This window comes from Electrona antarctica, assembly GCF_951216825.1.
Source record: "Electrona antarctica genome assembly, chromosome: 3".
Classification (NCBI taxonomy): domain Eukaryota; kingdom Metazoa; phylum Chordata; class Actinopteri; order Myctophiformes; family Myctophidae; genus Electrona; species Electrona antarctica.
Window position 1 is genome coordinate 59,873,313 of NC_136808.1, and position 64,831 is coordinate 59,938,143.

The following is a 64,831-nucleotide window of genomic DNA, read 5'->3' on the forward strand; positions in this document are numbered from 1 at the left end:
GTGGAGTTCGATGAGAACCCGGCTCCATAAGCCTGATCCATAAGGTGCTCTATAGTGGAGCTCGATGAGAACCCGGCTCCATAAGCCTGATCCATAAGGTGCTCTATAGTGGAGTTCGATGAGAACCCGGCTCCATAAGCCTGATCCATAAGGTGCTCTATAGTGGAGCTCGATGAGAACCCGGCTCCATAAGCCTGATCCATAAGGTGCTCTATAGTGGAGTTCGATGAGAACCCGGCTCCATAAGCCTGATCCATAAGGTGCTCTATAGTGGAGTTCGATGAGAACCCGGCTCCATAAGCCTGATCCATAAGGTGCTCTATAGTGGAGTTCGATGAGAACCCGGCTCCATAAGCCTGATCCATAAGGTGCTCTATAGTGGAGTTCGATGAGAACCCGGCTCCATAAGCCTGATCCATAAGGTGCTCTATAGTGGTCTCGATGAGAACCCGGCTCCATAAGCCTGATCCATAAGGTGCTCTATAGTGGAGCTGGATGAGAACCCGGCTCCATAAGCCTGATCCATAAGGTGCTCTATAGTGGAGCTCGATGAGAACCCGGCTCAATAAGCCTGATCCATAAGGTGCTCTATAGTGGAGCTCGATGAGAACCCGGCTCCATAAGCCTGATCCATAAGGTGCTCTATAGTGGAGCTCGATGAGAACCCGGCTCCATAAGCCTGATCCATAAGGTGCTCTATAGTGGAGTTCGATGAGAACCCGGCTCCATAAGCCTGATCCATAAGGTGCTCTATAGTGGAGTTCGATGAGAACCCGGCTCCATAAGCCTGATCCATAAGGTGCTCTATAGTGGAGTTCGATGAGAACCCGGCTCCATAAGCCTGATCCATAAGGTGCTCTATAGTGGTCTCGATGAGAACCCGGCTCCATAAGCCTGATCCATAAGGTGCTCTATAGTGGAGCTCGATGAGAACCCGGCTCCATAAGCCTGATCCATAAGGTGCTCTATAGTGGTCTCGATGAGAACCCGGCTCCATAAGCCTGATCCATAAGGTGCTCTATAGTGGAGCTCGATGAGAACCCGGCTCAATAAGCCTGATCCATAAGGTGCTCTATAGTGGAGCTCGATGAGAACCCGGCTCCATAAGCCTGATCCATAAGGTGCTCTATAGTGGTCTCGATGAGAACCCGGCTCCATAAGCCTGATCCATAAGGTGCTCTATAGTGGAGCTCGATGAGAACCCGGCTCCATAAGCCTGATCCATAAGGTGCTCTATAGTGGTCTCGATGAGAACCCAGCTCGATAAGCCTGATCCATAAGGTGCTCTATAGTGGAGCTCGATGAGAACCCGGCTCCATAAGCCTGATCCATAAGGTGCTCTATAGTGGAGCTCGATGAGAACCCGGCTCCATAAGCCTGATCCATAAGGTGCTCTATAGTGGAGCTCGATGAGAACCCGGCTCAATAAGCCTGATCCATAAGGTGCTCGTTATCAATAAATAATTAACGAGCTCCATCAGTAGTCACAGCCTGACGAGTGTGGGAACCCTTGATCTAAAGCAGTGGTCTGGGGACCACCAGTGGTCCTTGAGGGGGTTCAAGGTGGTCCCCAGCTAAATGATGGACAGTTTGTAACCAAATAGACCATCAGGAGTCAGGACCCTTATGGATCTTTAACTCTTGAGAGTGTAAAATGAAACCAAATGGACGGACTGGTACGGGTCCATTTGGTTTCATTGTATGCTCTCAAGTTACATTATTGTTAAACATCTGGCATTACTTAATTTACAAGAAGTCTACACAATTAGAGAATGTAGAAGAATTGATATTTTGTATCGACATTTGCCAACAGTATGGATGGAATTGTGTGTCAACGATAACAAAATATTCTTTAGTCTTGGGTCTAAGAGGCTAAATCTCATCAAATGGTCCGTGGCTCAAATGTCAAATAAATAATGGGCATTGATGTGAAAAAGGTTGTGTGTTGTTTGTGTGTTGCAGAAACATTTCAACGTGGTCGCTGCTGCCAACAGACTCCAGAGGTTCAGTTCCCAGAGCCGCTCACTCAACACAGCATGACCAAACCGTCTGTCCCATGTACACCTGAAGGGGGTGCCGTTGCTACACATCTGCACACCAGCTACACACACACAAATAGCTTGGTTCATCAGTGGTTCTTTGAAGTGGTTTGAATTTGATTTTCTTTTTTAGACAACCAATAGTACGACACCACTCAGCATCCCCATTAGCTGTTAGACAAGTCAAGTCAAGTACATTTTATTTATAGGCTATAGCACACTTACAAACTTGAATGTTGGTGTTGTGCTTTCCAGAACAAATAGTAATAATAAAAGCATATAACACAATAATAAAACAAGCCAAGCAAAACTAAATAACAAAAAACAGCAAACAACAACACCTGGCAACAGCTACCTTGCAGCTGCCTGTACACCTACAGTATAGCAGTGAGTGCTCTGTGTGAAGTCCTGAGTGTTCCTTCAACTCTCAGAATGAAAGGAACACTCAAGATTTGACTGTCTGTCGTGTTTGCGTCACTTTTGATACTGTACAGTGCATGAGAGTCTGTAAGTGGTGATGTTATAGGTGGACATGACCTCATATATATTTGCTACGTACTTTACTGTACTATCTGAGATAACCACTGACTGATCTAACCAGAAATGTATAGTTTGGACCCATTTCACAATCCTAATCTTTGTGTACGGATTGTGGATTGTGTTTTTGCCCCATTCGGTTTATTTTTTTTTCCATTTTTTTTTCTGTTTGCAAATAAGTCTCAGTTAGCCAGATGATCCAAAATCTCGCCCCTACCGAAATGTCTGGGGAAATCTAAATGTATTGATAGCACCCAGTTGCCCACTGCTCCTAATAGTTATAGGATATGGGACAATGCAGAGGACACTTTTCACAGTCTGTACAGTGTAGCCTACAGCAGGGGTTCTCAACGTTTTTGGCCGGGGACCCCCAGAAATGCTTTGGCAATGTCTCGGGACCCCCGCCCCGCCCCCTCCCGACCCCCAATATAAATTGACTGCTACAATAACCTTAAACCATTTTGGGCGGGAACCACTTTTGGTGTTTTAAGCATTGTTATAATTTAGCTATTGAAAAATAGCAGATCTACAAGCTCATAGCGCGCCACCGAGTGGCGCGCTACGAGCTTGTAGGTCTGCTATTTTTGAAAAATCGCGAAAATATATATATATATATTTTTTTAAATAATTTGGGGACCCCCTAAAATAATTTGGCGACCCCCCGAGGGGTCGCGACCCACGGGTTGAGAACCCCTGGTGTAGCCTACAGTGAGAAGAGCCATTAAGCACCCAGGGAGCAGTTAAGTGCCTTGCTCAGAGACACTATAGACTGGATAGACTTCAACCCAGATGGCCTCTCTACCCATTCAGCTATGGCTGCCCAAACAGTCAACTTTAGAGTAAAGTATATTTAGAAGATTGCATAAGGAGAAGAGACTGCAGCACGGACATTTAGAGCCTTTTATTAGGTGCTAAAGTATACAAAGACTAACGTTTCGACCAACTTGGTGTTTTTGCGTAAATCAATGCCTTACTTGTCATACTACAGCGCCACATAAAAAAGCATCAAGTAGCAGATCTGCTACTTTTGCCTTTTACTTAGTTTTTAATCCCAAAAAGCAACAGTTTTGGACACCGACAGACGATATAGTCCAAAACGATATATCGGTCAGGCCCACTGCCCTCCCAGATACTTACCCTGACCTTAACCAACACCAAAGTACCTAAATGGAACCATCGGCAATCATTTTCTCGTTAATACCTGAACTTGTTACTGTTGCATCAGGCAGCACGGACATTTAGAGCCTTTTATTAGGTGCTAAAGTATACAAAGACTAACGTTTCGACCTTGCAGTCTTTGACCGCAAGGTCCAGTCTCCTCCTTATGCAACTCATGTCCTTGTAGCCTACCTGTGAAGCACCGGATCAGCCGCTTCAGGCTTGAGGCGCGTTGGTAGACTAGTCCCTTTGTTCATATTTAGAAGATTGTTTTATGGCAGGTAGTTAGCCTACCTGCTATCTGGCTAGCATTTTGTTTGACTTATTTCCAACAGAAAGTTAGTTATCTCTGTTAACCTGAGTGTAATCAATATCAATTTAAACTTTATATTTTTAATTAAAAAAAAGAATACACGAGAGTATAAGCTGAGGCTTACCATGGAGTTAACAATTTATCTGCATGATGTATTGGTTTATTTATTTTTTATGTCAGAAATACCTCTTAAAACTGTCAACGGGGCAGTGATGTTACTTCAAAATGAGGTGAATTCTTGTCAAGTCCTGTGGAGTTCAGTACATACAATATTATCTGGCCTTTTTGCAAAACAAATTGTCATGAGAGCATCCTCACAGAACGCCGGGAATATTATAGTGATAAAGCAATATGATTCTTACATGGAACAAGGTGAATTATTCACCACGTGTAAAGGCCTCAATCTGTCAACTACATGAGCAGTTTTGTTGTTCCTCTACCCAGCAGTGTTTCTCAATTTCAAATCAGGGTTAACATATGAGAGAAATTGAGAAATGGGCTAATTTATTTTACAGTTACTTACGGTAATGCTAAAACATTGACATTTTGTGTGAACCTGCTGTTCTGCAAAGTGTTAAACCAAATTAAATCAAAACCCTGACCAACAAATGTTATTTTAGTAGAAAGCTATTCTTATTTGCACATCATTTAAACCATTAAAACCGAACCTTCTGAAATCTAATGGTTCAAAATAAATCTGCACAGGACAGGAGGCACTAATTTGAACCAATTTCTCTTTTGTAATTTAATATTCTTCAAATGGCGAGTTTATCATTCATAGCATCATATGATATGTTCAGTAGTTGAACAAGCAAACTGTAGTAATCAGGGAAACGGGTACTGAAGCTAAAAAGGTTTGAAAACCACTGCTCTGGTGTCTAGGACTCTAGTGTGAGTGAGCCCACAGGATCTGGGAAGTCTGTCCGCTACATGATGCCTTCTGTGAAGGAATTTGTTACAGTAAAACACTTTTCTGACTTGCATGTTGCACAATTAGACTAGGGGGTGCTAGACTTTCTTCATGTGTGACTTTGCTGAGGTATTCAGTGCAAATAACTCAAACTTTGAAATAAAATAATTGAATAAGACTCGGAGTGGGTGAGCTTGTTTTGCATATATCATCATGCTTTATTAAAAAGGTCCAAACAAAGTTAAACAACTCTTGCAGCACACACACACAATATGAACTGTAGCAATCTGTAAAAGTGAAATCCAACATCAAGTCATTATGCCATTTTAAGATGAACACTGTCTTTCAAAGATTTACCCCTGCTTACATAAATGTGATGCTTTTGATGAATTCTAATTGATCACTTTAACCCTATAGCATCCTTGAGAAAGCCCTGCATGGGTGAGGGGAAAAAAAGACAGGAGAGCAACCTATCGTGTGCTCCTTCACTCTTCATGAATGCCATTTACTACAAGCTCGACCGAGGGTCGGCTTTAGATTTGATCTGCCCCCTCTACACCAAAAACACATTGCCGCTCACAAAGCATCTGACATTCTCGCCGGTTCCCCCCATAGAATAGGGATGCTAGGTTCACAGAATAGGGATGCTAGGTTCAAGTGATTAAGCCCCATTTCAAAAGATCCACTCTATAAGCTCACAATGCGTTGGCATGTGAGCTTATAGAGCTCACAATGCGTTGGCATGTGAGCTTAGAGCTCACAATGCGTTGGCATGTGAGCTTATAGAGCTCACAATGCGTTGGCATGTGAGCTCACAATGCGTTGGCATGTGAGCTTATAGAGCTCACAATGCGTTGGCATGTGAGCTTATAGAGCTCACAATGCGTTGGCATGTGATCTTGCAAAAGGACCATATGATTTCAAGCTTATGGCATGCCTAAAATAGGAACACCAGTTTGAAAGTGCTTAAACAAGTGTGGTCAAAAAAGTCCAATGACCAATACAATACTGTACAATACTGTACATTGTTGCTGTCGGGCAGAAACCTCTCGTCTCCTTATTCTAACTTGGTGTTTTTGCGTAAATCAATGCCTTACTTGTCATACTACAGCGCCACATAAAAAAAGCATCAAGTAGCAGATCTGCTACTTTTGCCTTTTACTTTGTTTTTAATCCCAAAAAGCAACAGTTTTAGACACCGACAGACGATATAGTCCAAAACGATATATCGGTCAGGCCCACTGCCCTCCCAGATACTTACCCTGACCTTAACCAACACCAAAGTACCTAAACGGAACCATCGCCAATCATTTTCTCGTTAATACCTGAACTTGTTACTGTTGCATCAGGCGCAAAACGCCTTTTGAACACCTCCTGTAAAACAAACATCTCCATAGAAGTCCTGAACCGTCCCTTTGAACGGTGTTTCCCCTCACGACTCAGTTTTCTTGGTTTTCAAAGCGTTCTCCAAGATCTTCTTCTTCCATGCCTCGTAGTCCTGCACTGTGGACTCTTCTCCATCATCGTCGTCCCTCTGCTGTTTTGGAGACGAAGGCGAGTCATCCTCTGTAAAGAATAGGGATGTGCGTGACTGACAAATCATTTTCCATTATACTACTGTTATTAAGAACGATTGATTGATTTTCTTTTTCATATTGTTGGTCAGAAAGGTATGGGTTCTTCAGATAATCCTTCAGAAATTAACAGCATTGCATTGGCCTATCAACCCGTTTCCTTGCAGCAAAATCAGTTTTTAGATTATTATATTTGTAACTAAGGAATGAAGGGAACAAGCTTGTTCCACCAGTGAACATGCCAATTTATTCTAGTATCCTCCTGGATGTGTTCTTGTTGCTAACATTAGGCCAATGCATAAACCAAAATATTATTACACCCATACTTGACATACCAGTCCAAACCAGTGGTTAGAGATTTAAGTCCAGGCAGAGAGACAGACACCTCCTTCTACACAGCTCTGCCTAATCAGCCACGCCACGAACATGTGTTCATGCAACTCACCCTTTTCAACTTGCTCTATGCTTTCCATCAGTGTTTTCTGTCTCTTCTGCACTGTTCTGACAGCGGCTTTCAACGGAGCAGCAGCTTCCTCTGTAGGGAAGAAACACAATGACAACATTAGAACTGATCTCGCCAAGAATCCCTTTATACACTCATAGGAGTGAAATTACTGATTTAACTAAGGAATTAACAATGGCAATGGTTAAACAATCTGCAAATAAATCGTGATTTGATTCAAATCAAATGTATTGGTGAAGGACATTTAATCATCATACCCATCATCTCAGTATGATTTAACATAACATAGTACATGGTATTCAAAGATTTGCACAAATTATCACGATTTTTCAAAAATACCAGATCTACAAGCTCATAGCACGGCACAAAGTGACATGCTATGAGCTTGTAGTTCTGCTATTTTTGAATAACCATGCTTTCCTGGTTTTAATGGGTTAAAATACCACTTACTGCAGATGTCCTGTCCCATCTTCTGCATCTGAACACACAGACGGTCAAAGATGCTCTTCTTGGCTCCAGATGACGTTGCTAGCTTCTTGTCAACTTTGATCTTCAGGCATCTGCATGCGGGAGGTAAAAGGGCAACATTTAGTACCAACTCATTCATTAAAGCAACAATTCAATGTCAATGTAATGTGTGATTTTTTTGGTAGCCATACAACCAACCAGTTGAAGAAACTGCAGATTCAACCTTTGCCTTTATTAAATATCTATAATATTTATTAAATATCTATAATCATTAGGAATTTTCTGGAAGATTGAACATCGATTCGTTTGCCTGTTTAACCACTTCAAATACTCAAAATACAATGTAATCTTAAAATAACGAATAACCGAATACAAGTAATCAAAAGATTACAACACGTCGCTCTGCGATGTGGTGTAATCTTGTAGATAGCCTATTTTCTGTCTTTTGACTGATAACTTAAATACATGACAAACTGTAGTGCATTTCTCATCCACCCAAAACCACTTTACAATATACTGCTCAGATTCTCACGTTAGGGTTTTTTAATGAGGGAAGTTGGTTCACATAGACACTGATAGGCATTGCGTGCCATTGACATCAATGGAAGGTGGCTTTTGGTGCTCGTTAGATTTGTTTCCACTGGTTGCCGATTGACACACAATTACACTTGGACTACTGTGATGTAAATTCAAGAGTTTTTACAAATAAGCAATAAGACTACATTCATATCTACCTTACCAGGCAGCACTAGCTAATTATAGTCAGCGTGATAATACTGCTGCCCAGCTTGATGTTCAAGTAATAATTGATCGCATTATTATAGCACTTTTCATTACACCATGGTCCATGGTCCAATGGACCATTCATTCATACTTTGGGAGGTGAAGTGGCGAACAGTCAACGCCAGCATCCTCACTTCCTACATTCACACACCAACCACTTTAGGCAATGTATGGGTTCAGTGTCTTGCCCAAGGACACTTCTACATGTAGACAGGACAAGCCTGGATTTGAACCGCCGACCCATGGATCATTGGACGACCTGCTCTACCTCCTGAGCCACAGCCACCCCGGTAAAGGTAAACCCTCTGGACATGATTCTAGTAGCAAACCTGTGGTGCCGAGTGGCAAGCAGGGTGCCATCGGGTCTGTTAGCATGTGATCTTCATTGCTAGTATTATGAACAATAACAATGAACTCTCTTAATCTGAAGTGCCGGAGTGCTACCCAGAAGTGCCCATTAACATGTTGTATAAAACTGCTGAATAAACGCCTCGCTTCAGTAGTGCTGTCGACATGCTGAGCGAGTGGATGTGATGGAAGCTGCTGCCTACTCGTGTATTTATTTCCCTCCGTATATATCCGACCTGTCTCCTCTAGCTGTCTAGATTCTTCTCCTCTAGCTGTCTAGATTCTTCTTGTCGCTGTAATGGCAGGGTCCCAGTTTTACCACGGATTGAACCCCTGACCTCCCAGTCTCCCAGTCTCAGGGCAGACCCCCTGACCTCCCAGTCTCAGGGCAGACACTCTAACCAAAAGGCCAATGAGCCACCTGTGTCATGCGTCATACATCGTCTAAATAGGGCTCTTGACTTGTTAACTACGCTGCCTGTGAAAACAATTTTCACAAGAAGATTTTACAGATGCATCCAAGTTTTTTTTATTGCGTCCTGTGTGAATATACTTGTGCCAGCTGTGTGCTTGCATGTGTGTGTGTGCATGCGTGTGTGTGTGCGACTGACTGACTTGCAGGCAGAGTGCAGAGCAGAGGTGGTGAAGAGCGGTTTGGACAGATCCAGGTCTTGTCTCTGGGCAGCAGGCAGGCTCTGTTCATATCTGCAAAGGCACAATGTCACTACGTTTGCGTGGATTCAAGAAAAATAAAATGTCATGAATGGAAAAACTTTTGTTAGGCCTAATCAGCGATTTGTGAAAACAGTGTGATGTGTTTCATAAACAATTTGGTACCCATGGCATACAGGCAACCAGTTGAAGAAATTGCAGATTTAATTAAACAATGCTTTTATGAAAAATCTGAGATCATTAAAGATTTTCTGGAAGATTGAATGAACATGCATTATTTTGCAAGTCTCGACCACTTCAAATATTATTTAATCTTAAAATAATGAACCGTATTCTCAAATATCCATATTCTAACTTTTAGTTTTTTGTTAATTACCTGATCATACTACGTCTACAGCATCACATAAAAGCAAAATTAGCAGATCCACAAGCTTGAAAGTGAGCTTGTAAGTCTGCTATTTTTGAGTGGTGTAAACCACTCCTACAACTGGCTTTGTTAGTTTACGTGTCTGTCGGTCTGTCTGTTCATACCAAAAAATGAGTATGGTTGCTATGGTCATCCAGTTCACCCGGGTGTGATTTCAGCTTTGTTAGTCTACGTGTCTGTTCGTACCAAAAAATGAGCATGGTGCATTGTGATTGGCCGGAATGAGACATTACGTCAGTGACCACAGCTGATCAGGCTATATAAGACCTTGCACCACTCAGTTCACACGGGTGTGATTTTTTAATTTGTATCCTGTTATGAGAGCTCTAGCGGGGTGGGTAACACAACTCCGGCCGATAGGTGAGAATGGCTTTGCCGACGTGCTAATGGGGGACCATTTAAAACAAAGGCGGCTTGCTGTGGTTCGCTACGAACAGAACTTTGCATGCACAGGGGGGGGGGGGGGGGAGAAGGGCTGCCAATGTAGGCTATCTTTTTTGTTTTTTTCGCCCCCCGTTTTTCAGAAGCTAGACTGGGCAAGATCTCAATGGAAAATAGCCGATCTACAAGCCTTGTAGATCGGCTATTTTTACTGAATGTTCGCCCCCAGAATAGGGACAATATGTGATTAACCGATAATGATCATTAAGAAATGTTTGAATTGAATGGCCTGGGCCGGCTTAGCGGTCCAGGCACCATGGCTGGTAATCCAGCCTGACAGTGTGTCGCGGGTTCGAGTCCCGAATCTCTCTCCCGTTTCCTGTCAAGCTACTGTATATCTATCAATACAGGCAAAATAACTTAGAAAAAAGAAGTTTAAATGTTTTAGTTGTCACCTTTGCAGTATCTGTGCAGCCACTTTGAGGGCCTCCATGCATCCGTACTGGACAGACAGCTCTCTGAGCCCCACATGACTCTCCAAGCCTAGAAGACACTCCAACGCCTTCAGGTGACTCTGGTACATCTTTTTATTCAGCCCCGACAGCTTGATGGCGTATTCCTAAAACGAAACGTTGAATATAAAAACTTTATTTAACTTTCCGGCCAAAATGGTCTCCCCACTGACTTACTGTACATAGCCTTGAATCTGAACTATTTATATCAGTGGTTTTCAAACCTTGTCAAGGACCCCTAGAAATGAATATGTATTGGGCCACGGACCCCCATTTGAAAAGGCTTTGTGCCAGGGACCTCCAGAACAGAAGATTTTCATGTACTTTCACGATCTGTTTTTAAATCTTCAATAATGGTTCAAATGATTTAGAAGCTACAGTATGTTAACTACTTTTACTGGGGACCCCCTGGATCCTCCTCGAGGATCCCACTTTAAGAACCACTGCTTTATATGCTCTGATAAGCAAAGAAACAGTGAAGGCAAATAGCTCACCTTGTCCATGGGTACTTTTATGGTGGTGGAGGCCAGCTCCAGACACATCACTGCTTTGCTGGTGGCCGTGAGGTTCCCCAGCCCTGTGCATCTGACCTGGGACAGGCGCACATACTCCTCCGCCTGGCTAAAGTATGGGGAGGGATGGATGGATAGATAGAGATATAAATAAAATAAAAAGAGTAAACGTGACACCTACAGGCGACATTAAATCATTGCAGAATAATATAATGGTACGACCTTAGTAAGGGTACGACTTGGTAACAAAATGTTCCCTCTACTAATTGACAGATCTAACAAGTTAACACCTCAGGCTCACACACTTAAGTTTCTCTAATCTTTATTTTTGACACTTCAGTAGATTATAAATGAGCATGCAGTTATAATTATATCATTGTAAACAACTGTACCGTGTGTCGTCCACAGTAACAGTCTTTGTATTGAGTTGTGCTTTCATGCGAAATGTACCTATTCTGCAAACTGAACAATACTTCAAGTTTGTTTGGAGTATTTATTAACAGATTGGAGAATTGGAGAAGTAGTAGCCTACGTAGTAACTAAACGAATCTACATAGGATAGGTTTACTCACCGAATAACTCTGGCAGAACTTATACCCATTTTTGAAGCAAGTTTGGAATACAGCTCCTTTTCCATCGTCAGTAGATTAATTAAAACAAATGTTAGAAAACGAGAGAAATGATTGATTAACGAAGCTATCCGCTGTTTGGTTTCTCCTCGGTAGAAAATGAACAAAACAATAGGAAGGAAGTTGGAACTCGCGGCAAATATCTTCTTCTTCCTTTTGTAGTTTAAAGAAGACGGTTGGTATGCAAAGTTATGGATCATGATCGCCACCTACCGGCCCCGAGGGTAGAGAAGAAAGGTGTCCTTTCCAAAAATGAAAAAAACAAAAAACAAGAACAAAATAGAAAAAGTGCCCCTCGATCGGGGCACAGGTCTCCACCTGGGCAGGTCAGGTTGTGGCCTCCTGGTGGCGCTATAATAGGCCAATGTGAAAAGGGTGACATTTCTTCTTTGATTTGAGGCATTTTGTTCCAAAAATGTGTTTTGCAAAAATCCACCTGTTGGTGGCGCTATAACAGGCCAATGTGAAAAGGGTGGGATATTTTTCTCAGCCTAGTAGGAAAGTCTGAAAGATTTCACATAAATTGCACGCTCCGTTCAAGATTTGAGGCTTGTTGTTCAAAACGGGCCAATTAGTGCAGGAAAAAACCCTCTAAAAGAGGCTTAGTTTTTGAGGTACCCCTCCCCGAGGTATAACAAAACGGGACAACGTTTTTTCATATCTTTAGGATGTCCCCTTCATGAAATGGATTGTCCCGAGATTTACTTTTACTGCAAAAGTCATGAAATTAATCCATGAAGTGACTCACCACATAGGCAAAAAAACGCCTATCCTAAAAGAGGGAGTTCCAAGTAAATCCTCTGTCATTTTCTACCTGCTGATTGTTTTTACATCATACTTGCACAGATGGTCTACAGGTAGTGTGCCTACATCCCAGCACAATCAGAATGCCAATATCTGGTTCTATTGTGAATCAGCAGCCTTTTATATAAGGTATTAAATAGGCGGAAATAGCAAAAAGTTAACTTTTCTGAGCAACATTCACTTGTCCTACTCTTTATCAGGGTTAGAACTAAATGGGACATAGTTTTTTCATATCTTTAGGATGTCCCCTTCATGAAATGGATTGTCCCAAGTTTTACTTTTACTGCAAAAGTCATGAAATTAATCCATGAAGTGACTCACCACATAATGAAAAAACGCCTCAATCATGAAAGAGGGAGATCCAAGTCATTTTCTACCTGCTGCATGGTTGGTTTTATGTCATGCTTGCACAGATGGTCTAGTCAGGTACATCCTAAAGCAACCTAAATGCCAATATTTGACTGAATTGACTGAATCTGCAGGCTTTAATATAAGGCCTTATTAGAGGCAGAAATAGCCAAAAGCATAGAAACTGCAGTATCAACCATCAATCTATTTACTTTGAATGCAAAAGTCATGCAATTCTTCAATTAACTTTTTGCACCAAAAAAAGTGCATACAGTGACCCCAGTGTCTACAGGTGTCTGTAGACAGTAGTGTCTACCGTACATGAGCAGGGTTTTATTAGCCTGGCTAATAAGCCAGAACGAATCAGCCGTTGTCAAAAACAATTGCCTCTGGCAATTTGAGTCTGGCTTATTAGCCAGGCTAGGGTTTTATAGGCACTCTGGGTTAGAATCATAGGTGTTACACTCAAGAGTACAGGTCTCCGCCAGACCAATTACAGGTTATTGTGGGCTGGAAGTCAATCTTAGCCAGTCAGGATGGAATATGAAAAATCTGAAAGAACTGTTTCTTTATTGTACAGATGACGGTCACACGCGGACGGACAGACAGGGTGAAAAACATAGAGATGCCATGCCTTTCGTCCTGGTGGAGACAATATGTTTTTACCCAGCCACTTCATATTCATATAGAATCTATTATTCTCAGATGGACCTAATATCGCTACACCTGAAAGCATCAAGAATGACACATTATTGATGTTGTATTCTATAGGTCCATATAGCCTAAATGCAGTATGGTTTAATGCTGTAGAATTCACAGCTTTGTGTGTGCCATTCTTTTCTTTTTTAAATAATTTTTATCCCACGATTTTGTAACCCATTTTTCACCCCTGTGTCAATTATCTAATGTGATCCTGGGCTCTACACACCCTCCGCCAACCTAGTCCCCATATATGGGGGACATGGGGAGAGCAACGGACTTGAACTCATGCTTCCTTCATGCCTGAGTGTCCAAGTTGCTCCTTTACACCTGACAGTGGGAGTTTCCCTGGTTGGACGTAGCGCGTGGAAGGAACACGTTATTCCAACCAGTTCCTTTCCCCTCCATCAGGCACCCCGGCTGGCCAGGGGGAGGCAGTTTAGAGACCAGGATTACTGCATGTTTTTTGTGAGGGTACCTACCCTAGGGGACACGGGGAGAACATGCAAACTCCACACAGAAAGCCCCTTTCGCCAACCCCGCCTCGGGTATGGGCACTGATGATGCGGAGGAGGAAACACGCCGCCAGCACCCACAGCGCCCTGAGCAGGAATCGAACCCAGGACCTTCTAGCTGTGAGGCGACAGCACTACCAACTGTGCCACCGTGCCCCCGTGTGTGCCATTATTAATGAATAATCAACAATCAGCAGCTTATGGAAACCAATTTGGCCCCAGTCAGTCAGTTCCCCCCACAATGCTCAAGATGACATTGAGAATAAGCTGCTGATTGATAAGTAGTACCATAGAACTAAGACGTTAGGCCTCACTCACACCTATACATCTAGCATACAACAATGTTGCCTTATATAACAATATTTTGTCATTCCAGCTGTTTTGAGGCATAGGCTCAAGACAGAAACACCCTTAGATTCCACATGAATGTGAGTAAACTAAAAACATGGCATCAAAATATATTTCCTGTTATTAAGTTTGTATAGGCCTTTTACAGTATTAGATCAGGATTAGAACATTTAGAAGTAACTCTTGAAAAGAAAACTGTAGATAGATAGATAGATAGATAGATAGATAGATAGATAGATAGATAGATAGATAGATAGATAGATAGATAGATCGATCCACTTATAACCAGTAAGACGCCTGAGGGTGAGAAGCGACCGCGTCATAAAGGGCGAGGTGACGTGCACGCATCCACCTGGGTGACTGCTGGGCGAGCGCTGGCGCTTTGGCATGGGGGGTAAGATCAACATATGGAATGAATTCTGTACTGGCCATATATGGAGCATGTCTTGAGTGTACAGGGTTTGATGAGGTCAGATCAACATATGGAATGTCAGAACAGGTCAGCTCCATATAGATCTAAGGGTGGCAGCGGGGGCAGTGTCTTGAGTGTAAAGGGTTTGATGAGGGCCCATGAGCTGGGCCTTCATTTTCAGGCCTGTTGAGAACTCTAGTTTTCGCCGACTGCCGGGCGCGGTTTGAGGTCAGATGTAGAGTTGCTGGCCAATATTGATACATCAGGGATCTCCATATACTGTATGGGCTTAATTGCGACATCAGGTTGTATTTACTATGACATCAGGGATCTCCGATGCCACGTGATGTTATGAGACCTGGGCACCATATATTGGGGCTTTAGTGTGTTGTGACTGACGGACAAAAATGTACGATTTCATAGTAAACGCGACCTGCGGTCACAATAAGGCCTTATATAAACGGTTGCTTATTCACAATAGAACCAAATATTGGCATCCTGGGGGCAGAGAGCACTGAGGGGGAAGGTGCCCAACCCCCAGAAAAGGGCGCCATTTTGGGGTGGACTTTTTGTGGGGGTCCCTTGTGCCATTTCACATCAGAAATATCCAACTAGGATGTTCCACAATAACTTGGCCTGTGTCATTGGACAGTAAAATAATACATTCTAATTTCCATGTAAACATAAAAATATATAATGTGTGTGTGTGTGTGTGTGTGTGTGTGTGTGTGTGTGTGTGTGTGTGTGTGTGTGGTGGGGGGTAGGCGTTTCTTTCAGTGGGGATCACTTCATGGATGGATTTAATGACTTTTGCAGTAAAAGTAAAACTTCTGACCATCCATTTCATGAAGAGGACATCTTAAAGATATGAAAAAACAATGTCACATTTTGTTGATAAATAGTAGGACCAAAATTACAAGTGAATGTCAGAAAAGTAAACTTTTTGCTATTTCCGCCTATTTAAGGCCTTATATAAAAGGCTGCTGACATTAGAACCAAATATTGGCATTCTGATTGTTCTGGGATGTAGGCACACTACCTGTAGACAATTTGTGCAAGTATGATGTAAAAACAAACAGCAGGTAAAAAATGACAGAGGATTTACTTGGAACTCTCTCTTTCAGATAGGCGTTTTTTATTGCCTATGTGGTGAGTCATTTCATGGATCAATTTTAAGACTTTTGCAGTAAAAGTAAATCTCGGGACAATCCATTTCATGAACGGGACATCCTAAAGATATGAAAAAACTATGTCCCGTTTTGTTATACCTCGGGGAGGGGTATAGTCAACTTTTGGGGCTTTTGTTCCTGCACTAAATCCTGCAAACTTTGAAAGCCAATGTTTGCAGGATGTTTGTAGCCAATGTAGCCAATTAGGATGGAATCCGTCTTGAACACATGACTATAGAGATAGTGTGTAACGCACGCACGCACGCACGCACGCACACACACGCACACACACACACGGACTGCAAAACATACTCTCTCCCCATGCCTTCGGCCTGGTGGAGACAAAAAACACCATGGTTAGGTTAGGTATGTTATGTGCATACACTTATGTCATTGTCAAACATATTACAAAAATCACACCCGTGTGAACTGAGTGGTGCAAGGTCTTATATAGCCTGATCAGCTGTGGTCTGACGTAATGTCAGTGACCATAGTAACCATGCTCACCTGTGCACGGACACGTACACAGGTACACAAACATAGATGGTTGTTGGAGTGGTTTGCACCACTCAAAAAAACATTTGTTATTTTTGTTTGTTTTTGTATGTGGAGGGCAGAGAGTGCATAGGCGGAAATCCGCCGACGAATACATCCGTCAGATGTATTTCCCCTGGATACAATATTTTTTTGACCAATCACAACACTTGTTTCATTCACGGAGAATGTAAACAGATTTGTAAAGCGTCAACGTCATTTCCGTGAGTGGTACTTCCGCCAAAATCCCACTACTTCTGCCAAATTTCAGCTATGCACTCACTTTACAGCGCATATTGTGCCCAGGGTGTAGGTATGTCGGTATATCCCGCCTGGCCAATGAGGGACCATTATTCTCGATGACGTAACTAAAGTACGTTTCAAAATGGGTATAAAGTCAATAGGGGTATATGTATCGGCTGGGTATGTATATGTTGTGTATTCCACTGGCCAATGAGGGACCACTGTTGTTGATGACGTAACTAAAGTACGTTTCAAAATTGGTATAAGGTCAATAGGGGGTAAGGGTATGCATCGGCTGGGTATGTATGTATGTTGGTGTCCTCCACCGGCCAATTAGTAATAGAGAGTAACTAGTACATTTAAAAGTTGTATATGAAGGGTGTAAAACATTTAGAACAGCAATTGTAGTAGACATTGGTTAATAGCATTGCACCATGAACGCATCTCATGGTGCGCTCTGCTTGTGCACAAGTAGGCTACTTGTGCACAAGCAGAGCGCACCATGAGATGCGTGCAATGCTGCAATGCTGGTGCAATGCTGAAGTAGGTCATACATGGCGTACTTGTGTGCAATGCGCAAGTTGGCAGCTCGACAGAGTGCATTTCTAGTTACTATAGACCGGTGCCCAGCTGTAGAGCACCGAGTCAGTAACGATGGAAGTTGGAGATCCATGCCCCACCCGGCTATGCAGTACCTGTTGTACCCGTGTCAGAGTACCCGTTCCACCCATCTGTCTGTGTCCCTTTTATGCCCATGTGGAGATTTCTGTATCTGTCTCTCTGTGTCCCTTTATTCCTATATATGGAGTTCTGTGTCAGGCATGCCCAAATATAGAATGTTGTGATGTCAGAACAGGCCAGCTCCATATATGGACCCTGGGCAGGGGCCCTGTCCAGTAGCCTGGCTTGGCCAGCCTCATAGCGGGGATTCACTGAAGATTCTTCCCGGAGGAAACATCAGTGAACCCTCGCTATGAGTCTGGCCGCGCCAGGCTACCTGTCCAGAGCCCGGGCAGAGGCCTTTTGGCGGTTCTGGACGTGTGTGTCGAATTTGAAGTAGGTGGGGTGAACTCTCTGTCTCTCTCTCTCTCTCTCTCTCTCTCTCTCTCTCTCTCTCTCACTAGTCGAGCATTGGTCTGATGTCACACACAACAGAGACTGTCTAACAACGTCGATTTGCATGCATTAAAAAAATAAGTTGACAATTTGATTCGTACACATTGCCATTTACGCTGACTTTGGGCATGTCCGGTCCATATATGGGCATACCATATGCTGATTTGTTCTGACATCAGACATGTCCAGTCCATATATGGGAATATCTGTACACTACCCACCTCAACTTGAACTTTATATAGTTGATATGTTCTGCTAGATTTATATAAAACAAACCAATCAACTAACGATTCCAGCACGTAATAAGGCCGCTGCAGCTTGGTAAACGATAATCTGCGTTGGCTTTATAGACCCAAATAAGAATTGAATGACTGGCAAACTGAAAACATAATTTGGAAGCAAAGAGGATTTGGCGGGGAATTAACTTAGCCTATAATTGAATAAGGACAAATAAAAGCCCAGAACCCTTGCTTACTCACTGAGTCAAAGCCATGGCTGACAAGAGGAAACTTCAATGTGAAATCGACAGATGTTTTAAAAGGGTAGCTGAAGGTGTAGAACAGTTTGAAGATATTTGGCAAAAGCTTCAAAATGCAGCGAATTCTAATCAGAAGGAAAAACATGAGGCTGACCTAAAAAAAGAGATAAAAAAACTGCAGCGGTTGAGGGATCAGCTAAAGACATGGATAGCCTCAAACGAGATCAAAGACAAACAGCAGCTAGTGGAGCATCGCAAACTCATTGAGATACAAATGGAGCGGTTCAAGGAGGTGGAGCGAGAATCCAAAACAAAAGCGTACTCGAAAGAAGGTTTGGGGCTCACTCCAAAGTTTGATCCTGCACAGAAGGAAAAGGAGGAGACAGTACAGTGGCTCACGAATACAATAGACACTCTAAATATGCAGGTAGACCAGTTTGAAAGTGAGGTGGAGTCTCTCTCGGTACAGACTGGTAAGAAGAAGGGTGAGAAGGAGAAGCAGGATCGTATCACAGAGCTCAGGAGGTTGATCGAGAGGCACCGCTTCCACATTAACATGTTGGAGACCATCCTGCGAATGCTGGACAATGACTCAGTCCCGGTGGACTCCGTCCAGAAGATAAAGGATGATGTGGTGTATTACATCGACTCATCGCAGGATCCTGACTTCGAGGAGAATGAGTTCCTGTATGATGACCTGGACCTGGAAGAGATCCCCTCAGCACTAGTTGCCTGCACGTCTCCATCGGGTCAGGCCAGCTCTCCCACGTCCTCCACCACATCCTCGCCCACGTCCCCGTCCCTGGCCACATGCACAGCCCACGATAAGAAAAGCGCTCAGTGGACAGACAATGAAGTTAGCCAGTCGCCTGTGAAAAATGCCACCCCTTACTTGCTTTCTTCCATATCTTCCTCCACCACCTGCCGCCCATCCTCACCCTCACTCGCGTCCCTGGCAAGCAAGGCCAGGGCCAAATCTGTTGTTCCAACGAGCAACAGTCTTGTAGGAAGCTTCAGCAGTGTGGTGCAACAGCATCAGCCTCCACAACAACAACAGCAGCAGCAGCAGCAGCAGCAGCAGCGACATGCCCAAACACCAAGCCAGCAACAACAGCAACAGCCACCACAGATGAAAACCTGTTTCCCCTCAAACACTGCCGGCCCACCCAGCCGCCCCCTCTTACCAGCCTCCACCACCCCGTCTCTCCCCACCCCCAGCACGCCCATCTCCCAAGCTCACCCTTTTGCCCAAGCAGCGGTGGCATGGGGCGGCTTGGGTATGAGCAGCAACTCCCAGTCGAGCGTATCTGTAGAGACCAGGACCCCCCCCACCTCTGGCTCTAGTGGAGTCACCACCAATGGGGCTGGCACGGGCCTTGGTGTGCGGGGTTCGAGCCCCGCACACAGCTCTTTGACTGGGGGGCCCTGGGCTCTAATTCCCGGGCAAAGTGTGGTCTCTGTGGTGTGTAGCACAAACACTGCTCCTGCCAGACCGCCAAGTAGACTGAAACAAAACGGAAGCATAAGTTACAGTGCCATAGTGGCAGAGAGTTCTACGGAGTCGGCGCTAGGTACACCAAGTCAATCACAGAGCAGACAGCCCTCGCCAGTTGCCTCCTCAGCCATTCAGCTGATAGACAACCCCAGTCTGATCAGCTCCGTCGCTGTGCCCCAAAGCTCTCCGTCCCCATTGTATTCTGACTGCGCACCCGGAGGAGGGAGCCTGCTCAATGGGCCACACTCCTACACACAGCCCTCTGAGGGCCTAAGGTCTGAGCCTCTCGGCTCTCTCAAGGCGATGGCTGAGAGGTCGGTGCTAGGATCTCGTCTGCATCTAGAGACCACAAACCTACACCTATCAGAGAAAGACAGCTCTGGTTCGTCTGCGACCCCCGAGACTCCCGCCACCCCCCGGCCGTCCTTGTCAGAGGTCAGCATCCCCCCCTCACTAGGGGTGTGTCCGCTGGGCCCCACACCTCTCTCTAAAGATCAGCAGTACCAGCAGGCCATGCAGGAGGCGGCGTGGACGCACATGCCTCACCCCACTGACTCCGAGAGGATGAGGAACCCCTGTCCCACTTCTCCCTTCCACCACTCGGACTCCATAGAGTTCTACCAGAGATTCTCACCAGAAACCCTGTTCTTCATATTCTACTACCTAGAGGGCACCAAGGCCCAGTATCTGTCTGCTAAGGTTCTGAAGAAACAATCGTGGATGTTCCACAACAAGTACATGATGTGGTTCCAGAGACACGGGGAACCCAAGATCATCACCACGGGGGAGTTTGAACAGGGCACTTACGTTTACTTTGACTACGAGAAATGGGACTGGAGACCATTGGAGGGCTTCATCTTTGAATACAGGTACCTGGAAGACATATAGAGACCTCCAGTAACACAAAAGAGAGACCGAAAGAGAACGTGCTGCTGCTCCTACTCTGACACAATCCTGGAAGTGTTTGAAATGTTTGGACTTTTTTTTTAAATTATCCCCCCCCCTGCATTTGTAAAATTGTACATCTGTAACTCACCCCCAGTTTGTGTCGAAGTGTCCTTGAGCAAGACTCTGAACCCCTAATTGCTGCAGGTTGGTGCCTTGCATGGTTTCCTCTGCCATCTGTGTATGTGTGTGTGAATGGGTGAATGAAATGCACAATCTATGTTAAGCGCTATATAAAAGGCGCTATATAAATGGCGCTATATAAATGGCGCTATATAAATGGCGCTATATAAATGCACCTTTTACCATTTTTCAGATGGGGGTGTCTGAGGCCAAATACAAATTTAAATAAATAAAGTTTTATATATACAGTATAAATAGGGGCTGTCAAAACGATTACACATTTTAATCAGATTAATCACGGCTTAAAAAATAATTAATCATGATTATTCACCATTCAACTATGTCCAAAATATTCCATGTTTTTTCTGTATATACAGTGGGAATGTGTACGATATAATGGTACGTATATTTTATTCTTTATAACAAATCTACTGTGGCAGAATGGTGTCTCTCTGTCTTTCACCCTGTCGTGTTATGTGATTTGAGCCTCTGCCTTTGTAATAAGTCCATCCAGATAGAGGGCTAGATAGTGCAGAGTGTATGGGATGTATGGGGCGAGTCATCCAAGCATGGATACATTTAATCTTTTTTACAATTTACATTTACATTTACAAATGAATTAACTCAGTTAATTCGACAGCCCCATTGTTTTTCTTCTCTAAACCAGCCTCCAGCAGGTGTCAGTAGCACAACATGAATGTATGCACGGCCTGCTGTTCCAGACACCATGGAAGAAGCCTGTCAGACTGTGTGTTGGTCACATGACACAGTGAATCAATTTGATCCATCCTCGACTGTTTCCTCTTGTTGACACACATCTGTTGATAATAAACATGGTGAGTAGAGTACAGTCCGTTTGATGTCAATATCAGCCATTTCAAATGCGCACCGTGCGTGTTGTTTAGTGTGAGAGCACAGTGGCTCGTCCAGACGAGCTGAACACACGTTTAAAACACTTTATTTAATGCTGCTGGCTCTGGCCTAACGTTAGCCAACCCAACTAGCTGGTTAGCCTAGTGGCTAACATGCTAGTAAGATAATGGGCAATGCTAGACCGAAAGACAGTGAGAAATGAAATGAGTGTTATATTTATTTAATAATAGAAGTCGTATACATGGTCGCATTCTCTCGTGCCCCCTCATTGGACTCAGCATCTCAACATCTGCAACTAGGGTTAGCACAGCATGCTAACGTTAGCATAACAACAACTTACTAGCCAGCTGTGTCGATAGAGTGAATTGATGATGAGACGCATTTCATTCATGTTAATTCGTAGATTAAACAGTGATTCTCAAGCCTTTCTGATATGATATGTCTCATAGCATATTGTTTATCTCTGACCACAATTAATCTGCACTGTACTAACCTCTGTTGATAGTGTACACATTGATCCATTTCTACACTCTCGATCCATAAAAGGCTACATTTGGTTCCATTTGTACACTTTCAGTGTTAACTGTTAACGGTCCATAAACGTCCATTTGGGTTCCAACAATAATGTATAGCTGGGGACCCCCTGGAACCTCCCCTCAAGGATCTCTCAGGGTCCCCCTGACCACATGACTACCGGTGTATATATATAGAAGTGTCTATTTGTACGTCTCTAAAAGTTTTGATGAATTGAACAAGGTGGACCCTCTTGTAAACAAGTGTAATGCTTAATTGGGTCGTCCACTCACAGTTAACAGCCTTTGTATTGAGTTTGTGCTTGAAATGTACTGTAATTCTGCAAACTGTTAATACATATTTCAATCAATCAATCAAATACATATATCCTTTTCGGGCCTCTTGTGTCTCTTAAACAGGTGTGTTGAGAATATTTAGAAATAAAACTGTTTTCCAGGCCTGGAGATGGTTTGGAATTAAGCAAATGTTTTGGAAAATGTTTGGATGTCTAGCATTGTGTGAAATATGTCTGGCCTAATACTGTTGGATTCGTTGCACAATGAGCTTGTAGATCTGTTCTTTTCTTTTTTTCTGCTTGACACCTTTGCTCGAGTCTGTCGTGGGGCGTTGATGGCACACATGTGTAAGAGCCTCATTATTACTATAGGTCTGGAAATCGAATAAAATAGCCAAAAAAACAGGGTGAAGTTGCGCCATGACTGTCATGACAGTCTTTAGGTAAATGTAGACTGTGGTAAATGTTTGATAATAAAACAATTTAATTTAATACAATGTAATACCACATTAACCACGGTGTCCCTTTTTTGGTGAACTTAAAAAAAAAAAAATCCACTCGTGTATAACGAGGGGCGCTCTTATCATCGTACAGCATCATGACGTAACATGTCGATTTGCTCAGACACTATGACGTACATTCTCCATTCATTGTCAATGGGGATTTAATCTTTGTGCTGGACAAAAATAGCCAATTTGCTCGTCCACATATGGCGTAAATTCTCCATTCATTGTCAAAGGTCAATTGACCATTGACAATTAATTGTCAATTGTCAAAACCCACCTGTTTAGGCAGGCATATGGCTGATCTCTGCTGCAAGCTGTGCCCTAGTTTGGTTTTGCCTTTAACTGTGTTTTTGTATCAACTGTTTTTAACCTGTACGGCAACCTTGAGTGCCCTGAAAGGCGCCTTATAAATAAAATGTATTATTATTATTAATGGGAATTTATTGTTTGTGTAAGATGAACATCTACACTAATAGCTGAATATAGGAGGCAGAGCCCCTCAAAAATCAGATATACAAGCTCACAACATGTTGCAATGCATTGTGAGCTTGCAGATGGGCTATTTTCACTATTTGGGTGGAGGCCATTCAGACTACTGTGGTTTCTTTTTGTGAATCAATGGTTTGGATTGGCCGTTACTCTCTATAGTAATGGGTCTTCCACAAGGGGCCGTTACTCTCTATAGTAATGGGTCTTCCACAAGGGGTTGACCTAAAACATGTTCAAGACCCCTTCCCTATGTGTAGTGTGTTTTGTTAGTTTTGGGGGTTGTGATTCATCTTGCCAGACATTGAGCATGTCTGTCTGTCTGGGGTACGACTAGCTCTGGTCCATAGCTCTAATGCCTTCATTAGAGCTATGGAACTGTTCTCGTCCTACACTATATATATAAACAACGTTTTACCTACTCACAATACTAAGGCGGTTTGTGTAATTGGAAAGCCTACTTTCCTTAGTGGACACACTCTGACTATGGCCCTACCTCCCTCTCCACAAGCAGGAGCAGTGCAGCAAAGCATTATGGTCATAGACTACATTATTTTTTTGGCCATACTGGGTGCAAATTTCAAATTGTGCTCCTGTTATCTACTGTACAAATGCTATTAACTTAGAGTGACTGCAGTTTCTTCCAGCAATGTCCCTTTAAGAAAAATGATTAATTGGGATGGACTGATAGACTATCCTCTTGTAAGGGAGATTAAACAGACAGAACCACCAGGACAGAAGATAGAGGCACCTAGTAGGAATGGAATGGATACTAATTATTATTATTATGACTTGATAGAATGTCACTCACTCACTGCAGGCCTGAGTTGCGCAGTGGTGGTGAAACAAGTTTCATCACCATCCGTTGCCACATTTTGCGAATCAAATGGATTTGTTACAGTGCAGAATGCGACCAACATGAAACGGGGAGCAATAAATGAGCAGTCAATGCCCTGATCACATTGCAGCAGTAGGGTCATGTGATAAAGCCTTAGCCAAGCCGTCATCATCGTCTCATTATAACCTAGCTCAAAGTTGTATGTCACAAAATGACACCAGTTTGTTGCAATGAGTGAGTTGCAACAATCTATAAAGACCCTAACATGATTGACCTGGATGTAGTCAGAGAGCGTTGGAGCCAAGTCAGCAAACTGGTTGAAGAACTTGGTGACAGGTTGCAGGGAACTGAGGCAAGTGACTTCCTTTGGCTTCATGAAATGAAACCGTAACTAAGCGTAAATAAAGTATTTAACGACAGTCGGTTTAAAGAAATGGGGAAAAAAGGCGAAATTATGCTGAGCTTACGGTATACTCTGTAGTACGATGGCGTCATGTCCCAAAAAGAGCAGATCTGCTTAAACCACACAATGTGGTTTAAGTTCTATTGATTGCTTCATTTGCTTGTGAGTCTGTCTTGTCTTTCCTGGCTACTTGTACTAATGTTCTTTTTTGGCAAAGCGACATACTTATACTAGAGAGTATAAATTATGCTTTACCTGGGGGTCCACAGCAAAATTAGTTATAGGGTCACAATTATTCTAACCACTTTAACCATAATTCATATTTCATACTTTGGCTTTTCAAAAATAGCAGATATACAAGCTCATAGTCATAGTGCGTCACTTCGCGTTGCACTATGAGCTTCTACTATACTAGATCTGCTATCATAAAAGTTTGTGCAAATCTTAACTCAAATGTTTGCTTCTGGAGCTCCCTGGAGTAAAAATATTTTTGAGATGGAGGGTCCACACTCCACAGCCAAATATCAATTAGGGGGTGTTCTCAGTAGGACAACCTGAAGCGCAAATATCTCCCCTGGAGTGGTAGAAGTTTGGTCTATCATGGAGTGGTAGAAGTTTGGTCTATCATGCGTGGAGACCCGAGTTGGAATCTCCAGTATAGGTCATGAAACTTTAGGGATTGCAGCTTTAAATGTTTGTGTGTTATGTGTTTCAGCCAACCACACAGTCTCCACAGGATGAGCAGGAGAAGCTTCTAGATGAAGCTGTGCAGGCTGTCAAGGTCCAGTCCTTCCAGATGAAGAGATGCCTGGTAGGACATTATTATTATCATCATCCATGTTCAACTGCTTTATCCGGACTCGGGTCTGTTCCACCAGATAGTACAGGAAATCTATGGAAAATACAGGGTCAACCTCAATCTAATTACAAAAAAAACAAACTCAGCTGATTTTGCATCTTCAATATATCCTGAATAACAGAAAAAAAGTTGCCTGGAATTGTCTGAGGGGAAAGTGTTGAAAATGGCCTGTACAGTATGGCCACCATTGACATCCTATTATAAGGCAATATTTTCTAAATTTCCTTATGCTTTAAGTAGCATGTGACATATCAAACTAGGGGGTTTTCATGATGCTGAAGCCATTCCAAGCATTAGTTTTGTGTCAAATGTGATGATGTCAGCACATTTGAGCAAGTTGCTATGGCAAAATCTAGCCCAATGAGTGTTTTTGTGCAAAACTAATGGCTTGGAATGGCTTCAGCATCATGAAAACCCCCTAGTTTGATATGTCACATGCTACTTAAAGCATAAGGAAATTTAGAAAATATTGCCTTATAATAGGATGTCAATGGTGGCGATACTGTACAGGCCATTTAACACTTTCCCCTCAGACAATTCCAGGCAACTTTTTTTCTGTTATTCAGGATATATTGAAGATGCAAAATCAGCTGAGTTTGTTTTTTTTGCAATTAGATTGAGGTCAAATTACATTATTACTGGACTAAGAGAGCTCCAGACTTCCCTTTCCCGAGCAACATTTGCCACTTCCTCCTGAGGCGTTCTCAGGCCAATATTGACCAATATCTTGAAATGTAATCATATTTAGGACCCGATATTACACTGTTTGTTCTGGGTCTGATATTGTAGTGTAAAACTAATGCCTCTAATAAAATCCACGGTAAAGAGGTCTCTACACAGTGCGGGCGTTACATGTAATATTTGCTTTCTTTGTGGATGTACTCGTAATGAAATGGATGGTTGAACTACATCCCTAGTCCCAAGTTTGGGTCCTAGGCCCAGCAACATTTTTTGTTTCCTACATTTTGTTTTTCATTATTTCAAAAGATTTCCCCCCAAAAATCCCCCGAAAATTATAAATGTTTCATAAAAAAAATATATAATACTTTTTTAACATGAAGTAGAGAAATAACTGATCAAAAGCTTACAACCTTGTAAATAAGCTATTTTGACTAGTTTGGATCCTGGGGAGATTCTCTTTTGGGTCTTGCGCTAAAAAGTTTGGGAACCTCTGCTTTAAGCTGTTGCATCACCATGTGCCTTAAGTCCTGCTGACCCAGTTGTCGTCGTCTTTCTGCAGGACAAAAACAAGCTGATGGACGCTTTGAAACATGCCTCCAACATGCTGGGAGAGCTCAGGACATCCATGCTGTCTCCAAAGAGCTACTACGAGCTCTGTATCCTCTACCAGCAAAAAGAACATACAATGTCCGCCATTATTATAGTAGAATGAGCTTCTACTGCATTCATGTCCACATTCCTCTCATTCTTCACATTGTTGGCCGTGAGGAGTCATGCTGTAGTTTCCACGCGTCGTGAACTTGGATATCGGCTATTTTTGCCGAAGAGATTCGTTTTTTTGGGCGAGAATACTAGTGCAGGGGGTCGCCAAACCTTTTTTCCAAAGCGGGACACATGGATTAAAGTTCTCAGTCGCCACAATTGACATTTGGATTCCATAGAACAGGGGTTCTCAACGTTTTTGGCCGGGGACCCCCGGAAATGCTTTGGCAATGTCTCGGGACCCCCGCCCCGCCCCCTCCCGACCCCCAATATAAATTGACTGCTACAATAACCTTAAACCATTTTGGGCGGGAACCCCTTTTGGTGTTTTAAGCATTGTTATAATTTAGCTATTGAAAAATAGCAGATCTACAAGCTCATAGCGCGCCACCGAGTGGCGCGCTATGAACTTGTAGGTCTGCTATTTTTGAAAAATCGTGAAAATAAAATTTTAATTTTGGGACCCCCCAAAATAATTTGGCGACCCCCCCGAGGGGTCGCGACCCACGGGTTGAGAACCCCTGCCATAGAAGACATGCTGGCTTGGACAGCGAAAACAGCCTTTTGTAGGTAGATGGGCTGTTTTCGCTGCGCAACATGCTTCCATAGAACAGGGGTTCTCAACCCGTGGGTCGCGACCCCTCGGGGGGTCGCCAAATTATTTTAGGGGGTCCCCAAAAAAAAAAAAAAAAAAAAGTTTTTAAATTTTATTTTCACGATTTTTAAAAAATAGCAGACCTACAAGCTCGTAGCGCGCCACTCGGTGGCGCGCTATGAGCTTGTAGATCTGCTATTTTTCAATAGCTAAATTATAACATAATGCTTAAAACACCAAAAGGGGTTCCCGCCCAAAATGGGTTAAGGTTATTGTAGCAGTCACCCCCAATTTATATTGGGGGTCGGGAGGGGGCGGGGCGGGGGTCCCGAGACATTGCCAAAGCATTTCCGGGGGTCCCCGGCCAAAAACGTTGAGAACCCCTGCCATAGAAGACATGCCTATCTACATGCTCATGCCCATCTACAAGCTCTGTGACGCATTGAGAGCTTAGATAGGATGTTTTAATTATTTTAAGCATTTCTAGTGGTCAAACTAGCAATATGTTCAGAAGCATTTTCCATAAAAATCTTAATAGTCTCGGATATTTCATACCTTTTTTGTAATTTGAATAAAAGCTCAAATTAAAGCCTCAGTCTGTGACTGACTTCTTCACCTGGTTTTAGGACTTGGTCATACAAACATTTTCAGTCTGTCAGATTTTATTTAGCTTTTAAGCAGGTGTTTCAGTAGCCTCGAAAACCCAGACTTTTTTATTTCCAGGGAGAAAAAATAAGTCTGGGGCCGAGTCCACTTCAATTTGGCATACAGTAGCGCAAACTAAGCTCACTCTTTGCTGATTTGTGATCGTCTGCACCTTTGTTAAATTGACGCACACACGTACACACTACACACACTCCTCTCTCTCTCTGTCGCTCTAATTAATTAGTCTCGTGTCCAGCAGCGTCGCCTAGTTTCTCACGGCAGACCGTGCCGGGAGCTGCCTATGCCATAAAAAGCATAGGTGAGTTCCAGTCTAGTGTTTCAGTAGCTTGTCCCTAACAGTGAGTCCAGACATGGCCATCTCTGATGAGCTCCACTACCTAGAGGTCTATCTGACAGATGAGTTTGCCAAAGGACGCAAAGTAGCTGACCTGTACGAGTTGGTGCAGTATGCAGGAAACATCATCCCTAGACTGTGAGTATCCCTCCTAAATCATACAAATAATAATACAAAAATGAATCGCTGGTTTTGTTTCATCTGATGTGTTCAAGCCCGTCTACACCACAGACACAAAATGTTAATGTGCACACTGCATACAGGTGGCTAAATATGTACAACATATTTTGCCATTTAAAATGGTGAAATTTACCGATCTAGAAGCTTGATGTATATTGGCTATTTTCACTATTTTAAAATGTTTCGCAAAGTAATAGAAATCACACCCGTGTGAACTGAGTGGTGCAAGGTCTTATATAGCCTGATCAGCTGTGGTCTGACGTAATGTCAGTGACCATGGTAACCATGCTCACCTGTGCACGGACACGTACACAAACATACAGACAAAGCTGGTACCTGTGCACGGACACGTACACAGATACACAAACATACAGACAAAGCTGGTTGTTGGAGTGGTTTGCACCACTCAAAAATGCCTAAGGAGGAGTTTAGGCATCAGGCAAAATAGGGTCCATAGACTTTAACCACTTTCAACCTAGCCTCCCTAATCATCTTTATAGGCTGCCAAAAAAACTCAACACATTGTGACACTAAATGACATATGACATCAATTGACGAAAACACACAAGAGGCTGCCAGTCATTCAATTTCAAAAAGTAGCAAACCGATAAGCTTGCAGATGTGCTACTTTTGATACTTTTATGTGACACTCTAGTATGACCAAGTAGGGCATTATTTTGTATTTTTTATTATTATTAAAGTTCTAACATGGAGCTAAGAGGCATTCTGCCAGAAAACGGTGAATAAAGCCTTCGCCCATCAAGTGTAACTGAGTTGTTTCTGTCTGTCTTCCTCCCAGCTACCTGCTGATCACAGTGGGCGTGGTGTACGTGCGCTCCTTCCCTCAGTCGCGTAAGGACATCCTGAAGGACCTGGTGGAGATGTGTCGGGGGGTCCAGCACCCTCTCAGAGGCCTGTTCCTCAGGAACTATCTGCTGCAGTGCACCCGCAACATCCTCCCCGACGACGGAGAGCAGCCCGAGTAAGGAAAACATAAGATCTGATGTCACCAAGACATGTTTTGTCACTCATTTATAGCTCGTGGAAAAACAGACCTTTCAAGCGCTACGAGCTTGTAGGTCTGCTATTTTTGAAAAATCGTGAAAAATGCGATTCCGGCGAGCCACCCCGAAATGAAAGAGTAACCGTGTGGTGGTCCCTCTACTGTACCCTCTACTGTACTGTACTGTCACTGTACTATACTGGTACACCCGAAATCACCATATACAGTTAATATGTGCGTGTGTGTTTGTGTGTGTGTTAGGTTACGCACAGGTGGTGAAAAACAACCATGCTGTTTTCGTGCTCAGACGCACCCAGCCAGCCAGCCAGCCAGCCACCCAGCCACCCACCCACACACTTCACTTAATAGAGCGTCGCAGTCCAGGAAATGGTTCCCAATGCATTTTTCCCATAGACATTTCAAAACGTATTTATTTAAAGACCTTATAAGCGTCGTACAAAGCCAACTCTTGTCGTGACAAATCATGACAACACACAATATTTTGGACCAAACAAATAATTACAAAGAAGAAAAACAACAAAAAAAGTGTTTTCTTCTTCTTTCTAATTACTTAGTTTGTTGTCATGATTTGTCACGACAAGAGTTGGCTTTGTCCGTGTCGTAAACGTCTTTAAATAAATACTTTCTGAAAAGTCTATGAGGAAAATGAACGGAGAATTATTTTCCGGGTCTCTCGAGGGGTCGGGACTGCGACGCTCTATACATACAGTACATAGCAGTATGTACTTCTACAAGCTCACAACGCGTCAGGCTTTAACAATCTCCAGCTGTTGGTGACGCCGTTGGAATTAGTGTTGACTTTTTTTATTTTAGCTTAGTCATAGTCTTTGGAATAATTTAATTTCATTTTAATTTCAAACTTCATCTAGTTTTAGTCACATTTTAGTCATCTGAAATGTTTTAGTGTTAGTTTAGTTTTTGGTTGCGGGCGACACGTTGTGAGCTTGTAGATCGGCTATTTTCAGCATGCAACCAAGCATAAAATGACTTGTCTTGGATCTCTTGTCCACTAGTCCCTTCCTAACATTTTAGTCTAGTTTTGATTTGTTGACGAAATTGTCAATATATTTAGTGTTAGTCATCATAGCTTAGCTTTCATTTAGTTTACATTTAGTTTTCGTCTGTGAAAAAAAGGTAGTCGAAGAACATTTTTCGTCATATTATTAGTCTTGCAAAATCAACACTGGTTGAAAGCATCTTGGCTAACGGTATTTTGTAACTGGTGTCCTGTTCCAAACACAGAGGCACGGAGGAGATGACGGGCGACATCAACGACTCCATTGACTTTGTGCTGCTCAACTTCGCCGAGATGAACAAGCTGTGGGTGCGCATGCAGCACCAGGGCCACAGCCGTGACCGCGAGAAGAGGGAGAAGGAGAGGCAGGAGCTGAGGATTCTGGTAGGGACCAACCTCGTCCGCCTCAGCCAACTGGAGGGAGTCAACGTGGACAAGTACAAACAGGTGTGTGTGTGTGTGTGTGTGTGTGTGGTGAGTACCACTCGCCATTAAATTAAGAGGCAGATGCCTCTGTCCTTGACTGACATTTAAACAGGATTCAAGTGGGGGTACAGAAGTGTTGCAAACACGCCATTGTGGGGTTTTTTCTGACTTTGTCAGATATGCAGTACGTAAGCCCATATGACAATGTAATGATTCCAGAGGGTACATTCCGCTTCCGCAGGTAGTGGTATGACTTGTGTGGAATAGCTAAGGTATTAAGCAACTAGTCGACTATTCAACTAGTCGACTAGTCGACTATTCAACTAGTCGACTAGTAAATCTACTAGTCGACCTTGTTGGTACTAGTTGACTAGTTTATAAGAAAAATAAATAAATATATATACAGTATATATAATAATGTTTCCCCCGATTTTGTCAAGATCAGGTAGATTATAGTTATAGTCACCAATCTACACAGTTTTTAAATGTACAAATATTTATTTTAAAAAAAAAAGCACTTTTCAACTAGTCAACTAGTAAAAATGACTAGAAGTGAATGCCCTAGGAATAACCTACTGCTAAAGCCAGCCAATTCACCATATTTAATAGTTAAAAATGGCCACTGTGGACATTTTTTACTAGTCATACTTAACACAATCATTCCCGGGATTCCTTCAAAATAGGAGCTCTGGGGTGCCGGAAAGACATGGCCGCTTTTACTCTGAATGGCCGTAGAGCGAAGTGTCACCCGGGGTGGCATTTCACTCCCAACCCGCAAATATGACATGAGCGCAAGATGGCCGTGCTGTGTGAATATAGTCATTAGCACATTTGCCACTCTTTTAGACTGAGACTTCTGGTCGACCTCCATTATATATCCACATCATAGAAAAGTGTTTTCAAAATAGCATATATAATATGCAATTTCTTTAAAAATGCTTAGTTTTCATTGTTGCTACACTTAAATGTGTGAATAGGGGGTGTGGCAGTGGCTCAGTAGCCGGTAATTGCTCCCGATATGCAGTTTGGTGCCTTGCATGTGAACATATGTGAATGTTGTGAATGTTGGATATAAGTGTTATATAAATGCACCATTTACCATTGGTAGTGGTTCAAAATAAGAATAACATTGACTCATAATATGCTGTTTGTCTTTTGCAGAATGCTGCAGTAATGGTATTATTTCTTTCTTTTTAGAGGTATTACATTTGTATTTTGAGTGTGCAGATACCCTGATTTAATATACTCTCCAGTCTCCATAGAATGATACAGATACCTCCATAGAATGATACAGATACCCTGATTTAATATACTCTCCAGTCTCCATAGAATGATACAGATACCTCCATAGAATGATACAGATACCCTGATTTAATATACTCTCCAGTCTCCATAGAATGATACAGATACCTCCATAGAATGATACAGATACCCTGATTTAATATACTCTCCAGTCTCCATAGAATGATACAGATACCTCCATAGAATGATACAGATACCCTGATTTAATATACTCTCCAGTCTCCATAGAATGATACAGATACCTCCATAGAATGATACAGATACCCTGATTTAATATACTCTCCAGTCTCCATAGAATGATACAGATACCCTGATTTAATATACTCTCCAGTCTCCATAGAATGATACAGATACCCTGATTTAATATACTCTCCAGTCTCCATAGAATGATACAGATACCTCCATAGAATGATACAGATACCCTGATTTAATATACTCTCCAGTCTCCATAGAATGATACAGATACCTCCATAGAATGATACAGATACCCTGATTTAATATACTCTCCAGTCTCCATAGAATGATACAGATACCTCCATAGAATGATGCAGATACCATGATTTAATATACTCTCCAGTCTCCATAGAATGATACAGATACCTCCATAGAATGATGCAGATACCCTGATTTAATATACTCTCCAGTCTCCATAGAATGATACAGATACCTCCATAGAATGATGCAGATACCATGATTTAATATACTCTCCAGTCTCCATAGAATGATACAGATACCTCCATAGAATGATGCAGATACCATGATTTAATATACTCTCCAGTCTCCATAGAATGATACAGATACCTCCATAGAATGATACAGATACCCTGATTTAATATACTCTCCAGTCTCCATAGAATGATACAGATACCTCCATAGAATGATACAGATACCCTGATTTAATATACTCTCCAGTCTCCATAGAATGATACAGATACCCTGATTTAATATACTCTCCAGTCTCCATAGAATGCAGCTTAATCGTTAGTTGTCTCCACCAGGCCGAAGGCATGGGGAGAGAGTATGTTTTGCACTCCGTCCGTCCGTGTGTCCGTCCGTGTGTGTGTGTGTCCGTCCGTCTGTGAACAGCTAATCTCCGGCACCGTTAACCCGGTCGATGCCAAATTTTGCACACACACTCCCTGGATGCCAACGATGAACCTCTGCCCCAAAATTTCCAGAACGGCCTGTTATAGCGCCACCAGGAGGCCGCTTTGTGCAAAACAAGTTTTTGGACAGTACACCTACAGATTTTGTCCAAACATCACGCAAATTGGTACACAGTCTCTCTGGAGCCATTCAATGAAACTGGTCTTTCTGATTTCTCAGACTCCATCCTGATTGGCTAAGATTGGCTTCCAAAGTTCGCAGGAGTGCTTTGTTTCAAACAAAATGCTGCAAATCATGAACACATTGTGTGATTTCCGTGAAATTGTGCACGCACATTCCCACTAGGCCGAGGAAGAAATGCCACATGAACATTTTCAACTCAGCTTCATGGTGGCGCTATAACTGGCCGAAATGTGTTTTTACCTCTAACTGCACGGATCTGTGGATAACTTTGTATGCCAACTCCCTAGAGGCCAACCTTTGCCTGGAATTTAAATATAAATCTGCTCTTTATAGCGCCACCAGGAGGCCGACCTATGTAAAACACATTTTCTAATATTACTCTTTTATCCAAATTTCACGCAAATCGGTACACATGCTCTTCATAGTCATGTGATCAAGACGGGTTTGTTTGATTTCTCATAATCCACCCTCATTGGCTACGATTGGCTTCTAAACTTTTCAGGAGTAGCCCGCTTTGTACCCGTTTTATACAAATCGCCTCAACTACTCAACGCACAGTCCGATTGTGGTGAAACTGTGCATGCATATTCCCACTAGGCTTTGGAAGAAATGCCACTTGACAGTTTTCAAATCAGCCTCATGGTGGCGCTACAACAGGCCAAGCCGTGTCACACACACACATTTATATTGCTCCTAAACATTTTGCCAAACATCACACACACACTCCTATCCTCCTGGTGGAGACCTGTGCCCAGAAGGGCACTTTTTCTAGTTACTAGTGTTTTCCTTTCTTTTTACAATGAGTAGCCATAATAGGCAATTATTTTTCTCCCACTTTACTAGTAACACATTTCTGTGTTGCCACGGTTTGTATCCTACTGGCTTACCTGCTATAGTGAGGAGCCCCCACGGGGAGGATGTAGTAGTGCCCCCTTCCTACCTGCTATAGTGAGGAGCCCCCATGGGGAGGATGTAGTAGTGCCCCGGTTTGTATCCTACTGGCTTACCTGCTATAGTGAGGAGCCCCCACGGGGAGGATGTAGTAGTGCCCCGGTTTGTATCCTACTGGCTTACCTGCTATAGTGAGGAGCCCCCACGGGGAGGATGTAGTAGTGCCACGGTTTGTATCCTACTGGCTTACCTGCTATAGTGAGGAGCCCCCAGGGGGAGGATGTAGTAGTGCCCCGGTTTGTATCCTACTGGCTTACCTGCTATAGTGAGGAGCCCCCAGGGGGAGGATGTAGTAGTACCACGGTTTGTATCCTACTGGCTTACCTGCTATAGTGAGGAGCCCCCAGGGGGAGGATGTAGTAGTGCCCCGGTTTGTATCCTACTGGCTTACCTGCTATAGTGAGGAGCCCCCACGGGGAGGATGTAGTAGTACCCCCTTCCTACTTCTCCCGTTCCAACTAGTCTTGAGTAATCAGGTGATCATAGATCTCTGCCTAGTGTACGTCTTGTGACATTTAATCTGTGTGCTAAAACAGGTGACATTTAATCGGTGTGCTAAAACAGGGGACATTTAATCGGTGTGCTAAAACAGGTGACATTTAATCGGTGTGCTAAAACAGGGGACATTTAATCGGTGTGCTAAAACAGGTGACATTTAATCGGTGTGCTAAAACAGGGGACATTTAATCGGTGTGCTAAAACAGGTGACATTTAATCGGTGTGCTAAAACAGGTGACATTTAATCGGTGTGCTAAAACAGGGGACATTTAATCGGTGTGCTAAAACAGGGTGGGAGATAAAAAAAAACGGCATTGCAAAACCAATGCAAAGACTTTAGGGCGGTCCTTTAGGTGGAAACGTCATATTTACAAAACTGTTATCTTCAGGATTCAAACTCAAAGGTAGCAAAAAGTAGCAGTTCTACAAGCTCAAAACGCTTAGCTTTGTGACAAGTTTCAAACTTGTGGATCTGCTACTTTTGATGCTTGTGTGACACTGTAGTATGTTCAAGTAGGCCAGTACTTTACAAAACAAGAAAAACACACAAAGTTAAAATATGGACATAAGAGGTTTCTGCCTGACGGTGACAATATTGGGACAGTTTCACTAGGCATGGCTCTCTGGTCTGGCATACCATGTGAAACCCAAACTGTCCCTCGCTGACAGGTGCCACCCCAGCCCGTAGACCCCACTACCTGCGAAAAGCTCCCCCTCCCTGCCCTGCTTTCCTGCCCTGAACATGGCCAATTGTGTGTCGGCCAAGCCCATGGATTAAAGTTCTCAGTCGCCACGAGTGATTTCAGTCATTTGGATATCATAGAAGCCAGCGTGCCTCATGTGAAAGCATGCTGAGCACTGAAAATAGCAGATCTACAAGATTGGCTATTTTCGGTCATTAGTTATTTTAAGATTATTTTAAGTGATCAAACTAGCATTAGGATACAATAGAAGTTTAGAAGCATCTTCCAGAAACATGAATGGTCTCAGAAATGTCATGATGATTTATTCAGCTGGTCGGCCTAAAATAGTATCATTACAGTCTTGAGATTTTAGTCTGCTTTATGCCATGCAAGCCGAATGCACCAGGGGGAAGTTCAATCCCCAGACTCAGGTACTCCTTGACCACTTGGGCCATCTAAGCACACCCCTAGCTTTCTGTTTCTAGATCAATAACTAGATCAAGGACATTGGATTAGGGTCAGTGATCAAGTAGGCCAGTACTCGGTTGTTTATATGCAGTAATATGAAATGTGCGTGTGTTTGAATCCAATTTAGCTTCTAAGCTTCTATTAATTCTCACATAATCTGTTCATATTTTCAAGGTCAATTTGGGAAGTGTCTTGAGTGCAGTGACAACAGTAGCTCTGGTTTGAACCTTGGTTTTTCCACTCTGTGCGTCACTCTGTCTGTGTGACACTTAACCCCTAACTGCTCCCGGGGTGCTGAATTTACCCATTAAGAGTAAGACCCGTCACCTAAGGCCAATTCAAAAGATGTACTGTATGTTGCTAATGTATATCAGCGATTCTCAAACCTTTTCATGTCAAGCACCGCCAAAATGTATTTGACCGCAGACCCTCCATCTCAAAATGTATTTTGCTCCAGGAAAATGTCAGTATTATTTTTGAAAAGTTTAAGAATTTATTTTGTAACAGACTGCACAAGTCCACGACTAGTCTAAAATTAAGGAAACACACAGTAAAAAGCCACATTTCCATGTGGCACAGCTCAATTAGGCTTCATTCAAAATGTGAAGAGAACATAATGAACAGATTATCACAGGTGCTCAGATGACATCAGACCATATCACTTTCTCTTGGAACAAACAATGCTATACCTACAATCTTGTTCAAAACAACAAAAAATACTAATTATATTTTTATTGGTATGACCATGCCGGGCCGCAGATACATTAAAGGACAACTTTAGTTTTTTTCAACCAAGGTTCATGTTTTAGGATGTTATTAGAGAAACTAAAAGATGAGTGTCATTTTTTTTCATTTGCTGCTTTCTTTCGTTTTAGGGATTTTAGCTGTTTTTGACAGGGGGCGGGGGCATTCGAGCATGGGGCTAAATATGTATTCTTTTACAACATTTTATAGCGATTTATTTTTTAATTATTTACTATAGTCCTAATAAACCCCAGGAAATTACATCTGGCCACAAAACATCACAAAATCTACTGAATGTGTCAAACTGACATTGAGCCTATGACACACAGTGTGGCTTCCCCCCAGTAGGCTACCTTCACATTCAGTAGATCCTGTGATTTTTTTTTGTGGACAGATGTAATTTCCTGGGGTTTATTAGGACTATAGTAAATAATAAAAAAATAAATTGCCATAATATTTTGTAAAAAAATACATATTTAGCCCCATGCTCGAATGTCAAAAACAGCTAAAATCCCTAAAACGAAAGAAAGCAGCAAATGAAAAAAAATGACACTCATCTTTTACTTTCTCTAATAACATCCTAAAACATGAACCTTGGTTGAAAAAAACTAAAGTTGTCCTTTAAGCAGGGCCCGCATGTGGCCCACGGGCTGCGGGTTGAGTAGCATTGCTAGTTAGGATGGTTCCATGAAGAGGAAGCATTTCAGTTATGTGACAAATCAACAACTAAAGGAGACACCATTTTATTATATATATTTTTTATGCCACAGTATATTTACAAGTACTACTTTTTCCTAAGCATGGTACCGTGGTGCGTTGAATTCTTAAGATATTTATTTTATTGATAGTATACAGTAGATGGACGGGAAATGGAGAGAGAGAGACACGTGGCAAAGGTCGTCGGGATCGGGACTCGAACCCGCAACATACTTGAAGCCTAAGTGCCTGGACCGCTAGGCTAGCAGTCTGGGCCGGCACAGTTGAATGCTATTCATTTCAGTAGAGTATGAATCTACTTGCAGAGACTTGTACACTTAATTGAGATAGATGATCCAACACACTAAATCACTTTAGTGATTTGGTGTGTTGGATTCATCCGATCACTACATTATTGTGTGCTTATGTCAAAGTTTTAGTTTGACGAACTAAAACCTTAGAGCACAAATTGGTTTGAAACGTGTAGAAAGTCAAAGGAAAAGCATGGCTGAAGCTGTGACTAGACCAGGGCTACTCGACTTCAGATGGCTCAGGGGCCACTCAGCAAAATTCCAAAAATTCCAAAAGGGCTGCAAGCTAAAAATGTCAGTATTATTTTGTTTAGACATTTATTTTTGTAACAGACTACACGACTAGTCAAAAAACATGTATTGAGATGTCTTTGAAAACATGCTCATCTGTCAGTGCTCTGATATCTTCTCTCCTCTCCAGGTCGTTCTGGCTGGTGTCTTGGAGCAGGTGGTTAACTGCAGAGACTCGCTGGCACAGGAATACCTTATGGAGTGCATCATTCAGGTACATCAATGATCATAATCATATTAACTCCTTTATTGCGCGCTAATTTAACCACAGCTCCGGGTGCCAGCACTTCTCTTCACTTCCCCCCCCCCCCCCCCCCCCCCCCCCCCCCCCCCCCCATACAAATGCGCAGGGGAAAAAAACAGTTTTCGAACACAAACCAGCCCCTCACCTCATCAATATTGTCTAGTAACGATTGGACAGGGAGACCATGCCATGCCTATTATATTACATTATTATTATTATTATTTTTGAATGTTTTTTTTTGCAGCTTTCGCCTTTATTTTTATAGAGGGACAGACAGTAGGCTGACAGGAAATGGGGAGAGAGATGGGGGAGTGACATGCAGTAAAGGCCGCCTGGATAGGGAGTCGAACCCGCGGCACACTGCCAGACTCGAGCTACCGGCCAAGGTGCCTGGACCGCTGAGCCACGGCCCAGGCCATATTACATTATTATGTTGACTATTGTAACCCATTAGGACGGGAACCCCTTTTGGTGTTTTAAGCATTATGTTATACTTTAGCTATTGAAAAATAGCACAATCTACAAGCTCATAGCGCGCCACCGAGCTTGTAGATCTTCTATTTTTGAAAAATCGTGAAAATGTGGCACAAATCTTTGAATATATATTCTTTCAGAGCGAACGTTTTTAACTAAAACCTTTGCTTCCCCTGGTACTTCAGATAGGGGGTCAAATACAGATAGTTCTGGTGGTCCTTGACATGAAACAGGTTGAGCACCACTGACATAGAAACAGGTTTTTCAGAAAACTATTTTTTTTTTAGAGAATCGGCCTCAGGTCTAAATGGGTTTCTATTCTGTTCTCTTGTTTCTCAACTAACCAGGTTTTCCCAGATGAGTTCCACCTTCAGACACTGAATCCGTTCCTGCGTTCGTGTGCCGAGCTACACCAGCATGTCAACGTCAAAAACATTATTATCGCCCTCATTGACAGGTACACCCATTTACACGTCCCTCTACAGTTACACTTGAGTTAGAGTCAATTAAAACCTGTTGGTTATCACTGGAAATTATGAATATTTCACTGTTGGGTATATCCTAATTATACAGTAGTTACACAAGCGTGAAAATAATGGAGATGTACAGCTAAGCCACACCTAGTATTGTATATTTATTAAAAGGCCACTTCACCCCTTTTTCAACCAGAGCTTATTTTAATGATGTTTAGGACAGAATAAACACTTTCCTGGGGTTTGTAGTATGTGTGTAATGTGTTTATAAGATATTTTAGTCATGACGCCATGTTCATGACCAAAAAAAAAAAAAAATGTTCATGAAAATGTCGTCTCACTTCCTTCCTGGACTACAAAGTCTACAATAGTTCTACAATACAATAGTTCATTAAGTCTTCCAGCGTGGTTGAGGGCCGAGCAATATAGAACATTTGGTCTGTATGCAATACATGCCTGTATCGTCCCGAAGTTGAGCAATCACAGCCCACGTTGCTGCCTCAGGGGTTGACACTAAGGTCTCATGCCCAATCACAGCCCACGTTGCTGCCTCAGGGGTTGACACTAAGGTCTCATGCCCAATCACAGCCCACGTTGCTGCCTCAGGGGTTGACACTAAGGTCTCATGCCCAATCACAGCCCACGTTGCGGCCTCAGGGGTTGACACTAAGGTCTCATGCCCAATCACAGCCCACGTTGCTGCCTCAGGGGTTGACACTAAGGTCTCATGCCCAATCACAGCCCACGTTGCTGCCTCAGGGGTTGACACTAAGGTCTCATGCCCAATCACAGCCCACGTTGCTGCCTCAGGGGTTGACACTAAGGTCTCATGCCCAATCACAGCCCACGTTGCTGCCTCAGGGGTTGACACTAAGGTCTCATGCATGAAATGAAATGAAATGAAATCTATATTTACCCAGGGTATCTGGGCTAAGCTCAAGAACTTGTTTCCAGCCAGGCCCTGCTCATAGAACACATTTCATCGTAGTGGTTGATGCCTTGTTCAAGGGCATTTCAGCGGTGGTAATTTTAACGTGTCGGACGGCTGATTCGAACTGGGAACCTTCCGGTATCTAGACCGCGCCGCGCCGCTATCCGTTCGGCCACCGCTGCCACGAATGCGTTCACAGCACACTTATTTTATATTTTTAACCCATTTTTGGGCGGGAACCCGTTTTGGTGTTTCATTATGTTATACTTTGGCTATTGAAAAATAGCAGATCTACAAGCTCATAGCGCGCCACCGAGTGCCGCGCTATGAACTTGTAGGCCTGCTATTTTTGAAAAATCGTGAAAATGTGGCCCACATGTTTGAATATATTCTTTCAGAGCGAACGTTTTTAGCTCAAATCTTTGCTTCTGGGGGTGTCCCTGGAATGACATATTTTCAGATGGGGGTCGGCAGGGCCAAATACATTTTTGGGGTTCTTGACATGAAATATTGAGAACCACTGATATAGAAACATGAGGTTTTTCAGAAAAATACATTTAAAAAAAGACATTTTTTAAATTTCGACGTCAGGCCTAAATGGGTTAAAGGGATCGTGACATAAAAAAATGTTTTTGTAATTTTTCTTATTTATTTTAGGCTTTCTGAGCTCAATTGCACCCACAAAACCTGAACTTTTAACACATTTTGTGCCCAAAACGTCTGTGGACGTCTTGGGTATTACCGCACGTGCATAGCCCAAGACGTCTGTGGACGTCTTTGAAAAAAAATAATATATATAAATATTTTTATTTATTTTTTATTTTTATTTTATTTGAAAGAAAATAATATATATATATATTTTTATTTATTTTTTATTTTTATTAAAAAAAATCAGAAAAATCAAAACACTTTTTTTTTCCTTTTTTTTAACACGTGGTGCCAAAGTTTGTGTTTTCGCCATTGAGAATGCATTTGGCATTTAAATTAAATAACTCAGAAACTATAAAACATTTCAAAGTAAAAAGTTCCAGCATGTGTCTCCACAGTCAGCTGAATTATAAAAAATGTGAATGGATTTTCTAGGTGAAAGTGATTTTGGGCAGTTTTGCGTGGGCTCTCAATGGGCCTCATGCGCCAATAAGTTCCTAACTTTTCCTCTTACATTTCTTCCTAAGTGAATTCCTAAGAGAAGTCCAGTCAGATTCATGAAACGTTCTTAAGTAGGCAGAATTGTTCGTAAGCATGTTCTTATGATGATGAATCCAAATCCTCGTAACTTGAAGGGGTGTGCCAGTTCATTCAAATTATCATAGGTAGACGCCCCACATATCCTAATTAGCATCCTAATTACCATAGGGAACCGCCCCACCAATCCCATATAAGGCATTGGGAATTCACTTTCCTACCTGTGTTCACCCAGGTGGGTGTAGTTTTGCATGACTCCATGGCCTTGCCTGCAGTCACACCTGTGTGTGATTGCAGCTCACAGGACCTCACACATAGAAATAAAGTTGAGTGAAGTCAAGAATACCTAAACTAAAGTCTAAATATGGTGGAACACCAGACTCCAAACATTAAAAATCAATAATACTGTGGAGGTACTGAAGTGAACAGAAATGTTCACATTTTCAATATTTCAATATTTTAATATTTTCAATATTCATGAATGTATTTTATTATTTATCTCACAATAGTCAACTGGGGGGGGTGATGGCGGGGGGGGTGTGTTATGTGGTGGGTATGGTGCGTTTGTTTGGGTTGGGTTGTGAACTCTAAACCAGTGGTTCTCAAACATTTTCATGTCAAGGACCACCAAATTGACATGCATTCTGCAGACTCCCATATGAAAATATTTTCTTCTAGGGTAATGTTTTGAAGATTTATCAAAATGTTTTGAAAATAGCCGATCTACAAGCTCAAAATGGGCAGTAATGGGACGCGTTTGTGAGCTTGTATATTGGCTATTTTCAAAGTATAAAATGGGATTAAAGTGGTAAAATATTCCATATTTTGCTGTGGACTGCCTGGAACTTCCTCAAGGACCCCTTGAGGTCCTCAGACCAAACTTTGAGCATCATGCAGATGGCGCTGTTTTCCCTTTATGTTTTCAGATTGCACTTAAGAACGAAAAAGGCACCCTAAGAGTGCCCCACAGTGTGCGTAGATTCTGTTCTTACCTACGAACAAATCACAGCTAAGAAAAGATTGAGGGATCCCAAAACCTTCTTAAAAACTTCCTAAGTGGGTCTAAGAACAAATTTCCTCTTAAGAACTTCTTAAGAACGGTTGGCGCATGAGGCCCAATGTGTTAACATTCAGTAGATTTTCTGTGGTCTTCAGAACACACAGAGAAAACCACAGAATATTCAGGAGACCCCTTTTCCACCGGTTGGTTCCCAATGGGAACCGGTTCAGTTATTTTTGGTTCCTAAGTCCATGAGCCAGAGCTCCAAAATTGGAACGTTAATTATGAATTGAGTGGGCAAAACCATACCTATATTAGATTGTTATCACCATGAAACTTCCCCGGTTGAGTACTTACACGCAGACAATGATTTATTGTATTACAAATTTAATATGCAAATGAGGCATTATATAGGAAAATATGAAAAAGCTACTACTGTGGAAGGGTGATCATATATTAATTGACTTATATTGATCCTATTAACAATTTATTTAATTATATACTCGAAATGTATTCACATAAAACATTGATACATAAACCTTTTCAGGTTAAACAAGCTAATGTCATTTAATGTTCTGTGCTTCAGACTAGCACTGTTTGCTCACCGAGAAGATGGCCCTGGCATACCAGCTGAAATCAAACTGTTTGACATATTCTCCCAGCAAGTCGCCACTGTCATCCAGGTACATGTCACCAGTATTTATTTCTTATTTTCACTGCAAATATCTTTCCAATGCTGCAGACAATGGTTTAATGGTTTTAACAGTTTTCCTTGACACTCAACCCCAGATGTTCTGTGTAGACGCAAGAACAATGTGCAAAGTTTCTAAACCTAGTTTTTGAAGTTCATAACTGCCCAAGACGAAGATCTCCGTCTTATCAAACCCATCTGTTATCTGCCCTAGACGGAGAGATCCGCCTTTTAAATCAATGCTTTATATTTGTTTGATATCGAGAAGCGCTACACCACTGTCTATGAGCGCTACACCACTGTCTATGAGCGCTACACCACTGTCTATGAGCGCTACACCACTGTCTATGAGCGCTACACCACTGTCTATGAGCGCTACACCACTGTCTATGAGCGCTACACCACTGTATATGAGCGCTACACCACTGTCTATGAGCGCTACACCACTGTCTATGAGCGCTACACCACTGTCTATGAGCGCTACACCACTGTCTATGAGCGTCACTTGCACAACATTCAAAACCGGAAGTCGTTTGGCGAAATGATCCCCCTCCATTATAATAAATGGGTGCCAAAATCCTCTCCCACTGATTTCTCTGAATCTAAATCACAGATTACGATTCTAATCAAAACACACGTTTTTTGTCGGCCTGTCGCGGTCCCGCCGCTAGTCGCGGTAAAATAATTCATGCCCCTCGATGGATTTGGATCATTTGGTTAGCCGCTATGCTACATCCGGTCAAGCGAATGGGGGACTGTGTTACCTTGAAAAGGGGAGGCAATGTAGAATGTACTGGTTCCAACTGACGCTGGGCAGTAACAGTGTTAACTGAACACAGCAGACATGGCACTAGCCCTCGCAGGGCTATTAGTACAGGAAATCTATGGAAAATACAGGATCAACCTCTAACTAATTGCAAAAAAAACGAACTCAGCTGATTTTGCATCTTCAATATATCCTGAATAACAGAAAAAAAGTTGCCTGGAATTGTCTGAGGGGAAAGTGTTGAAAATAGCCTGTACAGTATGGCCACCATTGACATCCTATTATAAGGTAATATTTTCTAAATGTCCTTATGCTTTAAGTAGCATGTGACATATCAAACTAGGGGGTTTTCATGATGCTGAATCCATTCCAAGCATTAGTTTTGCATAAAAACACTCATTGGGCTAAATTTGGCCATAGCAACTTGCCCAAATGTGCTGACCTCATTACATTTTGGCAAGTTGCTATGGCCAAATTTAGCCCAATGAGTGTTTTTATGCAAAACTAATGCTTGGAATGGCTTCAGCATCATGACAACAACCTAGTTTGATATGTCACATGCTACTTAAAGCATAAGGAAATTTAGAAAATATTGCCTTATAATAGGATGTCAATGGTGGCCATACTGTACAGGCCATTTTCAACACTTTCCCCTCAGACAATTCCAGGCAACTTTCTTTCTGTTATTCAGGATATATTGAAGATGCAAAATCAGTTGAGTTTGTTTTTTTTGCAATTAGTTAGAGGTCAAATCACATTATTACTGGACTATATGAGGGGATGTGAACACAGCAGACACGCTATGAGGGATAGCCCTGCGAGGGCTATCCCCTGGGATGAGGGATGTGAAAATGCATTTTATGGTTTCAGTTTGGCTTTTGGTTCATGCTTTGGGGTTCCTCTCGCGGCGCTTCCTGCTTTTTTGGTGTCTCACCTCCCGTCTCATTTCCTGAATCCTTCTCCAGTCTCGCCAGGACATGCCGTCGGAGGACGTGGTGTCTCTCCAGGTGTCTCTCATCAACCTGGCCATGAAGTGCTACCCTGACCGTGTGGACTATGTGGACAAAGTCCTGGAGAGCACCGTGGAGATCTTCAACAAGCTCAACCTCGAACAGTAAGGCCTTGTGGTGGAAACAGTGCCAATACTTACGTTACAAGTAAAAGTCTGATGTTCAAAATGTACTTGTATGCATCGCATCGTGACGCATCGTGAGCTTGTAGATCGGCTATTTTCAAATGGCCGCATGTTTTTGTAATTATAATCAAAATCAACAAAGTATTCAAATACATGTAGTAGAGTCAAAGTAAAACATTTGGATCCGAGATCTAGTGGAGTAGTAGTTTTGGAAATACTCCAGTAAAGTACAAATACCTCAAAATTGTACTTAAACCCATTCTGGGCAGGAACACCTTTTGGTGTTCTAACCCTTCTGGAAGCCATGGGTTAGTTTTAACCCGCCACAGGTTAGTTGTAACCTGCCACGCATGTTGGGAGCCATGGGTTAGTGTTAACCCATTTTGACCTGAGATCAGATTCTAAAAATGTCTTCTACATCCTGACAGTTTTCTGAAAAAGCTATGTTTCTATGTCAGTCGTTCTTCGATTTTTCAAAAATAGCAGACCTACAAGCTCGTAGCTACAAGCTATGAGCTTGTAGATCTGCTATTTTTCAATAGCTAAAGCATAACATAATGCTAACACCAAAAGGGGTTCCCGCCCAAAATGGGTTAACCCGCCGCGCATGGACGAGTTTTAACCGGCAACGTGTTAAGGCCTATTCATAGTCCAGTTTTCGGTGAAGAGGTGACCACCGAAAAGTGAAAACTATACAACATCACGTCACGCCGCGGTGGTCACCGCTCACACGACACATCTCTCTGTCTTTACTAACCACCGTTTCGGTGGTCACCTCTTCACGGAAAACTGGACTATGAATAGGCCTTAACCCATTTTGGGCGGGAACCCCTTTTGGTGTTAGCATTATGTTATGCTTTAGCTATTGAAAAATAGCAGATCTACAAGCTCATAGCGCGCCACCGAGTGGCGCGCTACGAGCTTGTAGGTCTTCTATTTTTGAAAAATCGAAGAACGACTGATATAGAAACATAGCTTTTTCAGAAAACTGTCAGGATGTCGGGAAGACATTTTTAGAATCTGATCTCAGGTCAAAATGGGTTAAGTTGTAACCGGCTGCACAGGGCGGGAGCGACGGTGTTGTCGGACTAATGCCTGGTGGACTGTTAGTATGTCTAACAAACACATGCCCCCCCCCCACACACACACACACACACCTGCCTGTCTTTTTTTTTTTTTTAAGATATTTTTTGCGGCTTACGCCTTTTATTGGTTTTTGAAGGGACAGACAGTAGGCTGACAGGAAACCGGAGAGCGATGGGGGAAGACATGCAGTAAAGGCCGTGTCGGGCTCGGGAGTCGAACCCGCGGCACACTGCGACTGGATTACCAGTCGGGTGCCCAGGCGGTTACGCCACCGCCTGGGCACACCTGCCTGTCTAAACAAAACAACAAATGGTCCCATGTGTTCTTTGTGTCAGCATTGCGACCAGCAGTGCGGTGTCCAAGGAGCTAACCAGACTGTCCCATGTGTTCTTGTGTCAGCATTGCGACCAGCAGTGCGGTGTCCAAGGAGCTAACCAGACTGTCTCATGTGTTCTTTGTGTCAGCATTGCGACCAGCAGTGCGGTGTCCAAGGAGCTAACCAGACTGCTGAAGATCCCGGTGGACACCTACAACAACGTGCTGACTGTGCTGCAGCTCAAACACTTCCCGCCGCTCTTTGAGTACTTTGACTACGAGTCCCGCAAGAGCATGAGCTGCTACGTCCTCACCAACACGCTGGAGTACAACACCACCATCATGGCTCAGGAGCAGGTGAGAACTGCCACGCTAACGTCGGATTTAGAGCCCATTTTATGCTCTTATGTTTGGAGCCCATCTCATGTGTGCAGAAATGATGTTATCCGGCCTTACATTTTTAACTCGTTCCCTGCTGACGTTTAACTGTCTCAGTGCCACCTGATGCCTTTGGACGCCTCCCCCTGGTGTCCGAGAGTGCCAATGGCGCCTTTGGGCGCCTTTTTTTTTAAAATATTCTTTATTTATTTTTTTATTTTTTTTATCCATATTTTGAGAATTCCTCTAATCTGGTGTGCAGGTGATGCCATGCACAATAGAATTTATTTTGTATTCTTTTATTTATAATGGGCTTCGGTGTCAACGAGGGCCAAAACTGGTATCCACCAGGTGGCACTGGATGAGCTGCAGCCTGCCGCCCATAGACCACCATTCATAAGAGCTCTTATTCTGAACGGCCGTTAATAATCAATCAATTTAATGGGATCCGACCTCTCTCTCTCCCCCGCCTCTCTTTCCCTCTCTGCAGGTGGACTCAATCCTGAGCTTGGTGTCGACGCTGATCCAGGACCAGCCAGACCAGCCAGCAGAAGACCCAGACCCAGAGGACTTTGCAGAGGAGCAGAGCCTGGTGGGACGCTTCATCCACCTGCTGCAGTCAGACGACCCCGACCAGCAGTACCTGGTGAGAACAACTCTGGAGTTGTTTTATCCATTGAATACTTTACTTAACAGTTTGCAAAAACTACAATAATGCTAAAAGGATAACACAAAAAGCATTACACTGGCTGCCAGGCACTGGTCCTGGTCCTGGTCCTGGTCCACTGGTCCTGTCAGTATCTTGAAAACCAGGCCCATGGATAGGACCAAAAACCATTCATACAATAAACCTAAAGCTTCTGATTAAGAGCAGACACTCTTAATCCAGAGCGATTTACAGTAAGCAAGAACGAAAACATCAAATACATAAATATAGTCATCAAGACCCATACGTAAGCTAAGAACCCAACAGTGGAATATCTATTATCTATATTATGAAACAATGAATATACACTATAGAGTGCTACGTTTCCAGAAAGAAACCTTCTTTCTTAGAATTAGGTAGAATTAAATCATGGCTTCTTGAGATGATGGCAGTAGTGTGAGCAAGTAGCTCCTAATATATTTACTTTAGGCTATTATGATAAAGAGTGTAATTTAAAAAATGATCTGCTGTAAATTGTTAGTTTATCTAAATGGTGTAGTCTGTGTTATTTCGTAAGTATGTGTCGGGACCACAGTGGAATTAAGTGGATGTCTTTACTGTGTTATATTATCCACCATTGTCTTTTTAACCGTCTTGTAAATTGGAATGAGTTTGTTTGAGTGTTCCTGCGTTCTGTGCGCAGATACTGAACACGGCACGCAAGCACTTTGGAGCCGGGGGCAACCAGCGGATCCGCTACACTCTCCCTCCTCTGGTGTTCGCAGCCTATCAGCTCGCCTTCAGATATAAGGAGAACTCCTCATCGGTATACGCACGGGCACACACACACACACACACACACACACACACACCATACTATTACAAGTAAGACACGTAAACGCGGGAAGCGAACGAAGCTGTTGTGGCAGTCTGACACACACACACACACACACACACACACACACACACACAGAGACCTCTGTATCGTTCCAATTTCAGTTGCCCTCTGGTGGCGGGCGGGTGGTGTTACAGCGTGACACACACACACACACACACACACACACACACACACACAGACCGTTTTGGCCAGCTTCTATAGTTAGTGCTCACTTCGTTCGCAATAATGTAGCTGTCGGCAGAAGCCATTTTTTTATATTTTATGTTTCGCAAATGTATGCTCTACCATACTATAGCATCACACAAAAGATCTGCAAGCTCTGCTTATCGTCTCTGTCGGGTGGAAATCCCATATGTCCAAAATTGTTAAAGGGGAATACCACTCATTTTCAACATTTTACTATGTCATTAATATACCTTAGAGGTGCTGTGTGGAAATAATAAAAAGTCCCCCCATTCTGTGTTTCCTAGAAAAATCATTAACAAAAAAATCATTAACATGGTGAATCACATCTTGATGACATCATCAAGATGTGATTCACCATGTTAATGATTTTTTTCAGACCTCCAGTTCTAGGAAACACAGAATGGGGGGACTTGTTTTATTATTTCCACACAGCACCTCTCTAAGCTCTAAGGTATATTAATGACATAGTAAAATGTTGAAAATAAGTGGAATTCCCCTTTAAGGATTAAAATTCAAAAATAGCTAAAGTAGCAGATCTACAAGCTCAAAACATGTCACTTCATTCCACATCTCGAGCTTGTGGATCTTCTACTTTTGGTGCTTTTGTGTGACGCTGTATGATGATCAAGTATGGTATTCAATTGAGAAAAACACAAAGTTTAAATATGGAGATAAGAGCGACGATATGCTGTATGTTTCTCTATGAACTGGTCTCCATACAGTCCTCTTCAACGTTCCTGTGTGTCTGTGAACTTCTCTCAGGATGACAAGTGGGAGAAGAAGTGTCAGAAGATCTTCTCGTTCGCCCACCAGACCATCAGTGCACTCATCAAGGCGGAGCTGGCGGAGCTGCCTCTCCGTCTCTTCCTCCAGGGGGCGCTAGCCGCCGGCGAGATCGGTTTTGAGAACCACGAGACGGTGGCCTACGAGTTCATGTCACAGGTAACAGAAACGGACCCGCACCAATCTGTTCAATATCACAGTTCATGTCACAGGTAACAGAAACGGACCCACGCCAATCTGTTCAATATCACAGTTCAATCACAGGTAACAGAAACGGACCCACGCCAATCTGTTCAATATCACAGTTCAATCACAGATAACAGAAACGGACCCACGCCAATCTGTTCAATATCACAGTTCATGTCACAGGTAACAGAAACGGACCCACGCCAATCTGTTCAATATCACAGTTCAATCACAGATAACAGAAACGGACCCACACCAATCTGTTCAATATCAGAGTTCATGTCACAGGTAACAGAAACGGACCCACGCCAATCTGTTCAATATCAGAGTTCATGTCACAGGTAACAGAAACGGACCCACACCAATCTGTTCAATATCACAGTTCAATCACAGGTAACAGAAACGGACCCACACCAATCTGTTCAATATCACAGTTCAATCACAGGTAACAGAAACGGACCCACGCCAATCTGTTCAATATCACAGTTCAATCACAGGTAACAGAAACGGACCCACACCAATCTGTTCAATATCACAGTTCATGTCACAGGTAACAGAAACGGACCCACGCCAATCTGTTCAATATCACAGTTCAATCACAGGTAACAGAAACGGACCCACGCCAATCTGTTCAATATCACAGTTCATGTCACAGGTAACAGAAACGGACCCACACCAATCTGTTCAATATCACAGTTCATGTCACAGGTAACAGAAACGGACCCACGCCAATCTGTTCAATATCACAGTTCAATCACAGATAACAGAAACGGACCCACGCCAATCTGTTCAATATCACAGTTCATGTCACAGGTAACAGAAACGGACCCACGCCAATCTGTTCAATATCACAGTTCAATCACAGATAACAGAAACGGACCCACACCAATCTGTTCAATATCAGAGTTCATGTCACAGGTAACAGAAACGGACCCACGCCAATCTGTTCAATATCAGAGTTCATGTCACAGGTAACAGAAACGGACCCACACCAATCTGTTCAATATCACAGTTCAATCACAGGTAACAGAAACGGACCCACACCAATCTGTTCAATATCACAGTTCATGTCACAGGTAACAGAAACGGACCCACGCCAATCTGTTCAATATCACAGTTCAATCACAGGTAACAGAAACGGACCCACGCCAATCTGTTCAATATCACAGTTCATGTCACAGGTAACAGAAACGGACCCACACCAATCTGTTCAATATCACAGTTCATGTCACAGGTAACAGAAACGGACCCACACCAATCTGTTCAATATCACAGTTCAATCACAGATAACAGAAACGGACCCACACCAATCTGTTCAATATCACAGTTCATGTCACAGGTAACAGAAACGGACCCACACCAATCTGTTCAATATCACAGTTCATGTCACAGGTAACAGAAACGGACCCACACCAATCTGTTCAATATCACAGTTCAATCACAGGTAACAGAAACGGACCCGCACCAATCTGTTCAATATCACAGTTCATGTCACAGGTAACAGAAACGGACCCACACCAATCTGTTCAATATCACAGTTCAATCACAGGTAACAGAAACGGACCCACACCAATCTGTTCAATATCACAGTTCATGTCACAGGTAACAGAAACGGACCCACGCCAATCTGTTCAATATCACAGTTCATGTCACAGGTAACAGAAACGGACCCACGCCAATCTGTTCAATATCACAGTTCATGTCACAGGTAACAGAAACGGACCCACGCCAATCTGTTCAATATCACAGTTCATGTCACAGGTAACAGAAACGGACCCACACCAATCTGTTCAATATCACAGTTCATGTCACAGGTAACAGAAACGGACCCACACCAATCTGTTCAATATCACAGTTCATGTCACAGGTAACAGAAACGGACCCACACCAATCTGTTCAATATCACAGTTCATGTCACAGGTAACAGAAATGGACCCACACCAATCTGTTCAATATCACAGTTCATGTCACAGGTAACCAGAGCCATCGAGTAAGACAGAGTTACGACAACTCCGTTCACTTCATGGGGCCAGGCTCTTCTACATAGACTTCTATTGAAAAGGGACAACTGGAAGTTTACGGAATGCAGCCTATGGGTCTATGGGCTCGTGCGAGTACATGAACCACGTGACCAGGCTGTTTTCTGCCCCGTCAATGTCGTAACTCTGTCTTACTCTATGGCTGTGACCAGACCCACACCAAGTCTGTTCAACATCAGAGTTCATGTCACAGGTAGTCTCGCGTAGCCAGACAACTATTCCACAATCTTCGAAAGCTATATAGAGTCTGGAACTACAGCCCCATGAGCTGAGTAAGGAATGCTATATAGAGTCTGGAACTATAGCCCCCATGAGCTGAGTAACAGAATGCTATATAGAGTCTGGGACTATAGCCCCATGAGCTGAGTAACAGAATGCTATATAGAGTCTGGAACTATAGCCCCCATGAGCTGAGTAAGGAATGCTATATAGAGTCTGGAACTATAGCCCCCATGAGCTGAGTAACATAATGCTATATAGAGTCTGGAACTATAGCCCCCATGAGCTGAGTAACAGAATGCTATATAGAGTCTGGAACTATAGCCCCCATGAGCTGAGTAACAGAATGCTATATAGAGTCTGGAACTATAGCCCCATTCTTTTCTGCTAAGCAACAAGCTATATATGCTTAGATGATTTCTATTTCTATTAGAATACATTTGCGCTACTGTAAAGACGAAACTGAAGTTGGGAGGAGGCTCCACTTCCGCTTTATATTTTACTCATGATGGCTCTTCCATTGCTCCAGACTGTATGATGGAAGCATTTGGAACTTGCGGAGGCAACAGACCCACACCAAGTCTGTTCAACATCAGAGTTCATGTCACAGGTAGTCTCGCGTAGCCAGACAACTATTCCACAATCTTCGAAAGCTATATAGAGTCTGGAACTACAGCCCCATGAGCTGAGTAAGGAATGCTATATAGAGTCTGGAACTATAGCCCCCATGAGCTGAGTAACAGAATGCTATATAGAGTCTGGGACTATAGCCCCATGAGCTGAGTAACAGAATGCTATATAGAGTCTGGAACTATAGCCCCCATGAGCTGAGTAAGGAATGCTATATAGAGTCTGGAACTATAGCCCCCATGAGCTGAGTAACATAATGCTATATAGAGTCTGGAACTATAGCCCCCATGAGCTGAGTAACAGAATGCTATATAGAGTCTGGAACTATAGCCCCCATGAGCTGAGTAAGGAATGCTATATAGAGTCTGGAACTATAGCCCCCATGAGCTGAGTAACATAATGCTATATAGAGTCTGGAACTATAGCCCCCATGAGCTGAGTAACAGAATGCTATATAGAGTCTGGAACTATAGCCCCCACACCGAGACGAAATCATTAAAGCAAAATGAACATGCTGGCGGATCGTAGGTACTGCAGCATGAACGCACCGCGAGCCAATACACAACAGCGGCGGTGCTCGTTCTATAGGCTATAGTTAACTAATCCGTATACTATAGTTAGTCAGGTATGTGGGTATTGAGGGCAAGGCTGCATTTACAATTGCTTAACTCTGTCTTCTACCCGGAGCCAGTTTAGACTAGCAAAATGGGTTGGAAAGGGGTGGGTAATGGGCCCCTGGCCGAGGAGTAGTCAAATCTGTTTGTTTTGGGAGGTCTGAAGCTTAGTCTTAAGTGTCATTGTGATGCTGGAGAACCAAGAGGTGGAAGCATAGTCAAAGGAGGGATGAATTAGAGCTCATGCAAGAGTTTTGAGAGCAAATGAAAGAGGAAATTCTGCCCAGGAATCTTCTTACTTTTTTCATCACCCTTGTTGCCATGCTTTGCTTTCACCTGTCAGAGAATACAGCCCAAATATGTCATCTCTTCTTTGCTGGAAGAGACTACTATGTCATCAACTTTAACCTTGAAGTAATTTATGTTGACCTTACTGAGGGAATGTTTGGAACCGAAAACAATAAAGAATAGAAACGGGGCCTGGGCCGTGGCTCAGTGGTCCAGGCACCTTGGCTGGTAATCCAGTCTGGCAGTGTGCCGTGGGTTCGACTCCCGATCCCGACGGCCTTTACTGCATGTCTTCCCCCCCCATCTCTCTCCCCATTTCCTGTCAGCCTACTGTCTGTCCCTCCATAAAAAAATAAATAAACAAAAAAAAAGAAAATATAAACGGAATGATAAGTGCTAGGGAGGTAGGCAGCCCATGGGAGCCCATGGGAGCCCTAGGGAGCCCATGGGAGCCTTAGGGAGGTAGGCAGCCCATGGGAGCCCTAGGGAGGTAGGCAGCCCATGGGAGCCCTAGGGAGGTAGGCAGCCCATGGGAGCCCTAGGGAGGTAGGCAGCCCATGGGAGCCCTAGGGAGGTAGGCAGCCCATGGGAGCCCTAGGGAGGTAGGCAGCCCATGGGAGCCCATGGGAGCCCTAGGGAGCCCATGGGAGCCCTAGGGAGGTAGGCAGCCCATGGGAGCCCTAGGGAGGTAGGCAGCCCATGGGAGCCCTAGGGAGGTAGGCAGCCCATGGGAGCCCATGGGAGCCCTAGGGAGCCCATGGGAGCCCTAGGGAGGTAGGCAGCCCATGGGAGCCCTAGGGAGCCCATGGGAGCCCTAGGGAGGTAGGCAGCCCATGGGAGCCCTAGGGAGGTAGGCAGCCCATGGGAGCCCTAGGGAGGTAGGCAGCCCATGGGAGCCCATGGGAGCCCTAGGGAGCCCATGGGAGCCCTAGGGAGGTAGGCAGCCCATGGGAGCCCTAGGGAGGTAGGCAGCCCATGGGAGCCCTAGGGAGCCCATGGGAGCCCTAGGGAGGTAGGCAGCCCATGGGAGCCCTAGGGAGCCCATGGGAGCCCTAGGGAGGTAGGCAGCCCATGGGAGCCCTAGGGAGCCCATGGGAGCCCTAGGGAGCCCATGGGAGCCTTAGGGAGGTAGGCAGCCCATGGGAGCCCTAGGGAGCCCATGGGAGCCCTAGGGAGGTAGGCAGCCCATGGGAGCCCTAGGGAGCCCATGGGAGCCCTAGGGACCCCATGGGAGCCCTAGGGAGGTAGGCAGCCCATGGGAGCCCTAGGGAGCCCATGGGAGCCCTAGGGACCCCATGGGAGCCCTAGGGAGCCCATGGGAGCCCTAGGGAGCCCATGGGAGCCCTAGGGACCCCATGGGAGCCCTAGGGAGCCCATGGGAGCCCTAGGGAGGTAGGCAGCCCATGGGAGCCCTAGGGAGCCCATGGGAGCCCTAGGGACCCCATGGGAGCCCTAGGGAGCCCATGGGAGCCCTAGGGAGCCCATGGGAGCCCATGGGAGCCCTAGGGAGGTAGGCAGCCCATGGGAGCCCTAGGGAGCCCATGGCAGCCCTAGGGAGCCCATGGGAGCCCTAGGGAGGTAGGCAGCCCATGGGAGCCCTAGGGAGCCCTAGGGAGGTAGGCAGCCCATGGGAGCCCATGGGAGCCCTAGGGAGGTAGGCAGCCCATGGGAGCCCTAGGGAGCCCATGGGAGCCCTAGGGAGGTAGGCAGCCCATGGGAGCCCTAGGGAGCCCATGGGAGCCCTAGGGAGGTAGGCAGCCCATGGGAGCCCTAGGGAGGTAGGCAGCCCATGGGAGCCCTAGGGAGGTAGGCAGCCCATGGGAGCCCTAGGGAGGTAGGCAGCCCATGGGAGCCCTAGGGAGCCCATGGGAGCCCTAGGGAGGTAGGCAGCCCATGGGAGCCCTAGGGAGCCCATGGGAGCCTTAGGGAGGTAGGCAGCCCATGGGAGCCCTAGGGAGCCCATGGGAGCCCTAGGGAGGTAGGCAGCCCATGGGAGCCCTAGGGAGCCCATGGGAGCCCTAGGGAGGTAGGCAGCCCATGGGAGCCCTAGGGAGCCCATGGGAGCCCTAGGGAGGTAGGCAGCCCATGGGAGCCCTAGGCAGCCCATGGGAGCCCTAGGGAGGTAGGCAGCCCATGGGAGCCCTAGGCAGCCCATGGGAGCCCTAGGCAGCCCATGGGAGCCCTAGGGAGCCCATGGGAGCCCTAGGGAGGTAGGCAGCCCATGTCACATTTTTGGTCCAGATTTGATCAAGTCTGGACAGCAAAAGAAACTAATCCCAGGTCATACCAAATTCCTGTTTGTACTTTTTGATGATCTGAATCCATGGATGCAGTCCCAGTTTAAATAGTAACATCAACAGGATGTTGATTTGTTTGCGTTTGTTTTGGTTCTAACTTCTAAAAGAGAACATACAAGAATATTACGGAATGTCAGTTTCTAATCAGCCACTTCACCCCTTTTGCAACCAGATCTTATTTAAAGATGATTAGGGCACAAGAAACACTTTCCTGGGGATTGTAATGTGTGTGTCATGTGGTCTCACTGCCTTCCTGGACTACAAGTCCCACCTCCACGCAGCCTCCCCACAAGAAGGGGAAGTGCACTAAAGCAAACACACAGACTACATTACTTTTATGACCATAGGGTGCAAATTTCAAATGCTTCTGTTATCTACTACAAATACTATTGGTACTGTCCGGCAGTCGGGGTTGTGGGTTGGAAATTTGGTATATAGTCTTTTCTATTGGCCTAAAATATTGTCTATATACATACATTCTTGAATCCTCTTGCTGAACGGTTGGGTCACAAGAAACCCCTATTAAAAAAAAGAGGATTCATGAATGTATACAATATTTTAGGCCAATAAAAAAGACAGTATATTTACCAAATTTCCCACTTTAAACAAAAGAAGCCTGTTGGCTGCCGAAATATATTAACATTGAGTGACTGCAGTTTCTAGCAGCGGTGAAATGTCCCTTTAAGTGTAGTGGGAAGTAGCTGATGTACAAGCTCACAACGCATCAACTTGATGCTCATTAGCTTAGTATTATCGCTTATTTTCAACTAATATTGTGCCTGTCTGGTTTAAATAACCATTTGACCTCTGCATCTGTTCTTCCATCCTCCCTTACCCCCAGGCCTTCTCTCTGTACGAGGACGAGATCAGTGACTCCAAAGCCCAGCTGGCGGCCATCACACTGATCATCGGCACCTTTGAGCGCACGCGATGCTTCAGCGAGGAGAACCACGAGCCTCTCCGGACGCAGTGTGCGCTGGCCGCCTCCAAGCTGCTCAAGAAGCCCGACCAGTGTCGCGCCGTCAGCATCTGCGCCCACCTCTTCTGGTCCGGACGGAGCACCGACAAGAACGGAGAGGACGTGAGAGACATTTAGCATTGTTGTTTTGTGTATGAAAGTTGGGCTCACGCTACGGGATAATTGGGCCGATTATCAGAAATGCTCCTCGTGACAATCACGTTGTGGGCCGTTCCCGGTTTGAGGAGCCACAGATGATCCCTTTATTTTTTTGTATTTTTTTTTTGCTCAGATCCGCGACGGGAAGCGAGTGATGGAGTGTCTAAAGAAGGCGTTGAAGATCGCCAACCAGTGCATGGACCCGTCGCTGCAGGTCCAACTCTTCATCGAGATCCTCAACAGATACGTCTGCTTCTACGAGCGTGAAAACGATGCGGTAAGCGGCTGCAAAAAGACACGCCTCACACTTTAAGAGCATACATCAGTATGAAACTAAGTTGAACCGTACCAGACAGTAATGAGATACCAAGAGTTGAACCGTACCAGACAGTAATGAGATACCAAGAGTTGAACCGTACCAGACAGTAATGAGATACCAAGAGTTGAACCGTACCCGACAGTAATGAGATACCAAGAGTTGAACCGTACCAGACAGTAATGAGATACCAAGAGTTGAACCGTACCCGACAGTAATGAGATACCAAGAGTTGAACCGTACCAGACAGTAATGAGATACCAAGAGTTGAACCGTACCAGACAGTAATGAGATACCAAGAGTTGAACCGTACCAGACAGTAATGAGATACCAAGAGTTGAACCGTACCAGACAGTAATGAGATACCAAGAGTTGAACCGTACCAGACAGTAATGAGATGCCAAGAGTTGAACCGTACCAGACAGTAATGAGATACCAAGAGTTGAACCGTACCCGACAGTAATGAGATACCAAGAGTTGAACCGTACCAGACAGTAATGAGATGCCAAGAGTTGAACCGTACCAGACAGTAATGAGATACCAAGAGTTGAACCGTACCCGACAGTAATGAGATACCAAGAGTTGAACCGTACCAGACAGTAATGAGATACCAAGAGTTGAACCGTACCAGACAGTAATGAGATACCAAGAGTTGAACCGTACCCGACAGTAATGAGATACCAAGAGTTGAACCGTACCAGACAGTAATGAGATACCAAGAGTTGAACCGTACCAGACAGTAATGAGATACCAAGAGTTGAACCGTACCAGACAGTAATGAGATACCAAGAGTTGAACCGTACCAGACAGTAATGAGATGCCAAGAGTTGAACCGTACCAGACAGTAATGAGATACCAAGAGTTGAACCGTACCCGACAGTAATGAGATACCAAGAGTTGAACCGTACCAGACAGTAATGAGATGCCAAGAGTTGAACCGTACCAGACAGTAATGAGATACCAAGAGTTGAACCGTACCCGACAGTAATGAGATGCCAAGAGTTGAACCGTACCAGACAGTAATGAGATGCCAAGAGTTGAACCGTACCAGACAGTAATGAGATACCAAGAGTTGAACCGTACCAGACAGTAATGAGATACCAAGAGTTGAACCGTACCAGACAGTAATGAGATACCAAGAGTTGAACCGTACCAGACAGTAATGAGATACCAAGAGTTGAACCGTACCAGACAGTAATGAGATACCAAGAGTTGAACCGTACCAGACAGTAATGAGATACCAAGAGTTGAACCGTACCCGACAGTAATGAGATACCAAGAGTTGAACCGTACCAGACAGTAATGAGATACCAAGAGTTGAACCGTACCAGACAGTAATGAGATACCAAGAGTTGAACCGTACCAGACAGTAATGAGATACCAAGAGTTGAACCGTACCCGACAGTAATGAGATACCAAGAGTTGGAGGTTGTGGCAAGAGTTATTTTATACAGCATGCATGCGCATGCGCACACACGCACACACGCACACGGGTATTTCTCTTTGGAATGAGCTGCCTGCGTCAGGCAGTGTCGAACTAAACGCTGTGAAAACAACTTTTATGGCAAAAGCTACAGGCTAGTGGTGCACTTTAATTTGGGCTTTTATGGTTTGATATTTCTTAGGGATACATTTTTTTTTCAATGGTTTTGTATTTTCTAAATGCATGTGAAGAAAAAAAACCAAGTGGTTCTGTTACGGCCAGCAGTTCTTCCATTTTATGTTACTACTTTAGACCCCTAGACAATGGGTCGTGACGGGTTCATTACACTTTAATGTGTTATCCTGGGGTTAAAAGACCTGGGGCCTATTTCACTTTAATGTGTTATCCTGGGGTTAAAAGACCTGGGGCCTATTTCACTTTAATGTGTTATCCTGGGGTTAAAAGACCTGGGGCCTATTTCACCAAACCATATTTGGCCATAACTCCCCCTTCTGAGGGAGCTACCTTTTGGTGAAGGGGGTTGTTGCCCAGACTGGTGAACCGTGGGTCATGGGTTCAATCCTGGCTTGGGGTGATGGACTAGTGGCCGTTCGTGTGTGAAATGTTACAATGTCCTGCTGTTCTCCTCGAACCTCCAGGTGACGATGCAGGTGCTGAACCAGCTCATCCAGAAGGTCAGGGAGGACCTGCCCAACCTGGAGGCCAGCGAGGAGACGGAGCAGATCAACAAACACTTCCACAACACACTGGAGCACCTGCGCCTGCAACGGGAGTCCCCCGAGTCCGAGGGCCCCGCCTACGAGGGCCTGGTCCTCTGAGGGCCCCGCCTACGAGGGCCTGGTCCTTTAAAACACCTCGGGTCGTCTGTCTGTCTGTCTGAGGAGGGCCCCGTCTGTCCACGAGGTCCTGGTCCTTTTAAAAGAGCCACAGGGAAGCAGGATGGGAGGGTGGGGAGAAAGTCCATATAAATATATATATAACTAGATTATGGATATATATTTACACACACACACACACACACACACACACGCACGTGCACACACACACACACACATACACGCGCGCGCGCACATCCAGGGTATTCCATGTGACAGGGATAAATAAATAAATCTATAAATAAACCAGATGTTGCGTCACCCTTCCCCCCCCCCCCCGACCTACCTTGCTTTTCTGACCTACCTTGTTTTCTCTGAGATCCCCCCCCCCCCATCTCCCCTCCTCCCAGCATCACTCTACCTTTGAAGTTCTGGCACTTTGTCATTTTGTTTGTGTGTTTTGTTTGTTTTCTTTACCGCCGACGCTGCACTTCCATATTTTCCTCGCCTCCGCACTTCTTCCAAATGTTGTGACATCATCATTCCTTCCTCCATGATCATTCTGTCCATCTTGGAGTTGCTGCAGCGGCGGGGCGCGTGCACGCGCAAGAGAGAGAGACCCACCCCTTCAGCGCCCTGTCGAGTTTTAATAAAGCGAATGAACTTTAACCTGTTTGTCCGTCACTGTACATGCATCCCCCCCCCCATACGTAGCCACGGGGTTCCAGCCCCCCTCTGTGCAATGAGATGCATTAATCGCTCGCTTCCTCTCCCAATCAAACGTAAATAAAATGTTAAACTTGTATGCGTCTTAAGTGTGTCTTATTGATTTTCAGTCATTTCATTCCTATAAATTGATCAGGTGTTTCATAACCATCTCAGCCTCTCCAGCCACCACTCCACCTGATCAATATAAATTGATCAGGTGTTTCATAACCATCTCAGCCTCTCCAGCCACCACTCCAATTGGACATGCGTAGATTATAGATAGATCATATAAATTGATCAGGTGTTTCATAACCATCCTCAGCCTCTCCAGCCACCACTCCACCTGATCAATATAAATTGATCAGGTGTTTCATAACCATCTCAGCCTCTCCAGCCACCACTCCAATTGGACATGTTTCATAACCATCTCAGCCTCTCCAGCCACCACTCCATCTCATAACCATCTCAGCCTCTCCAGCCACCACTCCATCTCATAACCATCTCAGCCTCTCCAGCCACCACTCCATCTCATAACCATCTCAGCCTCTCCAGCCACCACTCCAATTGGACATGTTTCATAACCATCTCAGCCTCTCCAGCCACCACTCCATCTCATAACCATCTCAGCCTCTCCAGCCACCACTCCATCTCATAACCATCTCAGCCTCTCCAGCCACCACTCCATCTCATAACCATCTCAGCCTCTCCAGCCACCACTCCAATTGGACATGTTTCATGCGTAGATTTCATTTGGCATAATAACATAATTATAAGGAATTTTATTTGTATTTGCATTTTTCAATTCACAAGGAATCCCAGAGTGCTTAAAAACACAATCAATCATAGAAGGTTAAAAGCAGGGTTATTAAACATGTCTTTCTCTTGGAACTCTAAAGGAATATATTTATATTGGGTGGTGTTATGAAAGAATTATTAAAACACGGAATTGGAAGACAAATATAACTTCTATTTTTGAATGTGTTTGGAAAATGTTGAATACATTGGAGAGTCTAGCCTCTCCAATGTATGGCTTTTGAAGATTATGTCATATTAATGGCAGCCAAATCTATGTTTGTTTAGAGAAATTATGCCGTAAATCGTTTGCCAGCCATGTCTATAGACCAAACTAGATAAAGTGCCCCTTGGGGAACAGGTCTCCACCAGGGCAGGTTGTGGCCTGCTGGTGAAAAGGGTGCCATTTCTTCTTATGCCTTGGATAGCAATTGGATGATTTGAGACATTTTGTTCCAAAATGTGTTTTGCAAAAATCCACCTGTTGGTGGCGCTATAACAGGCCAATGTGAAAAGGGTGGGATGTATTCCTCAGCCTAGTATAGGAAAGTCTGAAAGATTTCACGTGAATTGCACGCTGCGTTCATGATTTGAGGCTTTTTGTTCAAAACGGGCCAATCCTGCAAACTTTGAAAGCCAATGTTAGCCAATTAGAATGGAATATGAAATATGGGACAGACCCGGCTTGAACACATGACTATAGAGATAGTGGGCTCCAAATTGCGCCACCCTTATCCCTTATCCCTAAACTTATTTTTCCATGTTTTACTATTTTGAAAATAATTTTAAAATAGTTCAACTAGCCGATCTACATCTACACGTTGTGAGCTTGTAGATCAGCTATTTGTACTATTTTAAAAGTTTCATCCACATTACCCCCAAAAATGGTTGCAAGATGATTTATAAATTATTTATAATGTTGCCTGAATGCTTCATCTAGCTCAGTGGTTTTCAAACATTTTCATGTGAAGAAAACCCATGCCTGCGGACCTCCAACTTAAAAGATGCTGTAACTGTTACTCCTTGAAATTAAAAGCTAACTGTATCTGTACATGTCTGTATTGTCTATTGTGCACTGTATTTGTGTAACTGCACTGTACTGTAGGCCTATGTAATGTTTTTCCCTGTGTAGGCCTACGGGACCCCCTCTAAAATGAGATGCTACATCTCAAGGGGCTTTCAATACAATTCTGACCAAAAGGTTTGTTGGAGAAGCACTAGAATAGAGCATAAGCTATGTATCAGCAAGCTCTCTGCTGCCGCCTAGTGGAGTGTCTACATTGACTCCAGAGACAACTACTGACGTCTGACAGTATAGTAGTGCAGATAGATTACAGACCAATCTCTGAAATTGTATTCATATATGTAAAAATCACACCCGTGTGAACTGAGTGGTGCAAGGTCTTATATAGTCTGATCAGCTATGTCAGTGACGTGAAATGAAATGAAATGAAATCTATATTTACCCAGGGTATCTGGGCTAAGCTCAAGAACTTGTTTCCAGCCAGGCCCTGCTCATAGAACACATTTCATCGTAGTGGTTGATGCCTTGTTCAAGGGCATTTCAGCGGTGGTAATTTTAACGTGTCGGACGGCTGGTTCGAACTGGGAACCTTCCGGTATCTAGACCGCGCCGCTATCCGTTCGGCCACCGCTGCCACACACACGTCACACACTAACCATAGCAACCATGCTCACCTATGCACGGATACGTACAGGTACACAAACATACAGACAAAGATGGTTGTTGGAGTGTTTGCACCACTCAAAAATGTCATAATTCAATAAGATATAATTATAACAAACTTGATCATTAGGCTATAGCTTGTACAATATAGCTGTCTATCAGGCCTACTTGTTGCTCCCTTTTGCACTTTGCTGATGCTGCATGGGGATAGCTCGCCTTAAGTCCCTAAGGCTATGGACCAGAGCTAGGGAGGTGAAGTGTAGACGGTATAGTAGTTACCATGTAAACAAGTCTTATCTGGGTTTCTCAATCCTCTAGCAGTCTAGCAGACCAGACCTTGTATTGAACTGTGCTTTCCTCGAACTGTGCTTATTCTACAAACTTAATACAAATTTCAATCCTTCAATTACAAATGTGATGACCTGGAAAAGTGGCTATATGGACATTTTTAGCCTATAGTGTGTGTTTTGTTTTTCGTGCAAAAAATGGATTCGGAATAATGAAAAACCCCTCACATGCTACTTAAAGCAGAATTATATTTTGTTTCATCTCATTCCAGCCAATCACAATTTGCGTCCTCACCGATCGTCTTCAATGTTTGTGTTTACACAAACACTCAAAACTGGCCATTGTCAATGGCATGCAATGTTTGTTTGCACAGTCACTCAAAACTGGCCATTCATTGTCAATGGCATTCAATGTCAAAGCTGGAGTAGGCTATATGAAAAATAGACTTTATTTGAGGGCAAATTAGTTATTTCCACCACTAGATGGCAGCATAGGTCTGCTAAAAAACAAGAGGTGGGCTTTGTGTGACAACATCCCACAAACTATTTTAACTAAAGATGGCTTCATAAAAGATCAGATAGAGTTGAGATAAAACACTGTCAGAGAGGCTGTCATGTGGACGGACTGGTGTGTCAATGTTGACATGCTGTCAACATGTCCTTATGTTTTGGACTGCAGTGGACCTTGGCCTGTTGTTCCTCTTTGTGATAATGCCAACCGATGGTCTGAGGCTCGAGGAAGTACACATTTTAGGGATTTTATTTACCTTCAAAAGTGCAGTGCAAGCCAGCGACAAAGTACATACATAATGCTGGCCAAAAGTAAATGTTCAAAAAAGCTAGTAGAAGTATAAAGTACAGTAATATCATGGAAATACTCAAAGTAAAAGTACTTCAGAATTGTACCTGCAGTATCGGTAAGTATTGTACTTGAATATAGGTACTACTATATAGGACTATAGTTATATTGTGTGTGTGTGTGTGTGTGTGTGTGTGTGTGTGTGTGTGTGTGTGTGTGTGTGTGTGTGTGTGTGTGTGTGGTATATGTAGTTCATATCTTGTCTCTGTAGAAATCTCATAAACTGTTATTTTTCATAATTCAAATTTCAAAAGTATTGAGATTTATTGAAGTATTGAGTATCGTTTTGAGCTTGTAGATCTTCTAAGTTGTGTGATGCTGTAGTACATGCATGGGCAACTGGTGGCCCGGGGGCCCCTACCATCCATGGGCAACTGGTGGCCCGGGGGCCCCTACCGGCCCCTACCATCCATGGGCAACTGGTGGCCCGGGGGCCCCTACCGGCCCCTACCATCCATGGGCAACTGGTGGCCCGGGGGCCCTACCATCCATGGGCAACTGGTGGCCCGGGGGCCCCTACCATCCCCTACCCCTACCATCATTGTATGTGGCCTGCAGGTTAATATCAGATCAGTCTTTTTTTGCCTAATGAATTTGTATTTAGTTCATAAAGTTAACATAAGTATAACTAAATGCATTGGAAATGAAATGAAAATGTTACTTTTCAAAATTCCAATTAAAAAATAGCAAAACATTA

General features: G+C 43.7%; 4 protein-coding genes across 4 annotated transcripts in view; 3 read left to right on the plus strand and 1 right to left on the minus strand.

Annotated features, from left to right (window-relative positions):
- The window catches only part of mylk3 (myosin light chain kinase 3), a 45,022-nt gene extending 42,141 nt beyond the window's left edge, over positions 1 to 2,881 (plus strand). Inside the window, exon 13 of the mRNA XM_079496424.1 lies at positions 1,963 to 2,881. Coding sequence (XP_079352550.1) covers positions 1,963 to 2,040 — 78 coding nt within the window. The 3' untranslated portion in view covers positions 2,041 to 2,881. The remainder of the gene's footprint in view (positions 1 to 1,962) is intronic.
- Positions 2,882 to 5,142: 2,261 nt separating this feature from the next.
- On the minus strand, positions 5,143 to 11,864 carry orc6 (origin recognition complex, subunit 6). The gene is made up of 7 exons (XM_079496794.1): positions 11,670 to 11,864; positions 11,080 to 11,206; positions 10,529 to 10,692; positions 9,209 to 9,298; positions 7,445 to 7,554; positions 6,977 to 7,066; positions 5,143 to 6,523 (listed from the first exon to the last, which is right to left on the minus strand). Exons 1-7 carry the CDS (start codon positions 11,732 to 11,734, stop codon positions 6,390 to 6,392), a joined length of 780 nt encoding a protein of 259 aa, XP_079352920.1. The 5' UTR covers positions 11,735 to 11,864; the 3' UTR covers positions 5,143 to 6,389.
- A 6,541-nt stretch (positions 11,865 to 18,405) lies between these two features.
- LOC306919877 (CCR4-NOT transcription complex subunit 3-like) lies at positions 18,406 to 20,775 on the plus strand (the record flags this gene model as incomplete). Its single annotated transcript, XM_079496425.1, has 1 exon — positions 18,406 to 20,775. The coding sequence occupies one exon, from the start codon at positions 18,406 to 18,408 to the stop codon at positions 20,773 to 20,775; it is 2,370 nt and encodes a 789-aa protein (XP_079352551.1).
- An 861-nt stretch (positions 20,776 to 21,636) lies between these two features.
- On the plus strand, positions 21,637 to 60,604 carry vps35 (VPS35 retromer complex component). Its single transcript, XM_079497314.1, has 17 exons — positions 21,637 to 21,791; positions 25,585 to 25,680; positions 26,969 to 27,065; positions 28,781 to 28,904; positions 29,746 to 29,928; positions 31,213 to 31,432; positions 38,776 to 38,859; positions 39,711 to 39,820; positions 43,539 to 43,635; positions 45,375 to 45,523; positions 47,095 to 47,302; positions 47,814 to 47,969; positions 48,673 to 48,795; positions 49,816 to 49,995; positions 56,951 to 57,190; positions 57,360 to 57,503; positions 59,625 to 60,604. The coding sequence occupies exons 1-17, from the start codon at positions 21,789 to 21,791 to the stop codon at positions 59,802 to 59,804; spliced, it is 2,394 nt and encodes a 797-aa protein (XP_079353440.1). The 5' UTR covers positions 21,637 to 21,788; the 3' UTR covers positions 59,805 to 60,604.
- The last annotated feature ends 4,227 nt before the right edge of the window (positions 60,605 to 64,831 follow it).

What these genes read in the sequence shown, in the direction of transcription:
- vps35 (XM_079497314.1), top strand. An exon ending in GACGACGGAGAGCAGCCCGA is followed by an intron (nt 29,929 to 31,212) that starts GTAAGGAAAACA and finishes TTCCAAACACAG; the next exon opens with AGGCACGGAGGAGATGACGG. An exon ending in CCTACGAGTTCATGTCACAG is followed by an intron (nt 49,996 to 56,950) that starts GTAACAGAAACG and finishes CCTTACCCCCAG; the next exon opens with GCCTTCTCTCTGTACGAGGA.
- orc6 (XM_079496794.1), bottom strand. Translation starts at nt 11,734, where the DNA reads ATGGAAAAGGAGCTGTATTCCAAACTTGCTTCAAAAATGGGTATAAGT. An exon ending in AGTTCTGCCAGAGTTATTCG is followed by an intron (nt 11,207 to 11,669) that starts GTGAGTAAACCT and finishes CCCATACTTTAG; the next exon opens with CCAGGCGGAGGAGTATGTGC. An exon ending in CATAGAGCAAGTTGAAAAGG is followed by an intron (nt 6,524 to 6,976) that starts GTGAGTTGCATG and finishes TATTCTTTACAG; the next exon opens with AGGATGACTCGCCTTCGTCT.